The sequence below is a fragment of the Meriones unguiculatus genome, chromosome 1 (genome assembly GCF_030254825.1).
Source record: "Meriones unguiculatus strain TT.TT164.6M chromosome 1, Bangor_MerUng_6.1, whole genome shotgun sequence".
Lineage (NCBI taxonomy): Eukaryota > Metazoa > Chordata > Mammalia > Rodentia > Muridae > Meriones > Meriones unguiculatus.
This window is the reverse complement of record NC_083349.1, coordinates 35,096,019-35,168,107: the sequence shown is the minus strand read 5'-3', so window position 1 is coordinate 35,168,107 and position 72,089 is coordinate 35,096,019. Positions and strand designations below refer to the sequence as shown.

The 72,089-nt window shown below is 39.7% G+C and overlaps 1 pseudogene; it reads right to left on the bottom strand.

Annotated features, from left to right (window-relative positions):
• Nucleotides 1–15,039: 15,039 nt before the first annotated feature.
• Nucleotides 15,040–66,177, bottom strand: LOC110563341 (small ubiquitin-related modifier 2-like; annotated as a pseudogene).
• Nucleotides 66,178–72,089: the final 5,912 nt, after the last annotated feature.

Here is a 72,089-nt window from a genome sequence, read left to right as displayed (position 1 = left end):
TGGTGTAACTGCATATGATCTAAGGTGGTTATTCTGATGTGCTGGAAAAGACTAATTACATAAAGTCAATCCCACTCCTTTTGAAGAGCTTCCTGGGAAACTTCAGTAGCTCTGTGGATGATCCATCCAATTCTCTGCATTCTCTTCATTCTCTGATGTGTTTATTATCACACATCCTCTTTTTTTTACAATCCCTGAGACCTTCTTGTCCTCATTTCTCCCAGTTGTAGTATCAGATCTTCCTCCACATACCATTAAAATCTGTGCCCTTGTGTTTTCCTTCCCTCGCTTGTGATCCACATCTGCTCATGGGCATCACACTAATACTTTTCTCTTACTATTGTGTGTACGCAAATTTCCCTTCTACCCTGAACCACTGAAATCAGTATAGATAAGAACTGAAATGTCTTCAAGGATAAAAACTTTACCTGATGTGCAAATCTCTGCTTCTTTTCTCCCAAAAGTACTAAAATGGTGCTCTGTTTTCAGCATCAACTTGCTCTTTTCTCCATGAAAATTGACTTTTGTTATTCAACCACCTATCGGTACTAAATAAAATTTTAATTATCTTTTCTTTACATTTCAATTAAGAATTTTATGCATGAATACTGTACTTACATTTTTTGTACTTTCTCTCTCCCCTGCAAACTCCTCCTCAATCCCCTCTCTCAAACTATTGACCTCTTTACACACACACACACACACACACACACACACACACTTGGGACTGGATAACCTATCAGAGAGCTCATCCCTAGAGAAGACTAGTTCTCTCTCCCTAGCCATTAGTGGCCTATAGGTCTTCAATAATTCTTGTGAGACATCCCCTGTCTTCTCCAGCATGAGGCTGGTGTTGTCATTATGCAGGTTTTATTTAGGCATCCATATTGCTGAGATTTCATAGATGCAACTTCTCTGTCATTTATAGAAGACACCATCTTGCAGCAGATATCATGGTATTCTGGCTCTTACAGTCTTTCTGCCCCCTCTTCACCAATGTTTCTTTACCCTTAGGTATAAGGATTATGTTATAGATTATGTATTAGTTTGGGTTGGACACCCCACTGTCAGTTGTCACTCTACATTTTGACTGACTGAAGGTTTCTATGATGGTCTGTCTACTACAAAGAGAATCTTCTTTGATGAGGGTTGATAACACTTACTCATGTTTGCAAGAATAAGTATTTAGAATGCAGTTTAGAAAAGTGGCAGTAGCAGATTCTTCTCTGTGTTCCATGGCTTCTCCAGGTAGTCATCTATACTCACAGTACTAGCATGAATTCTCTCCTGATAGGGCTGGAAGCCAAATTAGATGGCTTCTATTTACCCCAAGATATAAATGCCACTATTGCACCCTTGGGAATACTTGCTGTGCTGGTCACTGATGCAGTTCATGGGCTTTATAGCTAGGTAGAACTACTGATTGTTTTTCTCCTTTGGCAACTTGTATAGCACCTTTTGATAATATGAGAGCTAGTCCTCAAGAAGGAGGCTTCCAGGTCAGTTCTGGTTTGATTCCTCCAAATACTGTGTCTGAAGTATGTGATGTCTTCAGCAACAAGGCCTTACCTTCAAGATCTGGGAGAAAACCAAGAGCAAGGGCAATAGCCTATATTGTTTCGTATGTCTCTTGAACATCCCTGACCAACAACTCAAAGAGAGGTTTTCCATGCCCAGCACTAAGGTTTTTGTAGATCATCTATAGCTCTTGTGAAAAATGTTATTATCCCAAGTAGTGTAACTTCATATAATGCACACACACATGCACACACACTTAAATATATGCACATTATTAAGTAAATGTAAAATAATGTTTCTCTATGGCATTTGAACACCCTTATTGTAATTTGCCCTTTCTTGTTCCCCAACTCTCTGTATTGCCCTCTTTCTTCCTCGCTAGTTAAAGTCCCCAATTTCCCCTCATTTCCCTCTTGATAGCACCTATGTCCTACTGTTACCCATCCTAGAGCTCCTCCCCTCCCCACCTCCATGATTCCTGTTCACTCTCTTGGTTTTTATGGCTAGACTAGGTTACATGCTCACAACTAAATTTTCAGAACCAGAATTCACAAGAAAGTGAGACTAAAAGGCATTTGTCTATCTGGCCCTGAGTTACTTCACTCATTATAATAAGTTTTGTTTCCATCCATTTACCTGAAAATTTCAGGATTTTATTTTTCTTTATAAAAAATGTATAGTATTCCATTGTGTATATAAATGTGTAGTATTCCATTGTGTATATGTACCACATTTTCATTATCTATTCATCAGTTGAAGAACATTTAGGTTAGTTCCATTTCCTAATATTTGGGAATAAAGTGGCAAAGAACATATTTAAGCATTATTTGTGGAGTAGAATATGACACCCTTTAGGAATATTCCAAGTGTGATGGTTTGAATAAGAATGGGCCCATAGGCTCATGGATTTGAATGGTTGGTTACCAGGGAGTGGCACTGTTAGGGGCATGGCCTTATTGGAGGAAGTGTGTCACTGGGGATGGGCTTTGGGATTTCAAAAACTCAAGCCAGGCCCAGTGTCTCTCTCTCTCTGCTTGCAGATCCAAATGTAGAACTCTCAGTTACCTCTCCAGCACCATGTCTGCCTGTCTGCCACCATGCTTCCTGCCATAATGACAATGGATTAAACTTTTGAACTGTGAGCAATTCCCAATTAATTGCTTTCCTTTATAAGAGTTGTTTTGGTCATGGTGTCTCCTCATGGCAATAGAATTTTGACTAAGACATCAAGGAGTAATACATAGCTGTGTAGCTGAGTCATATGTAGATCTACTTTGAGCTTTTTGAGAATTTCCACACTATTTTTCATTACTTGTGCACAGGTTTATATTCTCACAAACAGTGAGTGAAGGTTCTCCATTCCCCACAGCTTTGCTGGAGCTATTTGTCATTTTTTTCCCCTTAATATTGGCCATTTTAACAGACATATGATAAAATCTTAAAGTTATTTTAATTTATATTTCTCTAATTGTTAAATTGTTTAACACTTTCAAAAATAGATCTTACCCACTGTTAAAATCTGTGGCCCAGTTTTGACTGGATCATTTTTTTTTCTTGATTCTTATTTAAGTTCTTTGTGATTTTCTATATTAATCTTCCTAGAACATCATTTAGATTTTGATGGGGATTGTGTTGACTTACAGATCAGTGTTTTGTGAAACCATTCCTGGGAAGATGTGAAAAAAGTTCTACTCACTCCAGATAGTGAACTGATAACCAACACATGGATACCACCAAAGTCCGGTTTGATGAATGTTATTTGTGTTACCAGTGAGAATATGAGTGAAGGATCAAACATGGCAGCAGAAACCATTCAAAGACAGCTACATCACCAAAAGTCCACACCAATATGGGAAATAGCCCACGAAAGCTGGACACCTGGAGCACACTGAACAACCAACCTTCAGGAAGCTCTACATGTTTGAGAGTGTCCCTCACAGGTACCTTGCAGCTTGGCTGGGCTCTGCTTATTCCTGAGAAATTAGATGATGTCTGTTTTTTTTTTTTTTTGTTGTTGTTGTTTTTTTTTTTTAGGTGTCTCAGCTGGTGTGAGTCTCTCTTAGGCAACTTAGCTTGTGTGAGAGTGACAATCAACAGTCCTTACTTCTTATCCATGCTTGAGGGTGGAGAGGCCTAGTTCATCTGCTCCGTTTCAGAAACTTCCTGAAGCTATTAAGATTTTTATTTCTCAAACTTAACTAGCTTCCCTGCAGAATGGAATGTTTCAGCTTGCCTGAGAGCATTATCTTGTTTTACTTCACTTTTTAACAACTTGTCTTAAAAAAAAAAAAACCAATCATGTATTTTTATTTTGTATGTGTATTTTCTCTACATGTATGTATGCATCATGTGTGCAATACTCTGGACTCCAGAAGAGGGCATCAGATCCCCTGGAACCTGGAGTTAGACAGTTTTGACCCACTGCGTGGTTGCTGTAAATTGAACCTAGGTCCTCTGGAAGAGCAGCCAGTGTTCTTAACTGCTGAGCCATGTCTCCAGCTCATTAACAATCTATATTAAAATAGTCTTATTTAACAGCCTGTGTCTTAATGAGCTTCTTTCTAAATGGAAGCTTTTAATCTCAGAGGATACTACAACCACTCTTGGTGACCTAACCGTATTTACGCTACTACCATGGTCAGTCTTTGAACATGGATAGTCTTTCCATCATCGAGTTCCACCCTCAACTTCTTCCATCTGTAACATTTTATTGTCGTGTACATTTCAGTGTAGTCTTTCAGTTCCTTGGCTAGGTCTTAGCAACTTTTTGAAGCTTTTGTGAATGGAGTCTTTTTTCCTAATTTCTTTATTTGACAATTCACTATTGGCATATAGAAAAGATGCTAAATTTTATCTGTTTACTTTATCTACTGTCACTTTACTGAAAGTATTTTTATCAGTCCTCAGAGTTTTCTGGTGGAGTTTGTAGGTTTTTTCTGGATTAGATGACATCATGTACAAGTAGGCATAATCTGACATCTTTTCCTGTGTATACTCCCTTTATATTTTCTGTTGTTTTATATCTCTAGCTAAGACTTTGAGCACTATATATAGTAAGGATGGCAAGCATGCATGCTCTTGTATCATTCCATATTCTAAAGGAAATGCTCCCACTTTCCCCCACTTACCATTTGTAGCTACAGTTCTGTTGTATATATCCCTTATTATCCCTGAGATGTGCTCCTTCTGTACCTACTTTCTCAGGACTTTCATCACAAAATCATGTTGATCTTTGTCACATGAGTTTTCTCTGCTTATTGAGACAATAATTGTGGTTTCTTTCCTTAATGCTCTTTAAACGAGGGGACAGTGAGCTGACAACACCATGAGATTTAGAATCTTTGAACATGTGTGTGAGGTCTCAGCTGGATTAGGTTAGGTAGAAAGACTTACCTTGAATGTGGGTAGTAGCGTATTAATGGCTGAGATCCAAGATTAAATAAAAAAAAATGGGGGTGGGTGGGATGAGCACAGGCACTCATCACTCTCTGCTTCCAGATTGTGACGTAATGTGACATAATGTGCAGCTACCCATGACTTCCCATCATGATGGGCTGGACTCTCAAACTGTAAGCAAAAATTAACCCTTCTGGCCTTAACTTGCCCTTGTCCAGGATTTTATCACATCAACAAAACCATGAACAAATACAAAACAAAACAACAATACAAAACTGGTACTAAGATATGGAGCAGTTGATATCATACACCTTAAATGTAGACCCAGGCATGCGGAACTGATGTGTGGGAGGAAGGTAATAGAAGATTTTTAACGTTGGGGTTATGAAAGCCTCAGCAGACAAAACTGCTGAGAGACATGTTGACCATGAAGGCCCACTTCAGGGGGTTTCAGAGGGTAACAAGGCTTCTATTAGGACTGGGCTAGAAACTGTCCATGTGATATTCTGACCAAGAATCAGGCTACAATCTGCTTATATTCTGAAAACTCTGGGTTTCCTTGCAGTCTGTTACAATGACTTTCACCTTTAATTTTATTAATTAAACCCTCTTAGATTTAGGTTGATTAGGGAAGCTTTTTTTTAAATCTTGTTTATCTTTTCAAAGATTAACTATTTTTTAAATATATCTTTAATTTTTTTTCCCTCTGATTTCTTCAATGACTCATTGTTCATTCAAAAGTCAAGTTTTTTCTGTAAGCCTTGTAGTTTCTTGTGCTTTTGAATTTTAGTTTTATTCCACTGTGGTCTGTTATGACAGAATTCAATATTTTTTCTATTCCATGCAGAATACTTTATGGGTCTCTAATATGATTAATTTTAGACAAGATTCTGTGTGCTGCTCAAAATAATGTGTATTCTTTATCTGTTAGATGTGATTTATTACCAATTTCTGTTATTTATAATTGACCCTGGCATAATTAGCTCTTTGGAGATTTATTCATTTAGAAGATATGAATATATGCATATACATATGGATTAGAGTGAAGTGTTGCAGTCTTTCTCTGTCACAGTATCAGGAATATCTGACTTTTTGTACCTTTTAAGTGTTTATTTTATGAAACTGTGATCTTCAACATTCTACATAAATATTTACAGTAGCTATATCTTCTTGATAAATTAGTCTCTGTATTAATAAATAGGGGTATTCTTTATCTATTCTGACTACTTTTAGTTTGAAGGCTGAGTTAACAGATATAGGATGAACTATATAAGCTTTTTTATAAATCCCATTTGCTGAGTAGATTAATTTCCATTCTTTGACTCTGTTTTAGGATGTCTTTGCCAGTGAGGTATGTTTCTTGGAGACAATAGGTAGTTGGATTTTATATTTTAATAATTTAGTCTGAGTCTTTTAATTGATGAATTGATGCCATTTGCATTTCTGGCTATTACTGAAAGAGTTGAGCAAATGCCCCATAGTCTTGTTGCTTTCTATTCTGGCTCATGGGATAATTGGTAGTTTCCTTACTCTCCTGGTCTCATTAGGGATTTGCTGGGCTGTTATGTTGGATATGATGGATTCTTTTCCATCTCACTTGTTTCTCTTTGAAAATATTTTGTCACAAGATGAATTATTTTCTTTTATGGATGAGACTTTCTATTTTCTTTTGTATGTAGAAAGGATTGAATTATCTTCTACAGCACTGCATGGTTGATATGCATTGCATTAATTTATGCTTGTCTTAAAGTGTTCTTTCTCCACCAACTTTAAGAAGTCATAACTTCTCTGAGTTTAGTAATCTTGGATGACAGTTATTTACATTCTGGGCTTAGAAATATATCTTTCTTTGCTTCCTTGGCTGGTAGGCTTTTTGATGAGAGATTTGGTGTTATTATGGTGTCTTTGTCTTTGTAAGTAATTTGGTTTCCATTTTAATACTATGCATTTGCTTTCTACTTTTGATCTCTTCACTATGATATATCATGAATAGGGTTTTTTTTTTTCTTCTCATAATCTTTATTTGGGTTTCTAAATGACTTTTGTGGTTGGATGTCCATTTTTTTCTAGGTTTGAGAGATTTTTTTAAGCTACAATTTCATTGAATAATTGTCTATGCCTTTAGAATGTAATCTCAGCTCATTATTATACCTCATGGATTTTCTTCTTGGTCTCGTTAATGTTTGCCAGAATTTTCAAGAGTTTTGATAAACTCAGTCATTTTTTTATTTTTCTTTTAAAAAATTCTTTGTGTTCAACTGTATATATATATATATATATATATATGTGTGTGTGTGTGTGTGTGTGTGTGTGTGTGTGCGTGCGTGTGTGTGTGTAGGTCAGATGTCAACCTTGTATTTCAGTCCTTATTTTCCACCTTGTTTGGGACAGGGTATCTTGTTTTCTTTCCTTGTGTATGTATATGCAAGGCTAGGTAGCTGATGAGCCTCTCAAAATTTCCATTTGTGCTTCCTACCTTCCTGTAAAGGCACTGGAATGACAGATGTGTACAGTATCATTCTTGTCTTCACACAGGTCATGATGACTCGATCATAATTATCTCATACTTGTGCAGCAAGCATTCTAGCCACCTGACTCACTTTTTAAAAATCAATATGAATGTACCATTGTCTTGGGCTAGTCCACTAGCCCTGGAATTTGCTCTTCTGATTGCTCTTGCCTGTCGATGGTACTTTTCATGCTTTTTATTATTATTATTGTTATTGCTTTTTTCATTCTGAGAAATTTTGTTGGCTTTTTTTTTTGGTCAGAGTTCAATTTTCTTTTTAAAATTTCTTCATATTTTATTTTTTACCCCCAAATATTGATCATTCATTCTCTTTTCTAGCTGTGTTGTCTAGATCCTGAACTGATTTATTTCCTTGTTTCATTCACTCGCTTGTTTGAGTCTTTTCATGTGGTCATCAATTCTTTTAAAGAGGACTCTGTAATTTTTTTTTCTAGCATTGCAGATTTCTCATTACCTTTGGTTTCTGATCTTGGGGAGTTATGAGCTCATTGAAGTGTCATAGCGGATTACTGTCTCATATTTTTGTGTCTCTTTATTGTGTTTTATGCATTCACTGGGTTGGATATGTTCTCCAATCCCCACCCAGGTTCTTTCCCCATTCTCTTTGTTTGTGTCATTTTATGTTTGCCTTCACTAAGATTTATAACTTCTACTGCTTTTTTAGCAGGGAAGATGACTGCAGTAACAGATATAAGAATTTGACAGCATTCTTGGTGTTAACTTGAAATAGAAGGCACTGTATATTTCACATGTGTCCCTGATAAGGCTCAAAAATACTGCTAGGGTATGCGCTGGGGAAGATAGAGTTTTTATGTTTTTATTTTTATTGTTAGAGGTAACGGCATCAGTATTTAAGAAATGAAATAAGGGGAGAGTTGAAAAGAGGGAACAAGATATGCATGAGAAGGACAGTATATGGGTTAGATGTGTCACAGGTAGCAGAAGAAAATATTGTGGAGTAGGTGAGAGAATGAAAGAACATATGTAAAATTATGCATAAATTATCAATGAGATACAAGTTAAAACAAAACTGAACAATTAAAGTGCAAAGTGTAAATAATTTCAAAAGCAATGAAATTAAATAGAAGGTACTACGACCTCAATCAGCAGTTCTGCTTCATTGAAAATTTGTGTCTTCTCCTTCCCTTTGGATTGTCTTTTTCATAATCCTTCACAAGGTGGGAGGATGGTTTCTGGTTTCAGCAGTGCAAACAAGTCAAGTCAATGTGTCCTTCCAGATAAGAAATTCAGTGGTTGAAGTCCATTTTCTGCCAGAGTTCCCTGGTCAACTGCCCAACCAACCTTTTCTGTTGTTTCTGGATTACTCTATCTGCATGCAGGGCTTTCTGTGACTAAAGCTGAGGGTGTTTAGAAGGCTCATGTGATTGTATTTGTCTTCTCTGAACCCGTAAAGATACTGGCAAGTTCCACAGGACACTTGGCGCAATTCTGTGTAGCTTGCCAAAGGAAAAGTAGGGGCTGAGGTAAATCTCTCTTGGTGCTAACTTCTGGCTCCCATGCTGCCCTTTAACTTCCCTGCCATCCCCTAGGCTCCACCTGCATTTCTCTTCATGCATGCTATATCTAGCTTCTTGCTGTATTTTCAGAGCATGAATACACACACACTTTCTTTCTGGCTCTCTTAGTGCCCACCCCTGAGAGCATTTCTTTGCAACTTACTGCTGACCCAAGCCAAAGTAATCAGCATGACATGGCTAGGCATGGATGGGTAGGATTTCCACCTAGCCTTTTCTTGAAATCCTTCCCTTATATGAATAGAGTCTGTTATTTTATCCGATTCTTTCCATCTGATTGCATGAGTGTGGCTTCTAATCTCCCATCTAACCACGGAATCCAGAAAAATTTTTAGGAGATTGCTATAATATCTTTCTCTTATTTTTATTTTTAACCTTTGAAAGGATGCCATTGGATCTAAGCAGGTCTGCATGTGCCTAATCCCTAATGCATAATGTGAGTAACGAGTAATATCATCCTGGTGTTGAGCCCAGCCTTCTAGGAGGACTACCGACTTCCATCCTGGCATCTTGGAATTCTAAGCCGCCAGGTGAAAAGTATCAGTATCCTGATAGGTAAGCAATGTGTACAGGCCCCAAGAACGAAAACATGCAGGTAGATCCCAGTCAGTCAAGTTCAGTCATTCTTCTGTAGATATCAAGTTTGTCAGTGAAATTCTGGGTTCCCTAAAGCAATTTGTGTTTTCAGGGTTGTATGACTGATAGCTTATATTAGATCATCAAATAATTTACCAACTGAAGTCTTCTTGAATTTATGCTATCCAAAGTCATAAGATAAAGTAATGAAATTTATTTTAAGTTTTTCTCTTTGGGGATAGTTAATTACTCTAGTATGTGATGAACAAAATAGTTATAGTTAACAATGGTATTTTTAAATTTAATTTTATTTATATCTTTATTTATTACAATTTATTCACTTTGTATCCCCACTGCAGCCCCCTCCCTCATCTCCTCCAAGTCCCACCCATGGTCCCTTTTCTCTCCCTATTCCCTTTCCCTAGTGCCCTGATAGGGGAGGAACTCCTCCCTTTCTATCTGACCCTAGCTTATCAGGTCTCATCAAGGTTGGCTGTATCATCATCCTCTGTGGCTTGGCAAGCCTGCACCCCTCAGGGGATGGTGATCAAAGAACCAGCCACTGAGTTCATTTTAGAGACAGCCCCTGTACCACTTACAAAAGAACCTGCTTAGAAACTGAGCAGCCAATGGGCTTCCTTTGAACAGGGGGTCTAAGTCCTCTCCATGCATGGTCATTAGTTGGAGTGTAAGTCTCTGCAGGGCCCCCAGCCCAGGTATTTTGGCTCTGTTGTTCTCCTTGTGGAGTTCCTGTCTCCTCGAGGTATTTCTATCTCCCTCTTCTTCCATAAGGATTCCAGCACTCTGCCCAAAGTTTGGCTATGAGTTTCATATCTCCTTTGATACCCTGGTGGGTAGAGTCTTTCAGAGGTCCTCTGTGGAAGGCTCCTGTCCTATGGCACAATTACACAATGGAATACTACTCAGCAATTAAAAACAAGGAAAATATCAAATGGTGGGAACTAGAAAAGATCATCGTAAGTGAGGTAACCCAGAAGCAGAAAGACACATATGATATATACTCACTTATAAGTGGATATAATATAGGATGAAGATACTAAAATCTATAGCTCTAAAGAAGCTAAACAACAAAGAAGATCCTGGGAAAGATACTTAATCCTCATTCAGAAGGGCAAACAGGATGGACATTGGAAGTAGGAGAAGAGAAGGAACAATAGTGTTTTTTATGGTAAACATTACTTGTTTATGAAAGTGAACGAAATGAAAACTGATAATGATGTTCATTTAGCCATATAAGCAACAGCTGCTGTATTGAAATGATATAACACTTAGATAAAAACTTCACCAAAAAGCTAAGACTAAAGTGAAGAATGATATAAAATATTTTTGAAGATTCAAGCAAGCTCTCATTGTTTCATTTGTAAAAAGATTCTGTTTCTACATAGTTTAAAACCTCAACATGAAATTTTCTATAAATAATGAATTAAATGATGATTAACTGGATCATCTGTAGACTTTGTAGTCCAGAGAAGCAGAACAGTTTACTCCCATACGGAAACATGGAAAACACTGATGTGCAAACTGTCACAAAGATATACTCATCAAATATGACGTTGTTTGATTAATTGGTGCATTCATTGACCGATTGACTCACCAACACCAATTAACTCATTTCATCAACTTCAATTGATTATCTACTGATGCTAAGTGATATACTAGACTTTGGAAGAAGAGGATGTATATAAATATATAATGATCCCATAACAGAAAATTGTGTGAAAGATACAAAGATAACTATTTTCAGAATCGTTATTACAACTCATATAGCTAGCTTTGTCTCTGAAAAGGTGGAACCTAACATACTAAACTCCTTTAGGATGTCTTGAAACTATCTTATCTTAACCTTATACACTTGACTGAAAATTAAATCAGTTTTATTTCCAGAAGGGGGCTTTATTAGAGTCCATCAATTTAGCAGGTCCTATTACCTCCTCATAGGTGTTCTGTGATTTAAAGAAATGAATTACAAGCTTCAGGCCATTTTGAGAGAGCCAACTGCCAAGCTTTAACAACCTGCAACAGGAACTTCAATAGAGGAAAAAGAGTAAAGGGAGATTTGTTTCCAATAGAACTCTTGGTGCACTGTGACTCGGGTGTATTTAGTAGTAACAAGTTTACTGCTTTTTTAAATTGTAAAAGCACAAGTAAAGAAAGCCTTCTGGTTAGTGGGCATTCTGATCGGTCTGCATTCCCAGTCAGCTTTCTTTTTCTGTGACAAAATAGATAAGATAAACAACTTAAAAGTAGGCAGCGTTTGTTTGTGTTCACTGTTTCAAAGGTTTTGGTTGTGATTGCTTGGCTTGGTTAGGCTGCATGGAGAGAGAATATCTTGTGTATTTTATGGATGCAACACCTAGCAATAAAAACAAACAAACAAACAAACAAACTATGACCTATAGGAAAGGGTAGAATAGAAAGTGGGACATCCGATAGGCAGAAAGGATTCTGGGATAGAGCCAGGAGTAGGAGATTTGCCCAGCAAGACATGAAAGAGGACAGACACATGGTACCTGAACAGAGGCAAACAGCCACATGGTAAAATGTAGATTAGTAGAATGGGTTAGTTTACATTATGAGCTAGTCAGAGAAAAGCCTAGCTATATGGCCTAGGTATTTGAAAAACACCATGAGTTTCATGAGTCTTTATCCCAGAACTTGGGGTTGGGAGGGAAAACTTCTATAACAGCTGGGCTCATGGTTGGGCAGAGCATTGTGGCCGGGAGTAAGCAGTGGAGCAAAGCTGCTCACACAATGCAGTCGAGGTAAAGAAGCAGTGTCCAGGGTTCCTTTTGCTTTGCCCTCCCAAAATTTAAGAAATTGCTACTGAAAGTAGATTTCTAAGAATGAGGTACAGATATGGTCGGAAAAGAGTACACACTGTTTTCCCACACAAGATGAACCAAGCACATGTTTAACCTCAGGGCTGCTTGTCTGCCCTGTTGCTGAGACATGAACTTGGATAAAGGAGGTTTTGTCATAGTAGACAGCTATTACTTGCTTCAACCAGGATTCTGTGAACCTGTGACCTTCCTGTATGCGTTCTGAGCATGCATTTTCCTGAGCTCAGATAAACACTGTAATGAATCTATCTTCTAGGCCCATTGACATCGTTCTGTTCTCTCCACTGTTGGTAACTGTAGCAACTCAACTATGATCCTGTGGTTTCTTTCTTCCATTTTCTCTATGATTACCAACAAGAATTCAAAGATTTCAAAGTATCAGCCAGATGTGTGCTGCATTCTCTTAATGCTCTGCTCTGTGCCATTGCTGGCGGCTCAGCTGCCGTAAATCAGCTCTCTTATATCTCTTGTTTTAAACATAGAAATCTGATTACAGCTAGCTGGGTTTTGCTAGATTGTAGAAAATGCCCTCAGAAGGACTGCAGGGAACAGGAAATTTATATATTGGCTGAACTTTTTAAGTAGCAGTCCACGGTGGTAATTTACATTAAAGAAAACCCAGCATGAGTTTGCCTTGGGATTTACAGGCACTTTTGTTAGAAATGAAAATATCATACTTCTAACCCAAATGGATTGAATGGTTCAATGCACACAGAGTTCTTTTCATCTGTAAACAGTTTGAAAAATCCAGCAAGTAAGAATTGAAACACCGATTTAGTGTAAAATTGAAACCTCTCAGATAAATTTAATACTCTTCTAGTTATCAAAGATTTTTGTGTTCATGATTCAAGCTGCAGCCTACAGACATGGCAACATACTGCCTTCCAGACATGTCTAGTTGAAATACCTAAGCTTATGAAGTTTGCCATTCAGTGGAAATGGGAAAAGGATATTTGGCATGCAGCAACTCAGGATTTATAAAAAGGACATGGATCAGAGCACACTTTTGAAGAAAGTCAACTTGGGGCTCAAATGGCAAAGTGAAACTTGTATTTCCTGGTGCTTGATCTTCACAGAGCTGCATCTGGGTCTAAGACTGAGCATTGGGAAGAAATGCTAGACACAGATACGGATGGATGTGGGGATAATGGAGCAGAGCAGGCATTAGGTTGGAAATAGTAACATGTAAAAATAAGCTTCAAGAACAACTTCAGGTTGTTTGCATGATAATTGTGAGGACATTACTGCAGGGGCCTTTGTAAACCATAGCAACTTAAGCACAGAAGTTGCTATCAATTGCCTAACTTTCAATAGACTTTTATTACATTTTAATTTCTCTTATTGCCTCATTTCCCATTTAGAAATTTAAATTTTATAGGATTTTCACTATGAAAGTAATGCAATTTACCTTAAGTTTTGACTAGTATGTGTTTTTGTATTTTATTAAAGCTTTGCACATATTCATTTATTTTATTCACACACACATATGGCATGAATGTCTATGTGTCTACATGTCAGTATGTTCATGTGATCAATATTTTTAATTTAAGCAAAAATGGGATTTATAAACAACAGTTTATAAATTACTAAGTGAGCCAAGTTCCATGAAAGCTTTTTGTTCAGTAGCCACCTTTCCTGGCCAAATCGCATCTCCCTCTCCCGATCGCACAGTCATCTACAAATCCACAAGCCCGCCTTAGACGATAGCCCACAAACCTTAGTTCTCAAGGCACCTTTGAGAGTAAGTCATTTCCTCATTTTCTCATCTTCCTATCCCCTTACTGGGATCTGAGTCCTGCACTTCTAGCCATGTCACCACCCACAAGACTCAACCGGTGACCTTTGAACCTGCATTTTTCAAGAACCACCTTTGACTGATGAGATGGTTCTTTCTCTTCCATAATTTTCTTTGCCTGCTGCTATCTCTTCACCCTCAGACCTAAGATCCAGGCCCAGAAGCCATCTTTTCCTGGTCTAATTAAATAGTTCACTCAGCAGCTTCTGGCTCATGTCACACATCTTTTTTTATTATTATTATTATTTTCATTTTAAACAAGAAATTTATTTAAACAAGTTGCTTGACTTGAAGGAAAATCTATCTAGAATCATTTTTTTCAAGAGTAATTTACCTCTTCTTAAAAAGATTGCTCTACATGTAACAGCTAAGTACGAAAAAGTTATAAAATTATCCTTGGTTTTACAATGATAAAGGGAAAACATTAAAGTGCTCCAATTGAGCAAGATATGCAAGGATTTCATGTTATTTGGTTCTTTTGTTAAAACAATGAGAGAAAGATAACTTACTGGAATATAAAGATACGAGCTGAATGAGCATGGCACTAATGGAGAAAGGGGGAGATTTTCACAGAACTGGTCGGACCATCTCCATCTGATGTCAGCCAAAACAGAACCCTGGCCATTTAGCTTAAAAAAGAAAAGAGCAATATGCTTTGTGCACATAAACCGATTACTTTATGTACAATAAGGAAATGGTGACAGGGAAATGAGAGAACAGAGAAAACTGTACCATGGTAGTCAGGATGTGGTGGAACAAAACTGTGGCTCTCTAATTGAGAATGTATTCTTGGCTTATAACAAAATTCTGAAGTAGCAGGTTCCCTTTTCAGTAGACAGCTCCTGTCTGTTGCCGGAACACATCACTTGTGTCTTCATCCTCCGTTTCCAGCTGTGTAGGTATGTCTGTTTCATTATTTGGTTGCCGATCAAAAGAGAATCTGGTCTGCCTCATCGACAAACCCTGTCGTTCACAATAGGCTCTCATTACTCTACTAAGAGGCCTCTTGATCTTAAACTGCATCACAGAATCATCCTGCCCTGCCACTTTGAAATTAATATAATCATTGTTCTGTCTTGACTCCTTCCTTGGGTTCCTTTGATGAGTGCAGGAATCTCATCAGCTGCTGCTTCACAAAAGAGGCACCAGGTCCACACTGAAGGAGTACATGAGCAGCACCAGGAGTGGCAGATGTCACACATCTTCTGCACTGACACAGTCTGAGAAAGGACATCAGGTGCACAAACAAACAAAGAAGTCCACATGCCCAGGTCTAGTCATAAAAAACAAATCACAAATGCCCAAGACAGCATGTCTCTCATAAAACCCACTAGTTCTCTATAAAAGTGTCCTCTAACTAGAACAAAGTAGATGAATACCAGAACACAGAACTCAAAACAGCAATCATAAACCTCATCGAAAAATTAAAGGAATTTAAAGAAGAGATGAACAGACACTTCCTTAAACTCAAAGGGGATAACAATAAATATTCGAGTGATGCTCAAGAAAAATACAAACACGTGGTTGAATGAAATGACAAAGATAATAAAGGTTTTGTGGATGGGTTGTTGTTCCTCTCCTCCACTAGTCCTGCCTTGCTAGGAGGTGGTCACTTCAGTCTTCCATGTCCCCACCCTCTGTTAGGAATCTCAGCTAGAGTCCCACCCATAACCTCCCATGAGCCTATCCTGTGGCAGGCCCCCAGCTTGTCAAAAAGCTGCCCTCCTCAGTTTCCTATCTTGTTCCCTACCCTCTCACTTCCCACCTCCATTCTCCTCACATCTCCTCACCTTTTTTTTCCCCTCCCCATTCCATCTCCTGTCCAGTTCCCTCTCTTCATTCACTTCTGCTGTTTCTTCTATTTCCCCTTCTCCATGACATTCTGGCACCCTCTCTTGGGCCCTCTTTGTTATTTAGCTTCTTTGGGTGTGTGGCTTGTAGTATGGTTATCCTGCTTAGAATTGCAGGGATAAAGAGGGAACAAATATTGAGGGAATGTTCAACCAATGATTGGCCCAACCTGAGACCCACACCACAGTAGAAACCTCAGCCCCTGACAATGATGCTCTGCTATGCATCCAGACAAGAGCCTAACATCACTGTAGTCTGGGAGGCTCCAGCCAGCAGCAGATTGAGACAGATGCTAGAACTTGCAACCAAGCATGGGGCAGAGCTCTTGGGATCTTGCAGAAGTGTTGGGACAAAGATGGAAGGATCTGAAGACGACAGGATCGCCACAAGAAGAACAACAGAGTTGTTGTTCTTGTTGTTGCACAGTTTGGACATAGGCCCCCTGTGCACATATGTGGCTGATTGGTTTTTATGTGGGTTGCCTGCAAGTGGAGGAGGAGAGGTGCAGTTTGTAACATGGGCTCTATTGCCTACATTTAGATCACTTCTCCCTGGCAGGGTTGCCTTGCCTGTCCTCAGGGGATGAGGATATACTGAGTCCTGATGTGACTTGATGTGCTGGAGAGGGTTGATGTGGGGAGCCTTTTCTGGGTCTAAAGGGAGAGGGGAAATGGAAGGAGGGAGAGAGGGTTCTTGGAGGAGAGGAGGGATGGGGCACCCTTAGGATATAAAGTAAATAAAATAAATTTTTTTAAATGACAAAGATAGTTCAGAACTTGAAAACTGAATTTAATAGAGAGATTGAAATACTGAGAATACAAGCTGAAATTAAGACAGAATTGGAAACAAAAACCAAAAAAAAAAGCCCCCAAACCTCAGTGTCCTGATTAGAAGAGTCGGGGGAAGACCTGATAAGTAGAGTGACTCAAGCAGAAGATAGAATATCAGGATTCAAAGATTAAATAGAGTATCTAGACCAGGGGTTTTCAACCTCCCTAATTCTGTGGCCCCCTAATCCAGTTCTTCATGTTGAAATGACACCCAACCATAAAATTGTTTTTGTTGCTACTTCATTACTGTAATTTTGCTATTGTTATGAATCATAATGTAAATATCTGATATGTAAATGGTTTAGGCAATCCCTATAAAAAGGTCATTCGATCCCAAAGGGGCTCATGACCCACAGGTTGAGAACTGCTGATCTAGACAAAATACTCAATGAACAAGAAAAGATGTAAAATAACAGAAATGGATCATGCAAGAAGTGTGCTACACTATCAAAACTAAATCTTTGAATTATAAACATAGATAAGGGAGAAGAATCCCAGATCAATGACAGATAAGATTTTTAACTATCTCATAGAAGAAAAATTTCTCTAAGAAAAGACACATTCCACAGATACAAGAAGTACACAGAACTTCAAGTAGACAAGGCCAAAAAGAAACACCCCAGAGAATACTATAGTTAAAACACTAAGTATACAGAAAAAAAGAAAAAATATTGAAGCTTAAATAGAAAAAACACAAGTCATATACAAAAAAAAAAAAAAAAAACAAAAACAAAAACAAAACAAAACCAAAAACAACTCATCAGAATTGTACATTATTTCTCAATGGAAACTTTGAAATCCAGAAGATCCTGCATAATGAACCCCCAAGTTCTAAAAGATCACAACTGCCAACCTAGACTACTGTACCCAATAAAAACTATCTGCAATAGATGAAAGAAAAGAAAAAAAAATCATGATTCAAACGGCCTTAAAAAGTTCATATTCATCAACAACAAAGTGAAACACTAGCCAGAATACAGGAATTAATATTGCAAATCTAAGAAAAACATAAATGCAGCCAAGAGATCTTAGAAAGAAAGCAATTGAGGCTATAATTTAATAAAAGATAAAGCACAGCTAAGAACATAAGCCAGCAAAAAATATTAAAATTACTGTAATCTAAGCACACCTTTCAATAATAACTCTAAATTTCATTGGCCTCAACTCTCTGGTCAAAAAACACAGGTTTACTGAACTGCTAACCTGTTGTCTAGACAAAAACTCATCTTAGATTTAGAGAGAGACACCACCGTAAAATGAAAGGATGGAAACAATACTCTAAGAAAATGGGACTAAGGAGTAAACAAGCATTGCCATTCAAATATCTGACAAAATAACTTCAAACTAAAACTAATCAGGAGTGAACAAAAAAGACCAATTAATTAGGAAAAATATTACATATTAAACATATATTCACCAAACTCTGGTGCACTCAATTTTATAAAAAAAGCATGGAATTAAAGACACTGGTTAACACAAACCAAATAACTGTTGGTACTTCCTCTAGTAGCTCTGGAGGAAAAAAATATGAACAGAGAAACTTCAGAAATAATCGTCATCTTCCATCAAATGGACTTAAGAGATAGCTACAGACTATTTCATCCATATACCAAGATCATACATTCTACTCAGAAGTACATGGAAACTTCTCTAAAATAGACCACATCCTGGGACACAAAGCAAACCATCACGAATACAGAAAAATTGACATGACTTTATCTCCTGTCTGACCATTATTTAATAAAACTTAAGACTGACAGAGAACAAAGCTCTAGTGAGATTATGAACCCAGGGAGATTAAACAACTCACTATTGAATGATGAATGGTTCAAAGGAGATATCAAGAAAGAAATAAAAATATTCCTGGAATGAAATAAAATGAAAATGAAACAAAACTTCTGGGACACATTAAAATCAGTTCTAAAAGAGAAGTTTATAGACTTATGTAACTATGTTAAAAGAACAGAGAGAGTACAAATAAATGACTTAAAGATGCAATTAAAGAATTTGGAAAAACAAGACTAAATCAAACTCAAACTTTGTATACAGCAAAAATAATAAAATGTTAAATTAATAAACTACAAACAAAGAAAAACATTACAAAAATCAACAAATCTAAGAACTGGTTCTTGGATAAAGTAAACAATATTGACAGATTCATAGCCCAACTACCTAAAAAGAAAAAGCAAAAGAAAAAGAAAGAGAGGACCAAATTGATAGAATGAAAAATGAATATTATAACAGATCCCCCCAATCAGAATATTATAATGGAATACTTTGAAAACCTGTAGTCCATTGAGTTGAAAAATCTAAAAGAAATGGATTAATTTCTTCATTCATCCAAATTATCGCAGTTAAACCAAGAAGAGATGAACAACCTAAACTTATTGATAGCAAACAGGAGGTTGAAAACAGTAGTTAAAGGTCTTCCAACTAGAAAGAACGTACAAATCCAGATGGATTCAGAGCAGAATTCTACCTTTCAAAGGAGATCTACAACCAAAACTTCTTAAACCCTTCAAAAAATAAAACTAAAGGATCACTCTCAAACTTATTCTCTGAAGCCAGTATTCTGATAATATCCAAGCTAGGTAAACACACACACACACACACACACACACACACACACACACACAAATAAAAACAATGCTATAGACTGATATTCCTGATAAACATAGATGCAAAAATCATCAACAAAATACTAGCAAACCAAATACAAACATGTATTAAGATGAACCACCATGACTGAGTTGGATTTCTCTAGAAAATGCAGGGTTGGTTCAACATAGGTAAGTCAATAAGGACAGTAAATCATGCAAATGGTCTTAAAGGTAAAAATCACATAATCATCACATTAGATGCAGAAAAGACCTTTTATAAATTCTAACATGCTTTCGTGATTCAAGTTCTAAAGAGAGTATGAATGAAGTGAACACACTTCAACATAATAAAGACTATATATGATAATCCAAAGTGAGCATTATCTTAAATAAAGAAAAACTTGAAGCAATCCTCTAAAATCAGGAGTGAGACCGGGCTGTCTGCTACTCCCATTCCTTTTCAATACAGCACCTGAAGCACTTGTCAGAACAATAAGGCTAAAGAAAGAAAATAAATGAATATGTTAGGAGAAGTCAAATTATCCCTCTTTGCAGAAGGTATACCATTATATATAAAAGATCCTAGATGGTCCATGATAAAATGTCTAAAAACAATCATCAATTTCAGCAAAGTGTCGGTGCCCATAATAAACCGTCAAGAACAGTAGCCTTTCTATGTACCACCAACAAACACCCTGAGAAGAGATTATACTCCCAATACATTAACATCAAAGACAATGAAATACTTTGGAATAACCATAACCATGGGTCAAACAATGAAAATTTAAAATCTCTGAAGGAACACTGAGAAAGACAATTAAAAACACCATGCACTATCGATGCGATGTCAGTACAGGCACAGCCACTTTTGAAATCAGTTTGGAGAACCCTCAGAAAACTAAAAATGCTAAATCTATCACCACTTGGCGGATGCACTCACCATCTTACTGCAGAGATGCTTCTTCAGCCATTTCCATTGCTGCTCTATTCACATTAGCTGAGAAATGAATAAACTAAATGTCCCTAAACAGATGAATGACTAATTAAAATGTGGTACATGGACACTATAGAATGTTCTTCAGCTGTAAAGAAAATTGAAATCGTGAAATTTGCCATAAGGATGGAGCTAGATAACCCAGACCCATAAAGACAAATCATGTGCATTCTCTCTCATCTTCTATGTGTGAGAAAATGTAGGTGCTTCAGCTGTTGGTTGTTTTGCTCAGCATGCTCTGTGTAAGACTACAAGCACTTCCTGAAATTCTGCTGTCAGTAGCCTGGATGTATTTCCATGATTGGGCTGGTTGGGTTGTACGGTTAATCCCACTTTGAGATTGTTTGAGGAAGCTCCATGTCATTTTTTCACAGCTGTATGTTTTACATTCTCTCCAACAATGTCCAGAGGCTTTTTCTTCTCTACATCTTTTCTAGCACTCTACATTTTTGTCTTTTTTATGATGGATATTATGATGGATGTGGGGTGATAGAACACTGTGATGTTGACATGACTGTTAGTGAGACTCAAAATACTTAAATCAGTAAGTAAGATGTTGACACAGTCAGCCTATAAAAAGAAATGGTTGTTTTGGTTCACCATTTCAGAGCATTTACTCCAGTATGTATGGTTCCCATAGCTTTGAACCTGTACTGACAGATCGCATTGATAGTGTGTGGTGGAGCAAAGCCACAAACTTCATGGACACTGTCAAAGAGAGAGATGGAGAGACTGGATTCCTACTCTCTTGCCTGGGGGCATATTCCCAGATGACATATGGGAGTCCTGCTAAGCACTTTTTAAAGATTCCACTGTCTTTCAACAGTGAAGAGCTGGAGAGAGCCACATAGGAAGGGAATTGAGGGGGTTGTAGGCTTCAAACTATAGCTACATGCATTTTTGTAAGAGTTAGTTCTGACCATGGTTTCATTGCCATTTGTGTCTTTTTTGGAGAAATGTTTTCTCAAGCCTTTTAAAACAAAGTTTCGGTTTGTTATTGATTTATAGGAGTTATAAGTTTGAGATATATAAGCTATATAGTTTGTGAACTGAACTGAAACTTCATGGGTAGAATGCTTGCTCAGCATGCCTTGGGTCCAACTCTATTCTCTTGAATTTGACTGTTCGTTTCTCTAGAATCCTTGAAGAAACTCTCCTTTACTCCACATGTTGTCTTAGTACCCTTGTCAAGACCATTTGATGATCTCTGCTGTGCCGTCTATCCCATGCCTTGGTCTGTACATCTGTCTTTATGGCAGTACCAAATTGTTTTATTACTGTAGCTTTGTAAAATATTTCAAAATGAGGAAATGTGGGGCCTCCTAATTTTTTTCTTTCAAAACTCTGTTAGGGATTTAGGATGCTTCAAGATTCCACCAAAAGTTTAGAGTTCTTAAAAAAATACTTCTACAAAGAAAGAAAGAAAGCCAAATAAATAAATAAATAAATAAATAAATAAATAAAAACTGCTAATGGGATTTATACAGGGACTGTGTTGAATTTATGTACATTACATTAGGTAATGTATATAAATTTGGGGGGCTGGGTTAGCTCATATATGAGAAGATGGAGATGCTGATTCTCTTTACATGTGCTGTTTGAATAAATAGGGCAGGCGATTGTGTTGAGTGTGCTTTGCCTATGGACATGTCGTTAATGAACCGACTGGAATGGAGACGTGTAGGGCTATCTTTTGTAAGGAAACCCCAAGCAAGAGTGATGACTGCGCATGTGGCACAAAAGACTCAGCCTGTCCTTCTGTCATTCAGTTCATTCAACTAATGCTTATAGCAAATGAAAGAAGATTCTGTGCATGTTTTAAATTGTGAATTAAGTGGCTGAAATTCTGTTGTAGAGGAAATCATATTAACCTGTATATGAACAAAAAGAAAAAAAAACGTGAATGGTCGTTGGCTGGAGTATCAGTTTCAGAAAAGACCCCTGTGCCCAGATATTTTGGATCTGTTGCTCTCCTTGTGGAGCTCCTTTCCTCTCTAGGTCTTACTACCTCCCCCTTCTTTCCTAAGATCCCCTGCACTCTGCCCAAAGTTAACCTAGAGCCCCTGCTTGGATGTAGCCCATGGCAGCTCAGCATCCAAGTGGGTTTCCTAGTAAGAGGAGCAGTGACTGTCTCTGACATGAACTCAGTGGCTTGTTCTTTGACAGCCTCCCCCTGAGGGGGAAGCAGCCTTGCCAGGCCACAGAGGAGAACAATGAAGCCAGTTCTGATAAGACCTGATAAGCTAGGGTGAGATGGAAGGAGAGGAGGACCTCCCCTATCAGTGGACTTGGAGAGGATCATGGGAAGAGATGAGGGAGGGGAGGTGGGATTGGGAGGGAATGAGGAAGGGGATTGCAGCTGGGATACAAAGTGAATAATCTGTAATTAATATAACAATAAAAATTTAATTAAAACAACAGTTAAGCTGATTAGCACTTAAAGATAAAGATCATCTCTGAAAGAGTAACTTGGTGTGGGGTCATTTATTAAGGACATAGCATCTGCAGAACATAGCATCTGCATCAACTCAGTTATAGATACTTGTTTCAGCCAAGATTTTTCTTAGTTTTCTTTCGCTTCACAATCTTGTCTCACTTGTCAAGTGGAAGTGGACTTCTGCCATATCTTTTAATCTGAGTTAGTCCAAATACAGTGGTGTGCTTCAAGAGAACAGGTTGTAAAACTACTGCAGATTCTTCAAGGAAAAGATGCCATTCAATACTTCATTTAGCAATAATTCTTCCTAGTGTTTTTTTCAGTATCTAAATGGAAAACTGAGTATTTGAGAATTGTGACTCTGTGTATGTACACACACACACACACACATATCATCACATAATCTGTTTATTCGGTTCATTTATTTATGAAACCACAAACTTCCCTGTTGTATCTTTTTCTAGATATTATAAAACTCATAGCTACCAAGTAAAAGAAGCCAATATAAGTATGCCTCATGATCCAAAACCCTCAAATATTTTATGTTTCTTTCTTTGGGGAGAAACTGGGATATCAAGTGTTTGTTTTCTTTATCTTGTAAGGGGAGAGAAAATTGCTAGTTATTTTTTCTCTAATTCAGGCATTATATTAAAATGATTTTCAAGTAATTATATAAATCAAATAGGAAAAAGGTTAACATTCATTGACATTTTAATCAGTTGTGTTTACGGATTTTTTTTTTAAAGATTTTGTCTTGTCTTTATTTATGTGTGTGTGTGTGTGTGTGTGTGTGTGTGTGTGTGTCTTTGAGTGTAGAAACACATGCATGCAGGTGTCTGTAGAGGCCAAGGAAAGGAGGCCATATCCCTTGGGGCTGAAGTTACAGCTGTTGTTTGGTCTCTGATGTAAATGACGAGAAATGGCAATCTGGTCCTCTGCAAGGGCAGCAAACATTCACAACTCATGAGACCATTTCTCCAGACCTACACATGGCTTTAAAATGTATATGCATGCATGCACTTGTGAACTCGCACGTGCTCATGCATGTACATACCCTCACACACACCCACATGCACACACACCACATATCATGGGCTAGTGAACAGGGGGGAGGGGTGGCTCAGTAGTTGCCGGCTGCCAGAGGACCTGAGTTCAAGTGGAATGTGAGAACCAATTCCCATGCATTGTCTTCTGACCTCCACATGTTTACCTTAGCACACATTACATGCTCCCCCCATGTGAAATAAAAACATAAAAATATAATAATTATTTAGCAATATAATACCACATATTTTCAACATAGGTGCCTGAAAACAGAGTAATAGATACAGAAAATGTGACATATAAGTGCAATAGATTTTTCTTTTAGCCGTAAAGAAGACTGAAGCTATGTTGTTTTCGGGACAATTTATACAACTAGCAATAATTACAGCAAGGGAATTAAACCAGTTTCAGATATAAAAAATGCTATGTGTTTTCTCTCATTTATGGCTCTTAGATTTTATATGGTTACATAAAATCATGTACATATATATAGGACATGAAAGTAGACGTAAAATGGTCTAAGTGAACAAAGTAATGGAATGGAAAGGGGTGAAAAAGGTGAGGAGAGGAAGGTATAGGAGAAATATGCTCAATGGGCAATATACACTTGTATGAAAATGTTCTCATGTGAAACAGTACCATGTACAATGAATATACATGATGAAAAAATTTAAATTTGTTCTCTCTTTAAAATTATGTGTATGCATATACTTTTGGAAGCTTCTCAGTAGGTTTCCATATCACTGTTTAAAACTGTATCAAGCTGGTATTCACCTGGGAACTTCATCTCCATTTTTATGCATGCCACAGAAGGAGGAAAGTAATCTCCAGTGTTATCCAGTTCAACCCTGAGAGCTACAAGAGTGAGTGGGCTGGCCCACTCATGCCCACTGATGTAATAGTGCCATCCAGCCTTGTGATGATAGCTGTAAGACAATACCATGTATTTTACCCATATGAGGATCGGCGGACTTTTAGGATTACCTGAACCTACATGGGAAATAAGCCAAAAAGGTGTTTTGAAGCATTACCAGCAGTGAAACCCGGAACATGGTCAAAATTAAAGAATAAGGAAACCAGAATGACTCTAAGAAAGTTCATCATTTCAGGAAAAATACAAGGAGGTTGGCGCATATAGTTCATGGTTTAGCATCTGAGCACTGTTGGATCTTGATCATCCCCAAAACCATGAGCCTCAAAAAGTTCTGCATAAGTTGATTGTGTATATGTATACAATATGAATATATATATGTATGTGTATATTTGCATGCTCATATGAGTGTCTGTGTGTATGCACCATATAGTGAGACTAGGAATAGTCTGTCTTAACCACTCATCATTTTATCATTTGAGATAGGTGACCATGGAACCTCTCATAAAGAAAGGCATTTAAGTGATTAATTGCTTACAGCTTCAGAGGTTTAGTCCGCCCTCATCATGGCCAGGACCCATGGTGACGCACAGGCAGACACGGAGTTGGAGAGTTCTACTTCTGGATCCTCAAGCAACAGGAAGAGAATGACACTGAACCTGGCTTGAGCTTTTGGAACCTCAAAGCCCATTCCCAGTGACATACTTCTTCCAGCGAGGCCACACCTACTCCCACAAGGCCACAGTTTCCAATCCCTTCCAAGCAGTTCCCATCCCTGATGACTAAGCAATCAAAAATATGAATCTATGGGGGCTACTCTTATTCAAACCACCACGGTAGGGCATCTCACTGAGCTTGGAATTCGGGTAGGCTGGATAGACAGCGAGACCCTCCCACAATCAGATTTGTATGTAAGATACCACTCCAGGCTTTGCTTTTTTTCTTTATTTTTTAACTTTATATAGGTGCTAGGGATTAACTCACGTCTCACCTTTCATGGAAGGTGCTTTATATATATATATATATATATATATATATATATATATATATGACCTGAGTTAATTTATAAATACATATATAGGTGCTAGATTTAACTCAGGTCTCATGCTTTCACAGAAGGCAGTTTACTAACTATGCCATCTCTCCAGCTGCTTTCTCAGGTATCTGTTAGAGTAATGGAAGCTCATACAAAGACTACCAAGATTATATGAAGACAAAGTTGCCCATAGAATGCAATTAGAGAGGTAGATAATTCTATATCTAGGTCATGGCTCCATCTACAATAGCTTTTCTCATACTAGTGATACTAAAATCAAAGCTTCCAAGATCTTTACCATGTTGCATGGTGCAAAGGAAATGTTGAGTTCATGCAACTCAGAACTGAATAGTGAAATGATCACTTGAAATTTTTGTTGCAGCCTCATATTTCAACTCATTAGATACTTTTTGACAAGCTCAATATGACAGTTCATCTCAAGGTTTCCAATTGATAGTATCAGTTAAGTGCTGCATAGAAGTGATTATTGAGATGATCACTTACAGTAAAAAGTCTTACAATGGCTACTAAAGTAACAAGCTAATAGTGGTTACTGTTGTGGCCTTAGGGTAACAGCAAGATAGCAACTGAATATATGTTTATCAGTCAATCATAAAAACATAGAAAATTTACAGAAAATGGAAATTTTTCCAAAAATTTAAGGTCAAAGGTAATAACAAACAAAAATTGCCCATGTGCCTGGGACTCCTTCAAGCAATGCATACACTGAAAGGTTTTGAAAAGACCACTCCGCAAAAGAATAAATGCTTAGTTTTTAAAATGAGAAAGTATAGCCAAATCATCCGATAAAGTAAGGCTCTGTTCATAAGAAGGCAGAAACTCAAGAGTGCAGCTACAGGCTGTGAGAGCAGACATGTCCAGGAATATTTACAGAAGTACTGTAAATAGGTGGTAAGACGGGCGAACAATTCAATACTACATAATCAATGCTGTGTCGGGTTATATAACAGACAAGGCTGAAGGAGGGGCTAGCCCCACATGGGATGGGGTGAACGCTTCCGAGTATCAGTGACACTTGAAAGGACAGTGAATAAATGGGTTTCCTTAGTCCCCCTGAGTTCACACAAAGACCTTAAGAAAACGGAGACACTCGAGGGTGTTCTTTGAAATAGGAAAAATGTATTTTAAAACCAATTTCCTCTGCACCACATGTCCAAATTAAATGGTCCTTTCCTTTTTTTTTTAAGACAGGCTGGTCTGACACATTCTCTGTGTCAGCATAGGCACCCAGGAAGTGCTGATAGCTTGTGACTAATCAGCACATCTCCACCATTCTACAGAGTTATGCTTCCACCAGCGAAGCTATGCACTTACCTAAGTCAGCTTCAGAGCTTAAACTCTTCTGGAAGTTGTACTTATCGAATTAGGTAGTTGGAAAAAAAATGTATCAGTTGTACTTCAGTAATAGCACATTAATTACTATATCAATCAGTTAAATGTGAAGGAAGCTGTTTATGAACACATACATTCTGTATTGGTGCATCTGAGTTCAGGACAATCTTAATTTTAAAATGTCTCCCCAAACTTTTTTAGCTATATACTCTGAATTCAATATTTTATTTTGTTACTGGCTTTGAGGAAGTATAATTTATGTGTGTTGCTTACTTTTCCATTGTATAACAACAAAACATCAAGATAAAGGCAACTTAGAAAATAAAGCTTATTTCACCTCCATAGCCAAACATTATGGCAACAACGAACAATTAATCAGAGAACGCTCGTGTATGTTTCTGTTTGTGAGTGAAAATGAATGGCTAAGAAATCTTTGGAACTTCAGTCTTGAGTTCTGAGAGTTATAATCTGTGGATAGAGGGTTATGGTTTAAATTCATTTAAATTCTAAAGTGCTGTTTGGTACTATGTCCACTCAGCAATATAATAGTAGTTGGTTCCCCACTGGGGTTATAAACTCCCAAACTATGTATTCTTGGCCAGATTTCCAGTGTATTTTTTCCTGTGGTCAGTTTTAATCCAGCCAGAAATTAATTAGTTACTCCAGTAACATTTATTATAGCCATGGGCATATCTGCCATGCCAGCCATCGCTTTAATTTGTGGGGTTCGCATCTGGGTAGGATTGCTGATTCCTATTTTCCCCCACCAGCCTGCATAGCCTGATACTATGAGAGTTAGCCAATAAGTAGGAAGCTTCTTTATTAGTACCAATTTGGTTTCTCCATGTCCTGTGGCCAATGTGTGGGGTGGCCTCAGCAATAGGACCCTCCATTGCCATCAAGTTCTGGTGGACAACTGTCTTAGTCATTTTTCTATTGATGCGATGAAATATCATGACCAAGGCAACTTATAGAGGAAAGGCTCATTTGGCTTATGCTTCCGGAAAGTCCATTAAGAGTCCACTGTGGTGGGAAGCCAAGCAGCAAGCTGCAGACATTTTGGCTGGAGCAGAGGCTGAGTACTCACATTTTGATCCACAAACAACAGTCAGCAAGTACACTAGGGATAGTGGGAAGCTTCTGAAAGTCCATCCCTAGAGGCACACCTTTTCCACCCCTTTAATCCTTCCCAAACAGTCCCCGATAGGAAACCGAGCATTCAAATGCCCAAGACTTAGGAAGGACAGCTCACTCAAACCCCCACTTCTTGGTTCGCGTTGACTTTTGGCCATATCATAATACAAAATGTATTCAGTCTAACATATTTTAGGTAATTGGACTGGAGAATTCGATACTACGATGGAGCAGCTCAGAGTGGCCATTGTCATGGTAAATTCTACCAGAGTGGATGCAGGACTAGCCACAGGATTATCATCATGGATTGCTGCAGCCATGAATCATCTGAAGGAATGGGCGGGCATGGGAGCGTTAGCAGGCCTTCTGGTGTTGGTCTCCTTGGTTTGCCTGTGGTGTATATGCAAGATTAGAGTCTCACAACAGCGTAATGCAGCCATGATCATTCAGGCCTTTACAGCCATTGAAGCAGGACAGTCTCCCCAAGCATGGTTGGCTACCATAAAAAGCTAAAATGTTATGCTCAGGATGCGAGGCTAAGCACTGCACTCAGGGTCAGCCGCTTTGGACCCAGAGAAGAGCATGTCTGATTGCATGCGGGTTGATGCCCCAGGTCCCGCCTCTGAGAAAAAGGTATCAGACGGGTCTGATGCTCTTTGGGTGGATGACACCTAAATGAACATCGGTACAAAGTCCCAATTTATTTCTAATATCAGAGATCAGACCTCTACTTTTGCCTGATGCGTCTAAAACAAAAAGGGGGAACTGTAGAGAGCTGCAGAATGCTGTGCCTTAAAGATGGAGCTGGTTTCTGCCTTCCACCTTCCCGATGGTGAGTGCTCTCTGTCACGAACAATTCCACATTTGGCTAAGGCTGAGGATCTGGCTTGCTTCCATGTATGTGGACCTATCTGCATTGCCCACGTGGCACGCCTGGGTTGGCTACCCAGAGGCTATTTAAGCTGTGGGCTGGCTTTCCCCAGGGTCAGATGATTGTTCAAGGTTTCTGAATAAACTGCATTGAAAAAAAAAAAAAAGTCCTGACAGTCCAAAGTCTGTGCATTTTGCATTTCTTTCTGTCCTGTTTGGTCTTTTGCAATGTAGCCGTAAGAGTGATTACTAAAAATCACAGGGCAGAGTCAGTATTAGGTTGTCTTGAAATTAATCCATTACTTTTCAATTTAGCTTTGGGCAGATTCATAGGACAAGGGCAGAAAGCAGCCACCTCCTTTGCCAAAATATCACAAGAATGGTCTCCACCCCAATTAGTAATTTTGTTTTCCTCTGAAGCCTTTTGAGCTAGGCCTTCACAATCCATGGACCTCACATCAGTACTATCTTTCAAGCTCCAGCTAGGCTGGCCCATTAAGCTCTGCTTACAACATTCCTTCTTCTCTAGTACAAAGTCCCAAAGTCTTCCACTTCGTGATCAGGCTTGTCACAGCAATAGCCCACTTCCTAGTGCCAACTCCTGTCTTAGTTACAGTTCTATCATGATAAAACACCATGACCAAGGCAATTTGAGAAGGAAGGATTTATTTGGCTTACAGTAATAGATGATTAAGAGTTCACTATGGCAAGAAGCATGGAGGCAAACTACGAACATGTTTGCTGGAGCAGAAAGTGATCCCTCACATTCACAAGCAGAAGGCAGAGAGTGTACTGGGGATGGTGGGAGGTTTTTAAAGCCTTAAACCCATCCCCAGAAATATACCTCCTTCAGCAAGGCCACACTTCCTTTTCTTTTTTTTCCTTTTTTAAAAATTTTTGAGAATATGTTTTATTTATTTATTTTTTATATTAATATTTTTTATTTTTAAATAATTTTATACATTCACTTGTATCCCAGCTGTAGCCCTCTCCCTCTTTCCCTCCCAATCCTCCCCTCCCTCCCTCATCTCCTGCCTGCTCCCTTCTGAGTCCACTGAGAGGGGGTGTCCTCCTCTCCTTCTGTCTGGCCCTAGCTTATCAGTTATTTTCAGGATGGTTGCAATGTCCTTATCTGTGGCCTAGCAAGGCTGCTTCTTCCTCAGGGGGGAGGAGAAGCTCATGAGTTCATGTCAGAAACAATTCCTGTCCCCCTTACTAGGGAACCCACTTGGATACTGAGCTACCATGGGCTATGTCTGAGCAGGGGTGGTAGGTTATATCCATGCATGGTCCTTGGTTGGATAAACAGTCTCATAGAAGACCCCTGTGCTCAGATATGTTTGGATGTTGTGGGGTTCCCTGTCCCCTCTAGGATTTACTAATTCCTTCCTTCATATGATTCCATACACTCTGCTGAAGGCTTGGTTATGGGTCTCAGCATCTGCTTTGATACACTGCTAGGTAGAGTCTTTCAGGTGCCTTCAAGGCCACACTTCCTAATCCTTCCCAAAGAGCTGACTACTGGGGAACAAATATTTAAATGCCTGAGGCTCTAAGGCTCATTCTCATTCAAAGCGCCACAGCAAACAAGAACAACAGCAATATCCTTTATTGCTGGGGAGTCTCTAGGACACCTCTAACTACTCAGCGGGTAGGACCCCACACTAGGCACTAGGCTTTTTATTTGGAAACCTATATCTGGGACAAGCATAGTTCCCTGAGGAGTAACTTCAATTAAAAACTTAAATGTGACTATATATGTAAAACAAAATTGTATGTTTCCACATGGCATTTTAAAACATCAGTGCTACCACTTATTTCTCCCAACTCCTTCTCTGCCCACCCTTCATTCCTCTTCCCATTTAAACTGCTCTCCATTATAAATCCCTTTCCGTCATGTCACCTGCTTTCTGCTACTGTCCCCTACCTCATTTAAACTCTTCTCTTATCCCACTCATGATCTTTTTTTAGTTTTCTGGATTCTACAGGTATCTCAATTAAACACACAAATGTAAAGCTTTACTTTAAAATCATTATGTGATTGAAAATATGTGACATTGTCTTTCTGAGTCTGGGTTACCTCAGTCAATACAGTGTTTTTCCATTTCTACCCATTAACCTAAGATTTTCTTAATTTTGTTTTTCTTTACAGCTGAATAAAGTTCTATTGTATCTATATTTTCAATAGCCGTTCATCAGTTGATGGGTATTAAGGCTGTTTCCATGTCTTAGCTATTATGAATAGAGGAAACCTCATCAGAGATTCGTTGTGCAGCTGATAGCTAACACAGGCACACAGACCTGGTCAGAGCACGGAGTATGACTGTGGAGGACTCCTCTACAAAATGAAACACCGATACCACACCTCCCGCCTTAAGCTCATGGACCATCACAGAAGAGGAGGCAGGAAGACTGTAAGATCCAGAGGTCAGGGAGGACCATTCTGAAATAGTACCCTCTGCACATGACAAGATGGCTGCCTTCCTGAACTCATAGCAGCTGTGATTGTCTGCACAGGATCAAGTCAGTTAACATTCTAGGATGGAGTGACAGAGGTTCATGAGCCTCCATCTCTAACTGAGAAGCCATTAATAGTTGATAGCATCTATGGGGAGGGAGTTAGGGAGTTTATTTGTTTTAAGAGTAGGTCAATCAAGGGTAGGGCAATCATGCTCCAGTGGATGCCCCATACCCAGAAGTATATAGATAACACAAATTTGAGTCAATGAGTTCCTAAAAAAAAAAAAAAGAGAAAAAAAGGAACAGACACGAAGTTACACGATGAAGAAGGTAGGAATGGAGGAGAAGAATTAGGGTGAGTATGATCAAAATACACTGTATTAAATTCTCAAAGAATTAATAAACATACTTATTAAAAAGAAAAAAATAACAAAGCAAGAATAGGATGGAAAATATGTCAACAATTTATGGAATTAATACAAATCTTATGTACCAAAAAAAAAAGAGAGAAATGTATGGAAAACACACTTGTTTTGGCTGTTAATATATTGGCAGATTATGTCTTACTCCTTTTCTTAACAACTTTGGGACAGTTGCTATTGATTTGTGAATGATGGAACTTGGATGGATGAGACATCATGGATGTCTCTACTGTGCAGTGACACTAGCAGAAAGATTCTCAACCTGGATTTCAGCTTTGTTGTTACTGTGCTAAAATCTTTCATATCTTACCTTTGAGTTTACATTCTGTGCATGCAGTCTTTTGAGACAAGGGAGCCTGGCCTTCAGGAGAAGAGATACATTACATGCAATGTGTCTCCTATAACAAACACCTAGCCATCTCGTTCTTGCAGTGCCTGTGAGACCCATGAAAATAAAACGAGCGGACCCTCACCACCCGGAGTTGGGTCAAACCAGAAGTGGGTGAAAAGCAAGTATAGTATGTCCACAATGGAATAAAAGGTGACACTGAGAGACCCAAAAGCCATGTATTTCTTTCCTTTGACTCAGAACTGGTTTTGAATGTTGAATGCCAATGACATTTTTAGAAATTAAAAAATCCTACTACAGAACTCTATGGTAATCAGAATAATGATTTCTTACAAAGACCGAATTTTGTGGCCTAGAAACTTGCACATGTTGGGGTACACGTGGCTAAAAAAATTAAGGTTATAGAGAAAATCAATGATGAGGTGAGAATATTACCCTGGATTATGTCAGGGTTTGTTTCATTTGCTAATGAAATTGTAAATAACTTTGTGGGTGAAATCAGAGGAGAAAGAATGAGGAGCTGGCGGCTTGAGGGCTTGAGTAGGAATGGGCTAACTCTGAAGGGTCCTCCAAAAGTTGGAAAGGAAAACACACACTCTTGCCTAGAACCCCCAGAAGGGAGGCAGACCCCAAACATGTTGATCTTAGACTAGAAGATTGATTTCAGACCTCTGACCTCTGGATATGCAAGAAAGTAAGTCTGAATTATATTAAGGCAGTAAGTCTGGGTTACTTTCCTAAAGCAGTCATAAAACACAGCTGTAAGCCTTATCATGGTTAAAGATGCTAGAGTTGAGTGCTCATGGAAAAAAAAGGAAGTTTCCACATAAAGTGCCACCAGGCGAATGTCCCCTTGCTTTGTGAACAAGGTTCTCCACGGTTTGAATTTACACCGAGCTCTGCTTTCACTTAGTTTATGTAGCTGGCTTCAATTAGGAGTGGGCCTTAGAACTCCTGGTCCCACAAAAACATCTTATGAAAACTCCAGTAAGAAGGAAGACAATCTTAGACACAGATAAGTTTCATCTTCGTATCTTGGATATGCCCAAAAGGCAATTTTACTTTACAGGGAACACGCAGGATCCCACAAGCTTCCCGCAGAGGGCACCTAGAATTTGATCGGTTTGTTGCTATCTTTAAGTAATTACTACCCTAAGACCCAGTGTAGTAGCACCTATAGGGAAGTCAAGGAAGACTGGCCTCAGAACCCTCAGAAATAGAGTTCCTTGTGCCTAAGACATCTCAGAAGCCTAACAAATACATATTCTTGCTGTGAATCTTGGGGCATTTCATTTGGGAATAGAGGCAATATTGTCTAGCTCACCTCATGAAGTGAAAGCACCCACCCACCCTATCAGAAGTTTTGTAGCTTTCTAAGACCCCTTTGGTCTAGGCAATTCATTTTCATCTCTCTTTCTCAAGTCCCTAGAGGCCCTGCTACATATAAGTCTCATCCCCGTTCTGCTTAGTCTTCACCTGATCCCACTAATAGCCTCTTAACAAACCCATCTGGTTTCTCTCCTGAAGTGAGCATGATTAGGGACATGAACCCATCTTGAGACAAGAAGCCCAGAAATAGAAGGAAAATGTTAGACTTTTAATCCGTTTGAAGCCTCCCCTTAGGCCATGAGGACAGCAGCCAATAAGCAGACAAGCACTCTGTGATAAACAGATAGTTCTAAAGCAATTTAAGGTAGCTAAAAATGCCCACACAACAACCTTTTGCTTTATTTTTACACTTTTCCCAGCTAAGAATGGTCAGGAGCACCAAACTGCAGAAATTTGTCCCATGCCCTGTATGTATAACTTATGGTTCTCCTCTTTCTCCTTTCCATGGGTTCCTGGTATCCTGGCAACTTGGGTTGCCAAGCTTACACAACAAGCACCTTTACCCATTGAAGCATCTCATCAGACCCTCCCTGGATTACACTAATCTCCAGATGTCCTTGACCCCCACCAAAAAGAAGTCTAACAGCTTCCACATGCTGGTTTGCAGAGCTGCTGAGGGAGGGGACTCTGGAAAGCACATGGAAAGGAAGACTTTTGAGAGATTGGAAAGGAGCAGGGACGGAATATGTACTTATGAAGACATACCAGTTCCAGGGGAAGGGTGCATTAGGTAGGTTAAGCAGTCTGTGTCTGATAGTGTAGGAACTGATGAGGCTCAATCTACCAGGACTAATCAGTTGACTGGAATGATGTAACTATCATTTTCACAGTTATTGCCAACATGCCTTCCATGTGAGTCATAGTAATTTGTATTCTTCCCAAAATATGCAAGTACCTGGAGCTCCCCATGGGACTTGCTAACAAAATGCATCATTAAATATTTCAGACTTTTGCAATGTCAATCTTATTGGCTCTCCACTGTAACAGTGCATACGCATATTGATCAGTAAAGCTTTCTAAGTGAGACATGGTTGTTAACCTAAGACAATACAGGATCTTGCTCTGTTAGGACAAATGGGAAGTTTAATTGTCTGAAGTCTACCCTTTGGAGGGGGATGAATAACATGATATTGAAATTATCCAGAACCCTGAGCATTGTGTCCTACAAATCCAGGAAGAAACAAGCCACCATCTGGTGTGGGAACCTGCAGAAGTACCAGGCTGTGAATCATGGAGGAAGCCACCTCTGGCATTTCATCCTGAAACACCTTCCCATTGCTTGCACCATAAATGTCTGACCTGAATCTGTTGAGCAACAAGCCATATATTTCCAGGCCAGGCCACTCAATGTCATCAGAAAGGCCACACATCATTGTGATTTAAAAGATGGAGAGACAGTGGGAAAGACAGGAAAGACAGTCAGAACTCATCCATGCATTTCTATGTCGTGAGTACAATTTGCATCAGTAATTTTATTCAGCTGCTCCCAGATGGAGTAGAAAGAGATTTCTGTTTTTGTTTATCTGGTCATAGATCATTCTTTTGGTGAAATTAGCCTTGTAGAAAGTTTTCATGACTATTTTGGTTGGTCAATATCATATTGGCTTACAAATGTACAGGAAACTGCTGGCACTTTACAAATAACACTTTTATTTAATTACCTTCCACTTCCCCCTGCATCCCACCACTCTAACTTAAGGAACTTTGGTAACTTAAGATTAAATTAAGCAGGTTCCTACAGCATCCTCATCTCCAAATTTTCCAAGGAACTCTTGCCCTATAAAATGATGACAGTAGTTAACCTATGTTGAGTGTCTCCGTATCATGCTCTGCACATTTGTTCAGTGTCACAGCAGTTTTATGAAATTAAGATTGAGCATCATTATTATCTTGCTTCAAGATGGGAAACTGAGGCCAGCTGTCTAGACTAATGTTTCTTACCTACACGTCTTCAGGCACCTTATGAATGCAGGTTAATTGGCCCAGAGAATGAATTAGACAGATGGACCGAGAGACAGGCAGACAGAGACAGAGACAGACAGAGAGAAAAACAACGTATATCCTCATCAATTAATGGCTAACTTCCTTTCAAACTTCCTTTAGCTGACTCAGGGATCTCCCACACATTCTGAAGTTTTCAGTACTTTCAAAGGCACTCAAACCAATATACAGTTGAAAATTTTTACTTTTAATCTTAACAACCATAAAATACTTTTATTACTTTTCTATATATTTTTCTCAGTCTTTGAACACACACACATACTTATGCTATTGGAATTGTAGCAATCATAGTAACTTATAGTCTACTTTTTTCAATTAATAATATATCCTAAATATTTTCCGTGCTGTTACATAGTATTCATAATTATTTTTAATGACTTTGTAATATTCTATGCAGTTAACCTACCAAAGTAATTGGACTTTACCATTGTGAGATTCATACACTCATTTAAATTCTGCAGCCATAGGTGATATAGCCATAAATATTTTAAAGTTTATAGCTTTATGTCTCAACTTGAATTGCTTCCATTGGATAAATTTTTTGGGTTGAATAAAAATGTGAATATGTCTGTACCAATTGCTGCTGCAGGGCAATGAATAAGCATTTCATTTTCCCCACAACCTCACCAGCAGCATAAAATACCTAGTTTTATATAGCTGGATTAATGCAATAGCTCATAATGTTATCTGAGTATATATTTATTTATTTTTTATTCTGCTAATAAGTTGAAGTTCAATTTATAGAAATACAATGAGTAAATAATAAATGGCTAATTCTTCTACTTCACCATTCAGTCTTTCAGCTGCTTGCAGCCTAAGCATGAAACATGGGTCTTAAAAGCCTTGAGTTATATTTGAAAGAAATGTGATGCCATTATATTTAGTGAGCTTTCACTTGGGTTTTCTATTGTCAGTATTCTATTGCTATGAACCAATAACCACGGATACTTTTATAAAAGAAAGAATTTAACTGGGGCTTGTTTACAGTTTCAGAGTTTAGTCCATTGTCAAAGTGGTTGAGGATCATGGCAGCATATAGACAGACACGATATCGGAAAAAGAGTTGAGAGTTCTACATTCAGATCCACAGGCAGCAGGAAGAGAAGAGACACTGGGTTTGGCTTGGGCTTTTGAAACTGCCCCCACTGACACACTTCCTCCAACAAGGCCACACCTCTTAATCTTTTCAAATAGTGCCACTTTTTGGTGACTAAGCATTCAAATATATGAGCCTTTAATGACCATTCTTATCCAAACCACCACAGTTCTAAACATGAAATGATTTTCTTCTATTCCTGCTACCATTTTGTTCTAACCTTAGTGTCTAGTACTCTATTAAAGACCTAGAAAATGCTTTCATTGCTGGGATCTCAATGTACATTGCGAGCTATCCTCTGTGAAAAGAACCAGGTATTTTGTAAGAACATGTAGAAAGGTGAAAGTATACACTTATTATTTAGTGAGAAAAGATGCAAACATAATTCCAGATTGACGCCAAAGTAAAATCTTACACTTTCTTCCATGAAAACTGTCACTTTTGGGTGGTTGGCCTATGCCACTGAAGGCCAGAATGAAAAATATCCTACCCTTAAGGCTGTCGCTGTAAATAGGCCTTTTTTTTCTGAGAATGATGATTTTTCCAAACAGCTCTAATAACTTTTTCATATTATCTCCTTGGCAAATACAAACACAAGGCTTTCTAAATAAGCCCACCACAAAGAAAGTTCCCCATGGGGGGAAGTAAGCACAGTGATTTACCAAGGCAAAATGCCTCCGTGCATAATCCTATACTGGAAATTTTTGCAAAAAGTTAGCATTTTATATAACACACACACACACACACACACACACACACACACAAACACCACATTTCTCAATTTTCTTAAAAAAGGACACCAATAAATACCTAAAGTTTCACTCAAGGGCTGCATTTCATGGGCAGAGATGGACAAGTGAAATGTGTCAGTAACATCCAATAAAGGTATCTTCCGAGCAGTTATTTTGGCATAGAATGCCATATTCTTGGTAATTCCTGAATAATATCTAAGACCTGGAGAGAGGTTTCACGGTACTCAGTGCTTTGAGAACTCTTACGTGCAATAAATCATAGCCTCAAACTCCTGTAGTCATTTTACATGTTGAAAATTATATGGAGGCTAGGATCAACAGTGAGTTTTTCCCCCTCTATGAATTCCTGTATTTGAAGGTTGTAGTTTTTGGAATAGAGTTAGCCCAGAATAGCTTGAACAGCAATAAAAGGCAACTTTATTGAAGGCCTGCTTTATAGCTACTGAAAACAATGCATTTATTATCTACTTTTATTTTCCCCAAGCAAAGTCTCAGAGCAATGTGGAAATCTTTGCAAATCTTTGCATTCAGAAAGTTTACTCCTGTGAACCATGAATACCATGGCCAGGACAATCACCCGGCAAAGGAGTAAGAATTCTACAACTCATCAGTACAAGTAAGATTATTTTTTTTAAAGCTAGGGTTGGGATTTCTCAGTGCTGAGAGTCCTCAGTCAGCAGGTAGCAGCTGAACTTGAGACCCATGGCTCTCTCAGGGCTATCATGGGAATGAGGAGAAATTTAAGATTAGAGAGAGTTTGGCACTGATTGGTCCCAATGGTTTTTTAAAATCTTCTCTTTGTCATTTGCTGTCCTGAAGTAAGGTGTGATTCAAGGTCAACTCTCAAAAACATCTATTTATTTTTTTTCACACAACTGTCAACACTTCTAGATCCTTCTCATATCTTCTTCGTACGCTGGGATACCACAAGACAGGGAGAGCTGGGAAACTGTGTAGTCATGTTTTGGATAGCTGAAGACAGGTGGCCAAATTCGTACTATTGTCAGTGACAAGACTTGTAAGGAAAGTTCTAGAGATGAAGGGGCAGAAAATTTTTGGATTTTCTTCAGGTCATTTCTGGTTTTTAAGAGCACTGAGTTGGGCAGAAAGGGCATAGTGAAGACTGGGGAGGTGGCCCAGAGGTTCAGAGCGATTGCTGCCCAGGCATGAGGGCCACTGTTCAAATCACCAACACCATATAAAACTGTACATGGTTGTGAGAGCACCTGTAACCCCACCACTTTGGCCGGCAGAGACAGAGGATTGCTGGTGGACTGCCAGCCCAGGTGTAGTGAGAGACCCAGGCTCAAGGGAATAATGTGACAAAGAATAGAATAGGGCACTCGGTCCTCTTCTGGCCTCTGTGCTCCCGGGCATGTATGTTCATACACATAAGTATATATATCACACATACACAGACATAAAATAATGAATAAATAAGTAAATAAATCAGGAAAGTGGATGGAAGAGCATACGTCTGCTATTATACCCAAAGAAGAGAATTGATCATAATCTAGATTCTTTGGGAATCAAGTAAAGACATTTAGTTGTTAAATTGCCAATGAGATCATTATTAAGTGATTTCTTGGACTTCCTTTCTTAATCTTCCTTTGTTTCTTTATTCACTTCAATTTACCAATAGGATTACCATAAACATTTCTATGTACATGGAGAGGAAGTTCAGGAACTACTTCATGATACATCTATTCATAATTATTTGCATAAAATATACCACCAGGGTCATTAAAATGGCAGTAATTCATGGTCTATTATCAAAGCTCCATGTGCAAACTCGCACCAGGTTTTAGTAAGTTTCTTTCCTGTCTTCCTCACGCTGCTGAGTAAGGTGAAGGACAAAAGCGCATCATTAGAGAAAACCTATGAAGGCAATTAGTAGTGGGAGGAAAGGAAATGTCCATGGAGAAGGAAGGCCCTACGTTTAACAGCTGGCAGCAAATTCTGGCAATATGATGCTAATTAAAGCTTTAAGGGTCTGCTTTGTCCTTTAGTCTTGCACAACTTGTTCTGTCCATGCAAAATGAAGGGGCCAAGTCAAGCAATTATGTGGATAATATGGATCTCTCCCTCGCTTCTGTTTTCTTCTTTTAGGGGGAAAAAATGGAAAGGCTGGTTCTGAATTTTTTCTTTGCATAAGTGTATGACATGCATATGCATGTCTATATGTAAATGTGTGCATACATGCATAAGAGACGGCTCTTTCAGTGATAATGATTGTGAGATTCATGGATACTAGCCATCCACAGCTGCAATGTGGCGGAAACCAGCCTGGCTCCCTCGCTGCTCAGCTGTTCCCAAGAGCTCCTCTGTGTACTACATCTTGTGGAGGAAGGCTTCTGGTCCTTGTCACATTGGATGAGTGTAGTTTGGAGAGTTGTAACCTGTGGACATTGTTCTTCTCCTACAAGCAATACATAAAACTTCTTACTAAGGGCGTCTGCTTAAATCTGCATCTATTAGGTCAGTTGCCACGTTGTGCTGTTGTCATTCACTTGCTTGTCAGGATCCTCTACTGCTCTGTCAACTAGTTGAAGGCAGGAGGTATGTCTGCCTGTAAGTAACTTCAAGTGTCTGACACAAGGCATAACAGCAAGATTCTCTAGCTACCTCCACACAGCATGTTAGCATATGAAAGCAACTTCTTTGTTACTTTATATTTTTATTTCTTGTCGGCATGGGACTGGTTCAGTGCTCGGGAAGACAAAGCTCAGCCAAAGTAAGATCAGTGAGGCTGTGTCTTGCAGAGGGTGGGAGTAAAATTAAGCTGATTTTGTTTGTTTGTTTGTTTGTTTGGCTGTTTGTGCGCTGATTAGCTGATTAGGGGCTTGTTAACAGTTTTCTTTGAGTCAGAGATGGTCAGTTCTCACCAGGAAACCATGGAGACTTCAACATTGTGTCTTAAGAAGTTGAGATGGCTCAGTGGTTATGAGCACTGTGTGCCCTTCCAAAGGACCCAGGTTCAATTCCCAGTACCCACATTGCAGCTCACAACTGTCTGTACCACCAATTCCAAGGTATCTGACACCTTCTCAAATAAAATAAAATTAAATAAATTATTTTTTTAAAAGAGAAGAATCTGAGTCTCCTTTTTACCAACAAATGGAGCTAGACTGCTTTTCTCCTGTTCAAAATAATATGATCAATATAGCAGATTATTTCTTTACTCTGTTCCCTGCCCACGGTAAACCTTTCTGTGAGTAAATTTGTATACTTAGCCTGTGAAAATGGCTAGTATGATACTTGAAGAAAATAACTTTCTCTTGAGGTCATTGTTCCACTATACTGTTCTCTGTAGTCAGAGGAGTCACTTTGAATAACAGAAAGTTGATATTGTCAAGAGGCTAAGGATGTCTGAAGTGATCTTATTTCTAGGCTCATAGAAAACCTTGAGAGTTTGAACGACCTGTCCATGCAAAAAGCAAGTCCCATGTGGAAGGCAGCCAGCTTACTGGACTATGGTGGAGAATGCAGAATAAAATAAGCCTAAGTAGGCTTAGTCAATCCATCCTGAACCCAGTATTACAATCCAGCACTTGAAAATTCTATCCCTGAAGATGCAGATTCTATTTATTCTAGTTATAGGTTTCAGTGGTGCCCAGTAAAGACCTCACAATAAAGAACACTGCCGAAAGCATTAGTTTCTGAGACCAGGGTGAGCTTGCCTTTCTCATCCATGCTGGAGAGGTAACAGGTTGCATCACGTGTTCATTAACCGTTTAATTATGATATAGTCCATTGCAAAACATTGTCTCTACAACTTCTAAGTCCATTTCACTTGCGTCGGTGGGAGCTCGTCTGTTGGAATGATTTCCAGCAAAGTCTGGCTTTAAATTAAGACTGGCTTTTACAGATTTTGCAGCAGTAGGAAATCTATTGTTCCTTGCAGACCTTCAGGGCTATAAATTGCCCCATGGAATGGGCTGCTTTCTGGGCCACTGTCCAGAGCAGCAGGGAAAAGGGTAATTACCTTGTGCTGTTGTCATTCTCTCTCCTACCAAGCCATTTGGTTTTCCTGTTTAAATTTTAAAATGGAAATCTTGTGTTAATATGAAAAACAATCATTTCATCAGGCTTGATCACACCCACCAATGGATATCTTGATCCTGGGGGAATTATCAGGGTATAAACCTGAAAAATGCATCTGAAATCTTTACTTGTGCCTTTTCCCAGCCTTTAATCTGAGAGACTCCAAGTGACAACAAAAGAAAAATATATAAATAGTTTTATTTACGTCTCAGATAATGAAAATTTCCCTTGCTCAGATGTAGCCCATGGGCAGCTCAGTCTCCATGGGTGTTCCCTAGTAAGGGATGCAGGGCCAGCCTCTTGCATGAACTCAGTTGTTTGTTCTTTGGTCACCTCCCCCTGGTGAAGTGGCCTTACTAGGCCACAGAGAAAGAAGATTCCAACATTGTGATGAGACCTGATAGGCTAGGGTCAAATAATAAGAGGGGGTGACTTCTCCTATCGGTGGACTAGGAGAGGACATAGGAGGAGAAGAGGGAGGGAGAGTGGGACCAGGAAGAGATGAGGAAGGAGGCTAAAGCTAGGATACAAAGTGAATAAATAATAATAATAATAAAACAAATACTACTATCAATATGAGGTCATGAGGTACTGCAAGGAAGTTCTTTAAAGTTTAGGCCTTAAAAGTGAGAGGTTGTAGAGATTAGTAGGAAACTTATTTTATCACTTTCTTTTTAAATTTTATTTATTTTTTTACAATTTATTCATTATATACCCCAATTGAACCCCCCTCTTCCCTCAACTCCTCCCAGTCTCATTCTCGATCCCTTTTCTCCCCTATCCCCTTCTCCTAGTTTATGAAGGGGCGAGTTCTCCTCTGCTATCTGCCCATAGCTTATCAAGTCTCATCAGGATTGCCTGGATCCTCTTCCTCTGTGGCCTGGTAAGGCCACATCGCTGGGGGGAAATGATCAACGAGCAGGCAACCGAGTTCATGACAGAGGAAGCCTCTGCTCCTCTTACTCAGTAACCTAGTTGGAGATTGAGCTGCCAATTGGCTACATCTGATCAGGGGGTCTAGGTCCCCTTCATGCATGGTCCTTGGTTGGTGCATCAGTCTCTGCAGGACACCTGGGCTCAGAATTTTTAGCTTCGTTGGTCTCCTTGTAGGACTCCTGTCCCCTCTAGGTCCTTCTATCACCCCTTCTTCCATAAAGACTCCCTGTACTCTGCCCAAAGTTTGGCTGTGAATCTCAGTGTCTGCTGCTTTCATCCCCTGTTGGTTTTGGTTGGAGCCTTTCAGAGGATCCTCTATAGTACGCTCCCAATCTTCTTCTTCTCTTCCACCACTTCTGGTGTCTGTCCTGTTTGCCATTCTGAATGAGATTTAAGCATCCTCCCTAGATTCTTACTTAATGTTTAGCATCTTTAAGGCTATAGATTTTAGTGTGCCTCTCCTTTATTATACAGCTAATATCTGCTTATAAGTGAGTGTATACCATGCATGTCTTTCTGTTTTGGGGTGACCTTGCTCAAGATGTTATTTTCTAGTTCCATCCATTTGCCTGTAAATTTTATGTTTTCCTTGTTTTTAATACAGGAGAAAACTTCCTGAGCACAACACCAACAGCTCAGGGTCTAAGATCAACAATCAATAAATGGGATCTCCTGAAACTAAAAAGGTTCTGTAAAGCAAAGGACACTGTCAACAGAACAAAATGTCAGCCTACAGACTGGGAGAAGATCTTCACCAACCCTACATCCAATAGAGGGCTAATACCCCGAATATATAAAGAACTGAAGAAGTTAGACACCAACAAACCAAATAATTGAATTAAAAATGGGGTATAGAGCTAGGCAGAAAATTCTCAAGAGAGGAATATTGAATGGCAGAGAAAAACTTAAAGAGATGTTCAACATCTTTAGTCATCAGGAAAATGCAAATCAAAATGACTCTGAGTTCCCATTTCATACTCATCAGAATGACTAAGATCAAAATCTCAAGTGACAACACATGCTGGAGAGGATGTGGAAAAAGGGGAACCCCCCTCCATTGCTGATAGGAGTGCACACTTGTACAACCATTTTGGAAATCATTCCGGTGCTTTCTCAAAAAAATTGGGAATAGTGCTACCTCAAGATCCAGCTAAACCACTCCTGGGCATATACCCAAAAGATGCCCCTCCATTCAACAAGGAGATTTGCTCAACTATGTTTGTAGCAGCTTTATTTGTAGTAGCCAGAACCTGGAAACAACCTATATGTTCCTCAGTGGAGGAATGGACACAGAAACTGTGGCACATTTACACAATGGAATACTACTCAGCTATTTTATCTCTTTCAAAATAGGCCAAACTAGATTGATACTTTCTCAACAGCCAAACTAACCCTGGTATACAGGCAGTCCTGGAAGATGGCATTCATTCTTCCATTTCATAAATCTTGTTGAATAAACAAATGAAGGAATCTCTTGTTGTGGTATAATCACACTGTCAGCATTTGGAATTCTTACTAAAGCACCTTTTCCAGATGAAAGTGCTTTTCCAGAACCTATCCATTCAGTAGGAAAACCCAAGGAAACCTGAACAGCTGCTTATTCTTGGGCAGGCCTGATGATTTATTCTGATGTAACAAACAATAGAATCTAAATGAGGTATGAGAAGAAAGAAAAAGGAAGGAAAGAAAGTTTGGCAACTCTGCCTATCCGGGGGCCTCGGCTCAGTGCTAATGTGAGAAAAGGAAATGGTATTTTTATTTTCATTAAAATGCAAAAAGCATCAAAGTCAGAAAATAGATCATCTTTCCTCCTGCCTAGAAGCAAACAGAAGCAGATGAGTGTGTGCATTCTGCCTAGTGTCGCTAGGGGCTTCTCTGACACAGATCCATTGTGTGGCAGAGCAGCCTGAGAGGAGACGTGAGGGCTGGGCTGCTCGCTGTCCATGAAGGACATCCAAATGCCTGGTGTTTCTGTAGAGTGCTTCATTCATTCACTCTTTCACTCCACGACTCTATAGACATCTTCGTAGAAGTGGTATTTATTAGTTCTAGGGATGAAATGATGAGCATGTTGTGATAAAATTGTCAATCTGATAGAAGGGACAGAGTAGCAAGAAACTGTCACAGAGCATTTTAAGCCTCATATGTAAGAATTTTAAGAGTGTATTCAAGCAGGGCCTGACCTTAGACTTGGGACATCAGGGAAGACTGCAGGTGGCAGTTGCCATCTAGGTTTGAAGAAGGAATCATCTGAGTGACACCCTTGTGATCTCCACTAAAGAGATTAAATTGCATTAAAGAATCTCAAGAGCTCTTCTTTGGACAGCTTTGGAACTCTGTCAGGTACAGCTCCCACAGAGGAGAAACCCACACAACACATGGTGTCTCTCTCTCTTCCTCTCTGTCTCTCTCTCTGTCTCTCTTTAAAGATTGTTTTTTTAAAGTATGTATATGTGTGTTCTGAGGGGTGACGCTTTATGCGCATATGGACACAGTGTCCACAGTCTTGGATCGTCCTTGACTCGCAGTGACAGTTGGTTATGGTTGCTGGGAACCAAACCCAGGTTGTTTGCAAGAGCAGTATGAGTTCATGGGAATCATGTCTTTAACCCCAAATAATACCTGGTAGATGCTTCAAGAAACTGGAGTGATTTGACCATATCTCTGTTCACTCCAACTGATGATCAGTTTCCTAAATGCAAAGAACTTTCATTATTTTGAAAATGCATGTATGCCTTTCCTTACTAGAGGCGGAACAACCCAGCAAGAGACCAGAGGTCTACTGCAAAACTCAGTCCAGTAAAGCAAGATTACCATCAAGTATTCCAACATTCTGTGACTGTTGGAAAAATTACTATCATTGATAAATTACTGTCATGATAGATGAATGTTGTAACATGTGTGTGTGTGGGGGGGGTTGGCATAACAAAGTACATTTCAAAGCATTTTCTCTGTTTCTTATTCTTCCCCCACTACATTAAGGCAAAAATGGTGCCAGTTAAGATGGCCTGAGTGAAACAATTGTATCTTCTTTATAACAGGACAAACATTTTCCCACCACCTTATAAAATTGGGAATCAACCGTATAAACTTTTTCCAATGGAGATGCAAGAGTACAAATGTGCTTTCTTTGAGGGACCACATAAGGCTGTAGGGGCAGGAATTGGGATAGTCAGTGTCAGGATAGTCAGGGGTGTGGGAATAATGCTTAATGCTGGGGGAACGATCATCTATCCTGACACTCATGGGAAGCCCACAGTGCCAAGGTGACAGAAATCGGTAGATAATTAAGGCCTAAATGCTGTACAATGTTATAAGATGGTCATGGAGTGACAGTCACTGGCATACAATGGGGGAAATATTCTGGCAAAGTCAAGCCTGGGGGACAGGTGTCCTGTCCTTAGCTGTGGGTGTGTAGGCACTAAGATATGCCCACCCAGGACCCATGACGAATATGATCTTATTTGGAGGATGAATTACTTTATGAGTGTAATTGAGGCAAGCTTCAAGAGATGGGGTCATCCTGGAATCGGGCTGTTGTTGCTCCAATGACTGTCTTTAGACATAAGAAAAGGCGGAATGCAATCACAGGTAGATATCGCAATTGGGTTGATAGAAGTTAAAACATGTGTGGGGAAGCCAAATGCTTTAAGAGGCAGTAAAGGATTCTCCCCAGGGGCCTTCAGAAGCAAGCAGGGTTGGACATTTTCATCTCAGACTTCTGCTCTTCAGAAGTGTGAGGAGTCATTTTCTTATTGCTGTTAGTAATTTATTATTATAATCACAGGAAGTTAATGGATGCTAGAGCCTTAGGAATCCAGGGCAACTTCTGGGAGCTCTTTGTGTTTAATTTGCTCATGACTGAACTGGTATGACCAAATAGCAAAGGGCATGCCTAGACACACAGCACAGTTGGGTTGAGCTCTTTGCCTTGACCTACCATTTGTATTTTGGAGACTTTCTGTTTCCACCAGCATATTGACAGCCTGGAGGAATGCTGTGCTCTTTCTCGCAAAGGGTCAAACTTTCTTGCCTGCATATTTGATGTGGAGAGAGCGTGTTCAGAGTATGTTTGGAATGCCTGGCTCTTGACTGTTCTGGGAGGTGAGAACACCTCCATCAACCACATGAAACCGACCTGCCACACTGTCCAAGCTCCCCTTCAGTGTTTCCCTATAAGCTTATGATTATATAATTTGTAATTTTGAGTAATTGCCAGTGCTTATGGTTTCTTATAACGACAAGTCTCTTTCCATTTCTCGGTAGCTTTAAAGACTACTGTGCTGTTTCTAGGCCTTTCTCTTTAGGCTATGATTTCACCACTGATACCTTAGGAAGTGTGACAGTCCAAGGGTTTTAGAAATAAGTCAGGACTTGTCTGAAGGCGATGTCTTTTCCAGAGACTAGCAGGACTCAGACGCCTCATGATGCGGAGGACCCTGGAAATAACGCCAATGCTGAGAATGCCCCAGGGGAACGACAGCCAATTTTGTTTTGTCAGAGCCTGGCCTGGTGCCGAAACCTCCAGTTATCTGCCAGTTGATAACTGTTCACCTCTGAACTGGGCAGCTTAATTCTCCTTTCCTTCTGTTCTTCTATTCTTCGTATCTCCTCAAATCTGGCCATGCAGGCTATCATCAAGCAGTCTGAGAGCCAGCTGAGGCTGTCTCTAGCATCCAGCCTGGCCTTACTGAGCATACCAGAGTTTCCCCCTTGTATGGGCAGAGAAAATATACATGACTTTAGAACCTACCTTCCCAGGTAAGTTCTGTTTGAGCAAACCAAATTGCTACCAGGTAATGACCTAGCCAGCCATAAACGGAAGAAAGGTTTACTTAGACAAACTCTCCTTCTTCTCTCCCACCCAGCCAACCCGTGCTCCAAGTTTCCATTTTCATGGTGATAAATTATAAATAAATAAACAAATAGTTCCCAGTGCCCTGGGACAACCAATGAACATTCTCAGATCATAAGTCCCAATATAGCTCACGCTGAAATTTCTGTACTCCTAACCAAAGGCAATTTATAGCAAGGATTTATTCTACAACAAGCATTTAAACTGATTAGAATTCATTTTTTTCATCTCTGCCTCTCTCTTGCTCCCCTCTCTCTCCCTCACTTCCGCTCTTCTCCCTTTGCTATAGCTCTGTGGTTGTTTGTTTTATAGATTAGGCTTGGTTTTAAAATACCTGTAAATCTTTCCCTCAAGTAAAGGACAGATTGCTGATCTGTATGCAAATGATATACTTGCCTGCCTTAAAAATTTAAGATTGACTTTGGATTGACCCCATGCTTTATCCCTCAGTAGAGATCCATGAAAGGATATTTATAATACCTGCGGACATAGTGTACGATACCGGTGGGAATTTTCTTCAACAGCAGATGAATAGCAGGAACAAGGGCAGATTGAAACTGATTTGCATAGCTGGATCTCACTACAGCATTCTGCAGTTCCTCCTCCTTGTATACCTAAACATGACATAATTTGCTGTAAAAACAAAGAATATAAAACAAAGAAATGGACACATATAATATTATATCATCCCCCAAACATTATAAAATAAATTTGTTTTTCCTGATTTATATATAAACAGTGATTTTGAGAAAAAAAAAATGGGCGGTTTTTCTAATGACCCTTTTTTCTACCTGCGGGAAAGCCACAAAATCCCATTCATGTTGGACGTTCTTGTGCTTCAAAATAGATACCTCAGTGCCTGGCAGTTTTTAGCACTAAGGGAGATTTTCTTTGTTTTGTATCTTGGGACTCTTCAAATTGCCTTAAAAATTAGAATAGACAGAGCAGAACATTGACTTGGGATGAAATATAGATTTTTTTTGTATGCCTTTCTCAAACTCACATTTTATCAACATTACTGAAAGTAAGATCAGTTCACTTAAAAATCCCAGGGGAGTCCAGAGGATAAAGTTGAATGTGATTAGCATACTGATTCTTATATTACAATAAGCATTTTTTATTCCAAACTTCAAGACCATACTGTTTCAGGCTAACACTTTTTAGTGTAAAGCTTTTATTTCTGTGGTAGCATGATAACTGGCCAATGTTCTCATGAGAGGCTGAAATTTTTCACTGAGGAATCTTTGGAGTCAACATCTTCACATCTGATGGTCACGTGTTAAACCTTTCCCCTAAATCTTTGCCTTCTTTGTTTGTCCTAACTATGACTATAACCCTGACCCTAGCCCTAACCTAAACCCTAATCCTGACTGTGATCATAACCCTAACCCATAGCTCACAGCACAAAAACTAGTGCAGCCATTACAGTAATCCCTACGAATGCCCCTCCCCCCAAACGTAAAATAAATCTACTACGTGTTCTCAATTATAACACTTCTAGGTATATGCCCAAGGGAAGCTAAACCAGCAACCAGAGAGAGATCTACATGCCCATGTTTATTGCAGCACTATCAACAATAGCCAATACATAGAACCAATCTAGATTCGCATTAACAGATAAAAGGAGCAAAGATAGGCAATGGGGGCTGGGAAGATGGTTCAGGGTATAGCACTTGATGCACAGGTATGAGGACCTGAGTTTGGATCCTGACAACCCATAGAGTGCTGTATGCAGTAGCTTGCGTCTGCCATCCCAATGTTCCTACAGTGAGTTGGGAGGCCGAGTGAGGAGAAATCGCCACAATCTTGAAGACATGACGTACATACACAGTGGTGAAACCAATAGATCCTGTCTCAAATTGGAAGGTGATGCTCATTGTTGTCCTCTGAACCCCAAATGTCTGCTAAGGTCTTAGAAGCTGAACTCACACAGAGTAACACACATTCATAGGAAAATACATACATTATACAAACAAAAAAAAAACACCAAAAAGAAAATGTAATACACACATACAACAAAGAAAAAGAGAGGGGAGAGGACAAAGTTTTATTCAACTTTAAAGAATAGTTTTATGTCAATTACAGGGAAATCGATGACCTAGGATATCACCATGTTAAACAATAGAAGCTAGACTCTAAAAGACAAATATTGTATGCTCTTCCTCATAAGGGCTTACAGGTGAAAGGAGGGGAACATAAGACATCATAGTAGAAAAATTAAAACCACTTTAGAAATTATGCAAAAGTAAAAACAGTTACGTTTCTAGTCACAGAAATATATATATATATATGTGATATGAAAGCTTATGGGAGTTTATTGTTTGCAGCATTGGGAGGAGGAACTGGAGACCAATGAGGTGAGGAGGACAGAGGCTGATGGGGGCCGGTGGGGCGGGATGAATATGTATGTGAATGAAAATATCACAGACATCCATTATTTTGTATGCTTACTAAAAACAGGTAGCTTGTTGTTGTTGTTGTTGTTCTTTTTTGTTTTTAATCAAATTATCCCAAGACCTTCCTTCGTGTTCTGGTCTGATATTGTTAGTGAGGGAATGGATTATTTGGAATTGGTGCAAGACCTTGATGCATTCTACAGCAAGAGAGAAAGGAGTGTGGGGGCAATGAAGATGGAGGAGAAAACTTCAGCCTGGGCTGGAATAGTCATCCAGCCTTGTTCTGTGTAGGAGGAGGCCTCAGTACACAGGCCTGGGGCATTTCCTGCCTTCTCTGTAGGAGAGATAGTCTTAAAACTGTTTCCTGGTGGCCCAAGTACCTCCTGGTTCCAGGTTAGTTAAGCTGCCTCATTTTCTTTCTTTTCCTTTTGGTTTTCCCTTCAGAGGAAAGCGTGAAAAACAGAGTCCTTGAGAGGAACTAAGCCAATACCAACCCATTGTTTTACGGACATTGAAAGAACAATTTTCAATTTCATATGGAAAAATAAAAAATCCAGAATAGCTAAAACAATCCTGTACAATAAAATATCTTCTGGAGGTAGCTTCATCCCAGATCTCAAGCTGTACTATAGAGAAACAGTAATAAAAATGGCATGGAACTGACATAGAAACAGACTGGTGGGTCAACAGAATAGAATCGAAGACCGAGAAATAATGCCACACACCTATGAAAACTTAATTTTTGACAAAAAAGCCAAAATCATAGAATGGAAAAAAAGACAGTATCTTCAACAAATGGTGCTGGTCTAACTGGATGTCTATATGTAGAAAAATGCAAATAGACTCATATTTATCACCCTGCACAAAGTTAAAGTCCAAGTGGATCAAAGACCTCAACATAAAACCAGACACACTAAATCTCTTAGAAGAAAAAGTGAAGAAGAACCTTGATCTCATTTGGCACAGGAGACAACTTCCTGAACAGAACACCAACAACACAGACTCTAAGATCAACAATGAATAAATGGGACCTCATGAAACTGAAAAGATTCTGTAAAGCAAAGGACACTGTCATCAGAACAAAACAACAGCCTACAGACTAGGAAGATCTTCACCAACCCTACATCTGACAGAGGCCTAATATCCAGAATATATAAGAATTTAACAAGTTAAACACCAACAAACCAAGTAATCCAATTAAAAAATGGGGTACAGAGCTAAACAGAGATTTCTCAAAAGAGGAATATTGAATGGCAGAGAAACACTTAAAGAAATACCCAACATCCTTAGTCATTCAGGAAATGCAAATCAAAACAACCCTGAGATTTCACCTCACACCCATAAGAATGGCTAAGGTAAAAAACTCAAGGAATGATGCATGCTGGAGAGGATGTGGAGAAAGGAGAACCATCCTCTATTACTGGTGGGAATGTAAACTTGTACAACCACTTTGGCAATCAATCTGATGCTATCTGAGAAAATTAGGAATAGCACTACCTCAAGATATAGCTATACCACTCTTAGGCATATACCCAAAAGATGTCTCACCATTCAATAAGGCCATTTACTCAATTATGTTTATAGCAGCTTTATTTGTAATAGCCAGAATCTGGTAACAACCCAGATGTCCCTCAATGGAGGAATGGATACAGAAATTGTGGTACATTTACACAAGGGAATACTACTCAGCAATTAAAAACAAGGAAATCATGAAATTTGCAGGCAAATGGTGGGAACTAGAAAAGATCATCCTGAGTGAGGTAACCCAGAAGCAGAAAGACACATATGGTATATATCCACTTATAAGTGAATATTAGCTATATAATAGAGCTAATTATATGGCACACTAAAATCTATACTCCTAAAGAAGCTAAACAACAAGGAGGACCTTAGGAAATACGCTTACTCCTCATTTAGAAGGGCAAACAGGAGAGACATTAGAAGTAGAAGACAAGAAATAGGGCAGGAGCCTTCCACAGAGGACCTCTGAAAGATTCTATCTAACAGGGTATCAAAGCAGATACTGAGGCTCGTAGCCAAACTTTTGGCAGGGTGCTGGAATCCTTATTGAAGAATAGGGAGATAGAAAGACCTTGAGAGGACAGGAACTCCGCAAGGGGAAAAACAGAATACCTAGGCCCAGGGAATGGGGGACCTGCAGAGACTGATACTTCAACCAAGGTTTGTGCATGAAGAGGACCTAGACACCCTGTTCAAAGGAAGCCCATAAGCTGCTCATTTTCCAAATGGGTTCCCTAGTAAGGGGTAAAGGGGCTGTTTCTAACATGAACTCAGTGGCTGGCTCTTTGATCACCTCCTCCTGAGGGGTGCAACCTTGTCAGGCCACAGAAGAAGACAATGAAGCCAGCCTTGATGAGACTTGATAAGCTAGGGTCAGATAGAAGGGGAGAAGGTCCTCCCCTATCAGTGGGCTAGGGAAAGGGCATAGAGGGAGAAGAGGGAGGGAGGATAGGATTGGGAGGAGACCAGAAAGGGACTGCAGAGGGAATACAAAGTGAATAAATTGTAATAAATAAGTAAATAAATAAATAAATACAATTTTAAGGGGAACTAAGCCAATCCTTCCATGTGAAAGAAAAACTTGGACTGCTTCCATGGAGTGCCATATGAGCAAGGAAGGGTATTTCTTAATATTTACTGTAAAAGTAATGATCAATAATCAAATATCTCATGGAACACCAGATTTCTTTATTTGTTTCCAATTTAGAGACACGGCTATTGATGCATTATCTTTCCAAGGGGAATTTAATGCTGATGTTTCTTTCAGAAGAAAGCGAGGCTATTTAATCTCTGCATAAGGGATTTCTGACTTCTTCATTCAGGTGTAGAAAAACAATGGGGTTTACCATGGCCTTCAGCCATCTCCATGTCAGCTGTGTGTCAAGTTCAAGCTTCTGATAGGGGCTCCAGGGCTCTCACTGGACTCTGATCATTTAGTTTCTGAGAAAGAAGCAAGCAGACTGGACATTCAGAAACTGGTCGATGCTGTCTTCTGAGCCTTGGTGCTGGTTGATGCGAGCTGGCCCAAACAATGACCCACGCTGTCCTCTCACTGAATGTGAACAGTCACATAGAACCAATGCCAACAAGATCCCACTCAGCTAGTGAAATCCTGAGGAAATTCTGAGAGCTTCATAGGTGTGTCAAAACACAGAGAAGAACACGTCTGTGCAACACACATGATTTTGGATATTAACACTGCGCTTCCTTGTCTAGTTAAGAGAGACTGCTGACTCTTTCCCAGTTAATTACAGCTTTATCTCTTCTCCATTCAGCCCTCCCTAGAGAATGGGCTACTGATGTGGCCAGTTGACGTCTCAGTCTAACAGGCTTCCATCCAGAGGGAGCAGGCTTCCTTCAATCCTCCCTCACATTACCCTGTGCTCATTCTGCTGCATTTTTCTTGGGACCCTCACAGCAGCTCAGGTTTCCTCTCCTGCTAACGGGCTAATGGGCTCAGTCCCAGCTGCGTTGAAGATGCCTCTGACTACAGGATTTGGCATCTCATTGTTGCTACCATAGGATCATCCTAATTTCTACTAGATGCTCTAAGATTTTGGTCAGCATTTTCCACAATTTGTACTCACACACATATAAGATACACGACTCCTACGGTATATCCCAACTCAAAGTTCACCAAGACATAAAGGCAAAACATATCTTACTAATGAAAGGTGCAGGCACTATGTCTACTTCAAGAGAGTCTGTGCTGAAGACAAACATCATTGCAAAAATAGTTTTTCTCCATCTCTCACCCTTTTTCATACTATGTTAGGAAAGTCTCTGAAGCAATGCAACCATGCTGGCTCAAGAGAAGGCACTGCTTTGGCTGGCCAAGCTGGATTACACAGCCCACCCCTATACCCAGCCCATAGGGAGAAAGACCTTGGGCAGTGGAGTTGCGGGGCTGAAAGCCATGGTGTGTTCTGAATCATGCCAGAGGGCTTTCAAGCAACAGTAAAGTAACTGAGAGTGGGAACAGGAGAGTTTGGAGCACGTGACCCAAAGCCCCATAGAGTAGGGGACACAGTCATGTCACTGCTTGCTTGGGTAGAACTGCTGGAAAGTGCAAGTATTTTAGAGCTGTCAAGAGCATGTCCAGAGCAGTGTAACAAAAGTTCAGAGAATTTTTATAGTGAAAGTTCTATTGAATTAAAAACAATTAAATGGCTAAATTATAAGTATGGAAGGTCAGATTCCCGCCCCCAGCCCCTGAGAAATGCGCACACACAAAGCGTGCTTCAGCAGAGCCGGGAAAAGAGTTTCCCTATGATGGGACTGCTGTCTATCAGCTCTGCATAGCTTTCCTCCCAGTCATCCTTGGATCTCGGGTGAAAAGGCGTTCTCTGGGAACAGCTGCAGTACTTTAAAGCTCATGGGATTCTGCAACAGCATTTCGTAACTATATTTCGCGAATAATGTGTACCATAGTTCCAATCCTACGCTTGTTTGTACAGTTGCTTGCTTATTGTCTTCTCTACGGCAGGCTCCACGAGGCTAGGTTTGCCCACCTGGTTCTGTGCTTTTTCTATGATCCGAACGAGACACTGCTTTGATAAACACACTTACAAGCATAAAGTTTGCAGCAGGGTGCTTCTACATGCCTTGATGACTTCTCTAAGAGAGACTGTGCTTTCTCCTCCTGAGGGCATCAAAGTGTAGACCTACATTTAGAGCTGATTTCTATGCTGCACAGAGAGCAGCTGCCTCCAGCCTTGTCTCCTGGAAAACTTATGATGTTGCTGTTTGGTGTTTCTGTTCTAGGTGAGGTCCTGGCACCTCGGGAGGCACGGGACACAGTTTGCATGTTCTGTATCAGGCCAGCTAAGTACGAAATAAGTGGTACTTGTCGACTGATGAGGTATTTCACATGCTTCTCATTTGTACCGAGGCGTATTCTGTTTGTAATGTTTGTTTCTTGTGAGATGGCTCTTTGTGACAACAAACCCAGCTATTAGTTTGTGGCTGAGACCTTCCGAGCATCATTGGAAAGTATCAGGTTTTAAATTCTGATCTTTGGTTGAGGGTATTTAAAAAAATATACATACAGTAAACAATCACTAGTAAAACAAAGCAGGCAAAAATAAAGTACAAGGTTTTTTTATTAATTGAAACAAAATTATTGTAAAATTGGGTAACTCCCCCCACCCCAACTTTTAATCCCTCTCTATTTTCTGTTTGTCTCTTGCTTTTCATAGTGTGATAATTTGACTGAGAATGGCAGAGGCCATTCTCGGGCCCCCGTTGGTGATGTTATTCAGGGAAGATTAACAGCTGTGGTATTGTTGGAGGAGGTGTGTTGGAGGCTTTGAGATCTACATCATTCATTCCAGTTAGCACTCTCTCTGCCTAGGGATTGTTGTAAACTACCAGCCTGTCTGCTGCTATGTCCCCACCCCATGAAGGTAGGTCATGGACTCTAACCCTCTGAAACTATAAGCCCCAAATAAACTCTTTCTTCAGTAAGTTGCCTTGGTTATGTGTCTTACTAAAGCAATAGAAACTAAAATAAGACGTACGGGAATCAGTCTTGATACGAATCTGACACTCTTACTGTTTGTAATGGCAGAGAAAATTCCCAAGACAACAGCTCAGTTCACACTTCTGTGTGTGAAACTTATGACAAACAATTATTTTTCCTTTTCACCAAACATTTGGAGTAGACACAAGAAAATCAATCTCAACAAATAAATCTCTGGTCATGGATTACAGTTTGCCCAGGTGAAACAATTATTAGAATTTCAAAAATTCAATAGAAAATATGGAAGGACATAAATAGTGTAAAAATAGGCAACAGATTTAATAACTGATCAGTATTTTAAAACTCCACATCCTCCAAAGTATGTTCCCCTTCATTAGGTATCTAATGCAGAGCGGTCAGGCTTGAAAACATATACACACAAAACAGACTCAGCAGGCTATATTGTACATACATCCATATATATGTATGTATATATTTGTGCATATATATATACACACACATGTATAAATATAATAAATACATTGAAAGTAAAAGAGAGGCTGTCAACTGGAAAGTGGAGGTGTGGGTAGGGAGTTAGAGGAAGAGTACTTGGGAGGGGCTGGAAGGAGGAAATGAGGGATATAATAAGACATATTTCCTTTCAGTCTGGAGCATCTAATTCTGTTACGCTAGGAATTTAGGTCAAAAGAAACAGACGAACTGAGGATTTGTAACATCTTGCCCTCTTACAGCAAATGTCAGATCCGGGGGTTGGTAGATGTGACTGGGTAAAATATTTTATATATGAAATGTACCTCTGGGCTTAGAAATCAGATTTTCTTTGACAATATGTGGGAGAAGAACAGATCTGTGAGGGGACTGTGTTAATGTAGTTGTGGGATTAGAAAGAAGGAAAAAATCCAAAACTCACAAAAACACCCTCCAACTTATCCAGCAGTGGGAGAATGTAAAACTTGATTATTGCAAAGGTAGACTGGCATATTAATTAAAAATAAGACTGACATTTGAAGCATATTTCAGATTTCATGGCAAATTTCATCATTCTAAATATAGGTTCAGATTAATTATGACACATTTGGTGCTAAGCTATTTTAGAATTCAAAACATTTCCGTCTTGGAATGGCTGCAGCGAATGAAGGTACTTGATCAAGGCTGCAGAGAAAGGGGGCTGGATTCCATTTTCTGCATCTTCTCAAATCCTGCTTTAGCTTTTATTTTCTCTGCAGGTTAAGTAAGGAGACCTATGCAAGGTGATGGCATTTTTAAGTGCAAATGGGGTTTGACATTTGGGATGTAAAGAAGACTGGGGTGTCTTCTTGCAGAGGAAGTCCCTCATTACCAGGAGTTAAAATAAAATGACGGCCACAGAAACAGGAGTGTGTGCGTCCTCACATATACACCAAGGAATTTCATATGCACTTACTGCTGCCAGCACTGTTTTACTCTTCTCCAGTTTATTGTCTCATTACAGGGATTCATAATGATATTTCTTCCAAATGATTACTACATAAGTACTTTTTTTTTTTTTTCAAATATAGCTAGGAGCTGGGGATATGCCATTCCTTCATGACTGTAAAGCAGGCATACCAAGTCTTCCAATGTACAAATAGAGGAGACAACTGAGTTTTTTTTTTCACTTTTTTTAATTGATCTATTATACTTAATAAAATGCACAGTATACCTATTAATTCTTTTCCTAATGTTAAACTGCAGAGAAGTGGTGAGAGGGTGGGCTGGGAGGAAGGAATTGACTGAGAAAGTGGGGTTTCTGAGTTGCAAGGGATGCTTTATTTCATGGAAGCTTAAAGCATGCCATCAAGACAGTGAAAGACACAGAGGTAGTTCAGGCTTGCCCGGGTAGCTGGTTACAGAGCTAGCCCTGAGAGGTAGAAACAGATGAGTTAGGTACATCATTTCACTATCTTTGTTTCATTTTTTTTTTTCATCTGTAAAATCTTCCCATCCTGTCCTTCTGTTGCTAATATTCAGGAAGTGGTGATGACAGTCAATAGACCATAAGACCTAACTGTGAGTTTTTGCTGTTTGAAGGAAAGGTGCTTAATTTAAATTCTCTAGGCCTTGGTTTCTGTTCTGGAAAATAGAAGAATTAATTAACTTAATACAAATTCACTGACTTTCTGTCTGGAGCAGGTCATGGAGCGTGGGTGGACAAGGGTAAAGGGTTTCTGCTGTCATGGAGTGAAGTGTCCATTGACCCACTTATTCATTTTTTTCTCTGATCCATAAAGTGTTTAGCCATTGACAGTGTTATAGTTGCTGTGGACTCATCAAAACATATTTCTGGGGACCATGAAAAGGCTCACTGGGTGAATGCACCTGTCACCAAGCTAGGAGACCTGAGTTAGATTCTGGGAGTTAGAGTATAGGGTTCACATTGTTCTACCCCATCAATTAAATAATTAAAAGACAGGAAGAAAGTTCAAGTTAAGGCAAAAAGAACAATTTCTTGACAGGTAAAGCAGATTCCTGGGACATGGAGGGTCCCCAGAGCTGAAAGTCAGCTGATGCTAAGGGGAGCTGTGTTGTCCTGGGTTCAAGTACACACTCACAGCAACTTTCCTTCTTTTTCTTTATTGGTCTTTTGTAGTTCATAGGTCTTTCCTGGTAGAGGGACGGTATCATTGATAGTCTCCATATTTGGTCATTTCTCTTTTTATAGTTTCCTGTCTCAGGAGTTTAGAAATAGCTGCTGGCTGGTTAGAATTTGCGATCAATCAGGGTGGGTCTTATTTGTTGGTATGGTAACAGGGAAAGAGAAATTTCAGTGGAGGAGAGGAAATGGAAACATCTTTTCCCTTTTTTCTTTCTCTCCTTCTTTAGGACCTATAGAGGAATATCAACTCTTTTTTTTTTTCCAATGCAGTTTATTCAGGAACCTTGAACAATCATCGGACCCTGGAGAAAGCCAGCCCACAGCTTAAATAGCCTCTGGGTAGCCAACCCCAGCATGCCACGTGGGCAATGCAGATAGGTTCACATACATGGAAGCAAGCCAGATCCTCAGCCTTAGCCAAATGTGGTGTTGTTCGTGACAGAGAGCCCGCACCATCGGAAAGGTGTTGTTCCATAATTATGCATGCTATGACACAGAGCCAAACATGTATATACACATGCACACATACACTACTCTCTCTCTCTCTCTCTCTCTCACACACACACACACACACACACACACACACTTCTGGGGAGGAGACAAGCAAACAAAAGGTCAGGCCAAGCAAGCAAGGTCAAGGCAGCAAGCAGGGGTATTAAGAATGAAATAGGAAAGCGGGGAGTTTTGTCCTTTATAAACATCTTATTAAAAACGTTCTTATAAAAATGACATTTACACTGAATCTTAGAGAACAACAACAACAACAACAAAAATTGGTCATGCTAAGTAGAAGAGCCCAAATGCATGTAAATTAAAAAAATCACTATGGCTGTTAGAAACAGGAGATGACCAAAGGAGAAATGCTCTAAAGCCAGGCTGGCATACAAGGTCCTTAATGATGTGGGTGTGCTGAGTTCAGTAGATCCTTAGTTTGCTGGTAGGGATAGCAAGGACGGGAACTGATTCACACTTGGAGCATCTTTTTGGCTGTTTGAAGGAGTAATGATTGGAGGAGCAGGAGTGAAGTGAGAAAAACCAGCCAACAGCTTTTTGCAGTAATGAAGGCAAAAATTCCCAGCATCGTGGACCGCAAGGGAGGCAGGGCTGGTGGGAAGCCGCAGCTGACTGGGGAAGGGAGGGGTCATTCTGATTTTAAAATAACCAAACTTGTCAATGAATTGCATCTTGTTTCATATCCCTAGGATTGTAGTTTGAATTTTCAACCTGGAAAAAAACGTTGGTTGAACTCTCAATCCTAGAACCTTCCCATGTGACTGTATTTGGAGGCAGGCTTTATAAAGAAGCAATTCAATATGGTCACAGTGTGGACCCGATCCAAATATGACACAAATGATTGACCTTAATCTTGCTTAAGCAATTAGGACAGAGACAAGCTCAGAGGGATGAACTTTTGAAAACACGGGGAAAGGACATCTCCAAGCCAGGAAGAGTGGTGCCAAATCAAGGCCAGAACCTTGTCAGACTCCCGGCCTCCAGAACTGTGAGAAAATAAACTGTTGCTTAAGGAACCCAGCGTGCTGTGCTTTGTTACAGCAGCTGGAGTAAAGAAATACGCATTGTATGTAGGGGTTCAAGAAAAAGGATAAAACCAAGGCTGATCCTGGTGTTGGGGACAGGTGGTTGGAGGGAGGGATCTTGGACAGGTTCTGTTTGAGATGGCGAAGCATCGAAGCAGGCTGCCAACTCCTCACTTTGCTTTCTGCACCTAAGGCTCAGGGAGGGATGTTTAGCTGGAGAAAAGTAAACATGATGTCATCATCCAAGGCTAAAGAGGTAGATGGAGTCTCTAGAGACAGAGAACAGACAGAAACAGCAGTTTAATTCTGAGTGCACAGAAACTAACTTGAATAATCAAATCAAACAAGAATCACTGAAGAAATAAAGGACACCAGGATATTCAAATGCACCGAAGGGGCACGGGATGAATGGTGTTTTCTGCTAGTGATTTTGAACAGCAGACTATTGTTTGAAATTTTAGAGTGGAGTGATATCCCAGAGACGTTTAGGTATACAGTGGGGACAGGAAATAGAGACTTTTGAAAAATTTCAGAGAGAGAGAGAGAGAGAGGGAGAAGAGAGACAGCACAAAGAGGGTTTATTTGTTTTGTTTTGCTTTGTTTTAAAACACAGAGGTGTTATGCACTGTACATATGTTGATATCAATCAAAGGAGACAGAGGGAAGACATTAACTGCTCCTTTAGAGGATACATCAGAGAACCAGGAAAGAAAAGCCCTTGAGAAGCTGAGGATGGTTGGGACCTGCTTAGCACGGTGTCAGCATCTAGTTAGGCAGAGAAGGGGCCTGGCACACACTATCTACCCATACCCCGCCGGCATACTGACTACTTGGTAAAGCTGCTGCAAGAACATCACTCAGGCCATCCTTTCTTTCCTAAAAACAGGAGAGGAAATGCTAATGTGAAGTCTTCTCACACCAGCATGGAAGCAAGACACCACGACCCAGGGAAAGCCGGACAAGAAAACCTTGCTAAAACTATACTCCGAGTCAGTCACTGCTTTATCTTACTGTGGAGCTAACTTAGAGCAAAGATGTTTGCCAATCTTCTTCCCCTGGCCTTCCTCTACTACAAACACACACTCTGCCAAGTCTAACAAGTCTACGAGGTGCCTAATGCAAATAGTGGTACTTGACTTTTCTCAAAGCCTGCTCTGGGGATTTTCCCCAGGAGATACAATGTAATAAGCAGAAACAGAAGCACAGGAAGAAGATTCTTTAGCGGTGGCATTACCTGTTGGAACAAAGTACTGAAAATGACCCAAATGCCTTAACAGACTAATAGAGTAAATTATGTTTTTAAACAAAGTGTTTTAAACACAGTTTAAACAGAATGAGGAGGAATGGGGAGGATCTTTATGTTTTTTTTTTTTTTTTGTTACTATAGCAAATTCTTGAGATAATTTATCTTTTTTAGGAAGAAAGAGTACAGAAACTTCAGTCCACGCTTTCTTGGCTATGTTGCGATGAGTCCATGGCAGTACAGTACAGTGCATTATGGCAAGGCCTATAAAAAGTGGAGGAGAGACTCGCTTAATTTTGGTCATGAAACGAAACAAAGGAGAGAGGAAGATAAAATTTGGGGTCCCGATATTTTCTTTGAGGACATGTCTCTAGTGAACTAACATCTTTGGCCTTACCTGTTAAGGTTCTGTGACCTCTGGATATTGCTACAGGCTGGGCAGGAACGCTGTCTTAAAGACATGGAACTCTGAGGGACATTTCACACCCAGAGTAAAGCACCTTGAAAGACAAAACTGACCTGTTTCCATTTGGTATAGATTTTCTATGTGCCTGTTGTGTGGTTGTGTTTATCTGACTCTGTTGATACTATACTATACTATATAAAGAAAAGGGTGCTATACTTCCCTTTCTTATGTTTTTCTTTTTTTCTTTTTCCTTAGTTACTTATCTTGTTGCTGTGATATAATATACTGGGGAAAAAACAACTTAATAAGAAAGGGTTCATTTTGCATCCCAGTTCCTGGGTACCCCCATCATGGTAGGGAAATCATGACAGTAGGCTTAAAGTATACAGGATCAGGAAGCACAGGAAAGTAAATGCTTGTGCATAACTCATTTTCTTCATTTCGTACAGCTCAGGATCCCATCAGTTTAGAGCTTATCAACCAAGTTATCAAAGTTGATAAAATAAAATCTTCTCTTACGAGTTCTCCCTCTCCACTACTATAGCCAGTGCCTTGTCCTTGGTTTCTGAACTTACAATACTACATCCCGACCAAATGGGCAACTTGGCAGTGCCCAAATTGTAAGACGCCAGTTACTACCTTATTTTACTTGAAGTTTATAGGATCACTAAAAATAGTTAAGTAGCTCTCAGCACCCTGTCTTCGGTGACATGTGGTCTTCTGAGCCTATAGCCAGGCAATGACATGGTTCTTCTTCCTCTCCTCTTGCGGAAGCTTCGGATAGGAGAGTGGCCTTTAGTGAGATTTTCACTCATTAAAATGTCATATAAGTCTTGTAATCTAGAAGACCAATGTGCTCTCTCTTCCTGGTCCGTATGACAGTCTCCTTTCTCATCTCTAAAGCAATTGTCTCTTAACATTGTGACTAAATCCTGTTACTCTCTCACAGCTTTAACCCCCAGGTCACTCTGAGAGAGCCATAGCATTTAAACTCCAATTCTTTTTAGCTATTGGCTAGGGTTAGTGAATGGAGATAAATAGAAGCCCTTTGCTATTTGTATAGATCACAGGTTTGATACAGGCTTAGATTCGAAACATCTAAAACTCCCCCAGAGATGACAAACAGAACAATTACCAGAAAGGTACAAAAGCCTACATTTGGTTAAGGACTGTGTCTCAGTTTTTCTCCTGGATAGTATTTGGAGAAATTATCTTCATGAGGTTTTTATTGTCACTGATAGCTTGGAACAGTTCCTTGAGCATTTGCCAACAAATTGCTCCAATAAAAGGACTTGCAATAAATCCCCAGCGTCCTGTGGATTCATTGCTTTGTAGGTGTGATCCTTCTCGGAGATATTGCAGCCTGGTAGCTCAATGACTTTGTAATTTAAACTCTGACTCGTAGAGGGAACTGAATGGGCTTGTGTTCTTAAAGCAACACTTAAAGCTGCAATTCTGAAGACACAAGAGTTTCACGGCTTCTTTGTTTCTACCATGTATCTGTGCTGATAAAAGCGTGCTCAAACTGGGGAGAGATAACTGCGCCTGCATGCTGTCTCCAATCAGGAACTAGTGAAGCAACCATATTTATTGCTGTTAGAGAAGAAAAATCATAGAAGACACGTGCTAAAGGCATCCAAATATTGGAAGAAAATACCATATTAGAGGAAGTAGACCGATATCTCTAGTAGAGCTGAAGTGGAGAAATTAAAAAGGGAAGATTCAACTTACATTAAAACAAGACTTGTATCCCTGGCCAAACATAAACAGGTTTTCCAACATTAAGAATATCTAAGTTCTATGTTGAGGCATCCTGAGGCGGTAATTTTTAATCTGTAATGTTGCTTGCCTATTTTAAAAGTAAACTAATTCACTAAGACATTCCTAATACTTTTATTAAAGTATTAATTATTATCAAATAGTAGTTATTATGCACGAGCACTGCCTAGACATTGTGACATCAGTAGTAAAAGTACAACAGATGTGAAAATGAGGACGGATGAAAACAGATGTGGCACTGTAAGCAGTAGGAAGATGGCAATGTCCAAATAAATGCACATAATTAAGTTGGGATTTGAGCACAACAAAGGAAGAAATGTAGTACCATGAAAAGACAGGACAGAAGCACCTCTTGAATGTGATGGTAGCAGACAGGGGTGTGTGTGAAACCTCTCCCGATGATCTGCTGTTTGTCTTGAAAGGAAGAAGATATTGGGGTGCTGGTGAAGACACAGGAAAAGCTGCTTACAAGCAGAGTGAGTACATATGAAAATCCAGGTAGAAGTGTGAACTTCTCCGTGTTTCAGAGGAGAGGGGATGCCAAGGCTTCTTAAAAAAATTTTACATGGAAGATCATGACACACCATTTGAATATAGGAAGAAAGAAACAGACTTGACTTAGTGTGAAAGGATTAGTAGATAAGAGGGTCTGGAGAGGCCAAGTGGGAATAGTTAGAAGGCATTAGTAAAGGTGCATTGTTATATGGGGTCTTGGTTCAAAATTTGGAGATAGGACCTTTTTAAATAAACCACAGTCCACTGCAATATGAAGTGAATGCAAGTTTTCTATATTGGAATTAGAAGAAAAGGTTGTTGGGAAAGGAACCTCCAAGCAAGTGAAAAATGAAAGCTTTTCAGGACTAGGACTAAGCAAGGGAAGTTTGTCTCAGTGACCTGCTGTGTACTTTTACTTTGCTAGCTGATGTGAGGGTGTCTCTGGGCCAGAGAACTTTGCAGAATGTGGAGACCAGTTTGGGTCATCACCAAACACAGGCTTTATAATTTGCATGTAAACTGTTCTGTTCAGAAGCCTTGCTTGTTGGAGACTTGTCCTTCCCCCTAGTGCAATTATTTTGAAAAGGTCTAAAAACTTAGGGAGGCAGAACTTAGCTGGAGGCAGTAGGTGCCTGCTGATGGTTCTCAGGGATGTCTCATCCCTGCTCACCTTTCTGGGTTCTCTTTGTTATGAGTTCTGTTGCAGTTCCTACCACCAGGACATTCTGTTCATGGCCATGGAACCAAGGGAACCGCAGTCTCTGGAACACTGATCTAAAAGAAACCTTCCCTACTCCTATGTTATTACATCATGTATTTGTGTTGGAGTTGTGAAAACTAACACATGCCACAAACAACTCAGAAGGGAACCAACAGAACCAGAAGGATAACAATAGTCCGAAACAAAGAGGGCAAGTGGCCAGAAGTTAAGGGAAATAATGAGCCACTGTGAGATCTGTAAACATGGAGAAAGAAGAACATTGAAAACTATGCACTGTCAGGCATGGGGGTATGCACCCTTTAATGTGTAGAAAGCAGAACCAGGAAGACATCTGTGGATTTCAGGCCAGCTAGGACAACAACATGAAACTGTCTCAACAAACAAAGCAAGCAACAATGTATCTCTCAGAAAGTCAAGCGAACTTGAGGTGAGTAGAAGCTAAGCAGGGGAGCAGGGACAGCGCCCCAGAAGTGAAGGAGATACCTGCTTGGGCTCAACCTAGGCAATGTTATTTCCTTGTGGTCCTGATAAAAACCAAGCTAAATCAAGCCTGGCCTGCAGATGGTAGTTAATGAAAACAGCCACTCAATAGGAAAATGTCTGCCTGGAAGACATGCTTGAAAACACCTGGTCTTTTGTCTTTGAAGATGGTATTATTATACTTTAGACTCTAGGTTGAGATTAGCAGCCAGGAAGAAGAATCTCTTTCTATTTTCCTTCCATGGTGGTAGCTGATTAGTCTGCATAGTCCATGGAAAACAGAATTGCAATGCTTTACAAGTCCAGAAATAACATTTCTTCAAGGGCCCATCAGGTGAGGACTGAAAACCAAATAAACATATTTATCCTAGGCTTACTGCAAGCTGGTGCATCTGAGGCTTGTGTGCCATGTGCATTTCAGGAGGATTCTTCTTGAGAAAAAAAAAATGGGAGAGCTTAAGAGATCCTGTGTTTTGACCCAGACACAAAGATGACTGTGTTTCAGGTACCCTCTCTTTTACACTTGTCTGGATGCATCTCACTTTATAGAATAAGGAGCTCCTGGGCTGGCCAGTCTGGAAGGACCTCCCCTATCAAGACCATGCTTTGTCACTTTGGACGCTGGCATCTTTGTTCAAATGTTCTTGATCCTACATTCGGAGCTGAGGTACATCTCTTCCTTTTCCCATTACTCCTGAGAACACAGTAGATTCACACTAGGCTGACTGGGGACCGAGTGGTAGCTGTGGTGGCAATGGCTGGGAATTACATTCATAGACCAATTTACATGATGTTGTGGCTGATACCATAGAATTTCCCATTCTGGCTCCTCCTCCCTTCCTGGTGCTGTCTTTCAGTCTCTCTGGTGGCTTGAAACAGCTACAAACACTGTAAAAAGACTGCAACTAGGTTTCAGACTGGGCTTTATCTCCCTTGAGCTTTATCTCTATTGCAAAAGCACCCCTGGCTACATTCTCAATTCATTAAGGTTTTGTGATAAAAAAATTATAGAGAAATTTTAACATAAAAATGTATAAAGTCACCAGATTTAGAAAACAAACACAATGTTGCTTGTCTCAGCATTGTATGCAAAAAACAAAAATCACCTTGGGTGACATAAATGGAAGGATAATCTATTGTGAAAATGTTAAAGTTTGTACATGAAAGACTTGAAACGAACATCCAGTTTTGCATTAAAGCACATGTCTTCCTATGGAAGAATTGAAGCCACGGTTACAAGAAAGGACAAGAATCGTGGTGATTCTGAGTACTGTCTGGTAGAAACCTAGAGAGCCTCTTTTGGGGTCTCAGAGGTAGGCATCATCTCTGCCCCTTCTCTTGCTTTTGAAAATATCATTTGGGATGCAGATTTGCAGGGAAGGGTAAACTCACCTTGCCTGGCTCAAGAGTCTGCCTCTTGGCCAGGGCACCTTGATAAACGGGAGAACTTGTCTCCACAAAGTACATATCTCTACTACCAGAGCCCAAGGGAAAGGATTTGCGAAATGAAAACTTGAGGTGTTCATTATGATTTTTCCCGCATCACTCTGTCATTGATATTCCATTATGGCTGCACACAGCCAGCTAACCTTTAAAAAGTGCAGTGTCTTCTGGATATGGATGTCAAGACCTTTACAGACATGGAAAATTATTGTAGCGTTTTAGACTCGCTGATTTTAGATACAGAGCTTTGTGTTGACCTTGCTTACCCAGGCTTTGCTGAACTTGAAGCTTGCAACATGGACCTTGCTGCTTAAACACAGTGAAAACTGACCCTTGCCCTAAACTCTCCTGATCTGAAGCCAGTTTCTTGGAATAAATAATAGTTTTCAGGCGGATGGAAGGTATGTTGATTTTGTGTTCCAGGTACAGGATGGGGCTCACTGTCAGTACTTGCAGGGCCTGGCCATTTCCATAGTGACGAATTGTTTATCTCCTCCATCATGTGTCAGGCTCATGTCCTACTCCTCACTGCGGCCGCTGGGGAATCCCTGCAGAGACTCAGAATCTGAGGGTCAGCAAAGAGTCTCATTTGGCTAGAGTCTCAGTAGGGCTGAATTGGGATTTGAGATCAAATCTGTTTAAGCATAACACCTTGTCTGTTTCCATGTTTTGCCCAGCTGCTCAGCCTCCACTCGGCAGATCTTTGGCCTTCATCGGCAGCATTTTCACAATGTGTGTGCACACCCACCTCCAGGATGATGTATGACACACCCTTGACAGCAAAGGCTGGATTTGATTCAGCATTCCTCATCCTATCATTGTGCTTCCCACAAAATAGGTGTTCATTTTCTCTTCATGCCTTATTCTTTCTCTGTTTACACACCCTCTCACATGTTCATACACACGCATGCACATTCATACTGACCTATGGTGGTCTAGAGTTTCTTAGATTATATAGATTGTCTTGAATAGTTGGACTTTTGTCCTATTTTGTTTGAGATAAGATTTCCTTAATCCCAGCAATGGCTGGGTTTCAATTAATGGTTCTCCCGCCCCAACCTCCTGGCACCAGAAATACAAGCTGATACTTTATAGTAATATACTAGTGGAGCAATGTGTAAACTAGGTCAAATATGTTCCCCCTAATTCAAGGTATATAAAACCAATGAAGTGTTCAATCAGCAATCAATACATCTATAATTCAGCATGGATTAAATACCTTTAAACTGAAAAATTGGCTCAAATTTCTTATAGCCAAGACTAAATGTAACAAATTATAATCAGTCAATATTACTCTGTGCCCTTCTTTTGAGATAGAATCTTATTATATAACCCAAGCTGGTCTTCAACTGCAATCTTCCTTTCTCAGTCTTCTCAGGATTAAAAGGGTGATACTACGGTTCAGCAAGAGTTTGATTATTTCCATTTGTCTTCTCCTCGTGGGCCTGTCTGCTTCTTCTTCTAGGTCTTCAGGTGTACCATCAAGTTGCTTGTATAGGATATCTCCAATCTTTATGAAGACAGTTAATGCTATGAACTTTCCTCTTAGTACTGCTTTCATTGTGTCCCATAAGTTTAGGCATGCTGTGCCTTCATTTTCTTTGAATTTTGGGAAGTCCTTAATTTCTTTCTTCATTTTTTTTCCCTGACCCAGTTGTCATTCAGAAGGGAGTTATTAAGTTTCCATGTGTGTTTAGGCTTTTTGTTATTTCTCTTATTCAGGGCTGGCTTTCGATCATTGTGGTCTGATAGGATACAATGTGTTATTTAAATCTTCTTTATATCTGTTGAGGCTCCCTTTGTGACTTACTATATGGCTAATTTTGGAGAAGGTTCCATGAGGTGCTGAGAAAAAGGTATATTCTTTTCTGTTTGGGTGAAAAGTTCTGCAGATGTCTGTTAGGTCCATTTGATTCACGATATCTATTAGAGTCATTTCTCAGTTTAGCTTCTATTTTGTTGACCTGTCCTTTGTTGAGAATGGGGTATTGAAGTCTTCCACTATTAATGTGTGGAAACTGATGTGTGGTTTAACCTTTATTAATATTTTTATTACAAATGTGGGTGCCTTTGTATTTGGGGCATAAATGTTCAGAATTGAGATGTCATTTTGGTGAAATTTTCTTTTGATGAATATGACGTGTCCTTCCTCATCTTTTTTGATTAATTTTGGTTGAAAGTCTATTTTATTAGATATAATGGCTACTCCAGCTTGTTTCTTGGGTCTGCTTACTTGGAAAACCTTCTTCCAGCCCTTTATTCTCTGGCAATGTCTATCTTTGTGGCTGAGGTGTGTTTCTTGTATGCATCCATTCTGTCAGTTTGTGTATTTTTATTGAAGAGTTGAGTCCATTGATGTTGAGAGATTAATGACCAGTGACTGTTAGTTTCTTTTATTGTGATGTTGGTTATGGTAGTGTGTTTGTGTGCTTGTCTACTTTTAGTTTTACTATAGTGCAGTTATTTATTTCCTGTCTTTTCCTGTATGTAGTTTGCCTCCTTGGGTTGGAGTTTTCCTTCTAGTGTCTTTTGTAGGTGTGAATTTGTGGATAGGTACTGTTTAAATTTGTTTTTGTCATGGAATATCTTATTTGTTCCATCTGTAATGATTGAGATTTTTGGTGGGTATGCAGGTCTGGGCTGACATCTATGTTCTCTTAGGGTCTGCATGACATCTGGCCATACCTTTCTGGCTTTCATAGGCTCTGTTGAAAAGCCAGGTGTGGTTCTGCTAGGTTTTTCATAATATGTTACTTGGCCTTTTCTCCTTGAAGTTTTTAATATGTTTTCCTTGTTCTGTTCATTTAGTATTTTGGTTATTATGTGGCAGGAGAATTTTCTTTTCTGGTCTAATCTATTAGGTGTTCTGTATGCTTATAGGCACCTCATTCTTTAAATTGGAGAAATTTTCTTCTGTGATATTGTTGAAAATATTTCCTGGGCCTTAGAGACAGGACTCTTCTTTTTCCTCTATTCATGTTGTTGTTAGGTTTTGTCTTTTCAGGGTGTCTTGGTTTCTTGGATGTTTTGTGTCAGGAGTTTTTTGTTTTAATATTTAATATTTAACTGAAGCATTTGATGGATGCATCAGTTTTTTTCCATTGTATCTTCTACACCTGAGATTCTTTCCTCCTTCTCTTGTATTCTGTTGGTGATGCTTACATCTGTACTTCCTGTTTCTTCTCTAAGTTCTTTTATCCAGGATTGCCTCAGTTTGTGCTTTCTTGTTTCCATTTCCATCTTCAGACCTTGAATAGTTTTATTGATTCCTTTCACCTATTGCTTGCATTTTCCCGTATTTCTTTGAGTGACTTATTCAGTTTATCTCTACAGGCCTCTCTAAATGGGCTCAGTCTGCATAAAGGCATGTGACTAAGTGCTCAAACCCCTGAGCTGGTAGGAACTTGGGAAATTTTCCAGTTATTAGCTGGGTAATAACTGGAATAGAGGTGGGAGCTACTAGTTTCTTTCACTGTGGAGTCTCCTTTCACCTGGGAAACACAAATGCTGGTGTTTGGGGGCTCTGTTGGTTGTTGTGCAGTTGCTGCTGTCCTGTCCTGATGATTAGACACTGTATAGGATTGGTGCCACCATCTTGGAATCCTCATGAATTGCTTTCAAGGCGACTAAATATGACCACAGACAATTTGGCTTTCTTTCCAAATGCTTCACTGTCATGGAGTTCAGTCATCCTCATCTGGCCTGGTAGAATTTTCAAGGCAGGTATTGTTTTTCTTTTTTCTTCTGAGAACTTGACGTCACAGAGTAATGTATAAACTTTCTCACCTGTATAAAAAGAGGCATGCAAATATTGGCTGTTTTGCTGAGCTCTTGAGTGAGGCAGTAGCAGTCTTCTTAGTGACCTCTTCTCTCAACACAGTAATCTCTACTCTGTTAGAGTTAGGGAGCTCATGTGACCTACCATGTCTTCTCCCCCCAATGTTTCAAAGTAAGCCCACCACAGACCACCACACAAACACTCTCAAAAACAACAACAATAAACAACAACAACAACAACAAAACGTCTTTATTGCTGGCCAGCAGCTGCATGGGGAACTTGCTCAAAGCATGTAGCCCCAAGGTTTGCATCCTTTTATCTTTCATACACAAACCCGACATCCTACTGGTCATACTTCAGTTAGCAAGAAGCAGTTCTGCAGAAGCCAGAAAGTATGGTTAGTACATTTTGAGACTTTCCTGAAACTATGGACTAGGTCTGTTGTAAGTTGCTTAAGCTGCTTAACCTGCTTAAGCTCTATAGTCTCTCTGTTGAGACCTACTTTAGTGCCTAGAGTAACTGTGGCTCCTCTGTTAACACCTGCTGTCACCCTTAGCATGTCAGGAGCCATTTTCCCTCCAAGTCTCCATTATGATCACAAGGTGAACATAAGTTCAAGTTCTTAGGCCCTACATGTCTGAGACCAGGATACAATTCAATAGTTCAATACTTGCTGCTTAGACTAAAAAACAATACATGATAAATGCATGTTATACTTGAGTTAAAGATAAATGTATGTTCTATTAGAGCTAAGACAACAACATCCTGCTATGTTCCTTCCTCCCAGAACAGTGGGGAACTGGAAAGTTCCCAAGCTTATATCCTAGCCAATCAGCTTTAAAGGCTTTGTCTAGCTACCTAGATACAATACATTTAGAACAAAGTTGATTATGTGTAGCTAGTCAAAATGATGTAATGCTGCACCTTGTCTCACTTCCTATACTTGGTTACCTGGTTGTTACCTGGTTATGGTGTATATCATGGTATGGCTCCTGAGCCCAGATTATGTGCCTGACTAGTCAGTTTTCATTCAGCATTCAATAAAGTTTCATCCTTCTGAGTCTGGTGTTCTCCATGTGCTGATATTCCTGAACCCATCACAGGTCTTTGATTGATTAGAGCTTGGGCAATGCAATCCCATATCTATAAAGGTTAGGGCTTAGCAGAAAACTGAAGGTCATATGTGAATGGTCAAGATCCAAGCAGCAAATTTACTATCCAAAAGCAACCTCCATGTGGGGTCATCTAACCTATTGGCCCAAACTAGCCCATTGTGTTACACTAGCAATATAGGCCTCCTAAGGTGATGTTCTTGTTAGAGTTTCTATGGCTATGAAAAGACACCATCGCATCTCTTATAAAGAAAGCATTTAATCGGGGTGGCTTACAGTTTCAGAGGTTCAGTCCATTGTCATCATGGCAGGACTCAGACCATGCAGGCAGACATGGTGCTGGAGAAGGAGCTGAGAATTCTACGTCTTGATCCACAGGCAGCAGAAGGAGACTGTGTGCCACACTGGGCATAACTTGAGCCTAGGAGACCTCAATGCCCACCTCCACGGTGATACACTTTCTCCAACAAAGACATACCTCCTAATAGTTCCATTCCTTATCGGTCAAACATTTAAACACATGAGTCTGGTGTGTGTGTGTGTGGGGGGGTTGCATACCTCTTCAAACCACCATAGGTGACAAGCCCCAGAAGCTACAGAATACAAAGACAGATGGTTCGTCACCAGGCCCTTTAACCCACTAAAGATAAGACTGACATGAGCTGCCTTGTTTTCTTTGTCTTCCCATGAGAAAGGCCCATAACTCCCATAAGCCAAGACTATGGGTATGGGGATTAAGAAAGACCAAAAAAGGGGAACACACAGCCAGTCTATCTACTGAGACTCAACTCATTTTCCAACTAGATTTCTTCTATAAAATCCATATCCTGAGACTCATGCTCCAACCAAGTACCATGCATGGAGATAACCTAGAACCCCTGCACAAATGTAGCTCATGGCAGTTCATTGTCCAAGTGGGTTCCATAGTAATAGGAACAGGGACTGCTTCTGACATGAACTGATTGGCTTGCCCTTTGATCACCTCCCCCTGAGGGGGGAGCAGCCTTACCAGGCCACAGAGGAAGACAATGCAGCCACTCCTGATG